The following is a 60,948-nucleotide window of genomic DNA, read 5'->3' on the forward strand; positions in this document are numbered from 1 at the left end:
CTCACCTCCCCCTCACAGACCCCCCTCACCCCGAGTGTGAAGCCCCGGAAGATCGGGGTGTACCTGGACTATGAGGGCGGACAGGTGTCATTTTACAATGCGGACAACATGTCCCGTCTCCACACTTTCACCCAGACTTTCACTGAGAGAATCTTTCCCATCTTCAATCCGGGATGGTATGAAGGCGGGAAAAACTCCGCACCGCTGATAATCTGCGGGGTTAAAGGACACTAACATTAATGGGTCTGTTTCCATCATTTTCCCTCCAATTCCAGTTTCTGACTCCATTCCCTCCCCGGGTGTGTTTGTGTGATGAACATTTCCAATTGTATCTCAGTCTGTAATCAGTGTTTGACTGTAACCCCAGCAGGGCCGGGTCACTGAATAACCCTCCCATCCTCACCCTGCAACATATCACCCCCCGCCCAACCTGTACTGGGATAGAGTCTCTCCCTCCAGGGACAACAGCCTGGCATTCCTCTGGAGATATTACCCAGATCGACATTTAACTTTATTCCCTGTGACCTTCCTTTGGCTGCGGTTTTAGCGGAACCGTCAAGCCATTGAATGTAAACAGCTCAGCGCCTTCATTAAGGAGCAGAGAGTGTGGGGTGTTGGTGCAATCTGTGCAGCACTCACTGGGGAACATCACAAACTGGGCCCCGTTCCCAGTGCGGGGGGGAGCTCATTCTGAGTGGGCAAAGTCAGGATATCAATTGAGGGAGGAGCGCATTTAGAGGCGGAAACCTGGCGGATGTAAAGCCGGGCTGAATGAAGCTGGTGTGGAACGGGGAAATGCGGGGAGTTGGATCGGCAGGGTGAGCGATTGGGGTGACGGATGTGGCTGCTCCCGATCGGAATCTGAAAATATAATCTTCCGTCTTGAAGCAGAATGGCGAGCCGTTGACCAGAAATTCCTGGCTTTGCGGGCAACGCCTGAGTTACGCTCCAGCTGCAGCAAGCGAGTCTGGAACAGTCACTGATTCAAAGACCCAAAATAGACTCGATACTTGCCTTTCATCCTATCCCATGTGCTATTGCTGTCCTCTCTGGCCTGGGGACCACCCATTGTCCCTGCCACCATGTGATCGTTGCTGGAGCTTCTCTGCTCTGATAATGTTGTGTATTGACCACCCACTGGCTGATACCGAATGTTAGTTTTGTGCGGAATGTGATGAAACAAAAATGCGCAAGAATGTTTCACAGTATTTAGATCGTGTTTCAAGTAATATCGTGATCTTCAGGAAAAGACAGTGCCAATTCCAAAGAAAGCATCTCCGACAGTGCATCGGCCTCTCAGTGCAGCACTGTGATGGGGTGCTCAAGTCTCTGGAGTGGGACATGAACCCACAACCTTCTGACTCAGAGGCGAAAGTGTTGCCCATTGAGCCACGGCTCGCAACTGTTGAGCATTTTGCTTTAAAACAATTAACTCGCTATCTGATCGTTATTAATGGAGAATGTAAGAGAATTGTAAAGGAGATTATATTGCAGAATCTTAATAAAAATGGATTTAAAAGGAACACTTTTCTACCTGTCTCCTGCTTTTCCTGAGTCATATGGAAACCTAAATAAGTCACAAACCAGTAGACAGCTGCTTGGGTTGGTCTCGGATACAAGGTCAATTTCAAAGCTCGAAGTGGGAAAGGGCCGAATGATTCTTGACGCTGTCAGTCCGCAGACAGGTTTGCGATGATTTGTTACCATCTCCAATATTGTTCTATTATGCAACAGCCGCGAAGGTAGAACGGGATTTTGCTGGCCCTCAGTCCTTTTCGGTTTGTGGTTCCTATGTCCATTTGTTTGCATCGGGCTAAACTGAATATTCCTGTCTCTAAGCGAGTTTGCCTCCCCAGGTCCCTGGTTTTAAGGCAGGACGACTTGCATTGTACAATACTGGGAACCGCTGCAGGCATCTCTGGCAGAACCGAGCGCCTGCTGTAACTGAGCAGACAACAGCGTCACCACGTGGCAGAATTGGGAAACAAAAAAACATTTTTAAACCTTGAGTTCCTCTGTGCGCTTCTCCGTCCGTCCGTCTCTCTCTTTTTTTGAATTCACTCATGTGATGCGGGCGTCGCTAATTGCCCCTTGAGAAGGTAGTGGATAGCACGTTCTTGAACCGCTGAGATAGTTGGACAGGTGACTAAATGCTTGCTCAAAGTGATAGGTTTTAAGGAGCGTCTCAAAGGTGTTCCCACAGTGCTGTTGGTGAGGGTGTTACAGGGTTTGGACCCAGCGATGAAGGAACGCCCGATTTATTTACACATCAGGATGGTGTGTAACTTGGAGGGGAACTTGGAGGTGATGGAGTGACAATGCACCTGCTGCCCTTGTCCTTCTAGGTGGTAAATATCTCGGGGTTGGGAGGTACTGCCGAAGAAGCCTTGGTGAGTTGCTGCAGTGCGTCTTGTAGATGGTACACACTGCAGCCACGATACAGCGGTGGTGGAGGGAGTGAGTGTTCAATGTGGTGGATGGGGTGCAAATCAAGCGAGATGCTTTGTCCTGATCGGTGTTGAGATTCCTTTAAGAACAAAAGAACGAAAGAAATAGGAGCAGGTGTCGGCCATTTCGCCCCTCGAGCCTGCTCCGCAATTTAATAAGATCATGGCTAATCTGATCACGGACTCAGCTCCACTTCACTGCCCGCTCCCCATAACCCTTTACTCCATTATCGCTCAAAAATCTGTCTATCTCCACCTTAAATATATTCAATGACTCAGCCTTCACAGCTTTCTGGAGCAGATAATTCCACAGATTCACGACCCTCTGAGAGAAGAAACGTTTCCTCATCTTAGCTTTAAGTGGGCGGTCCCTTATTCTAAGACTATGTCCCGTAGCTTTAGTTTCCACTATGAGTGGGAATATGCTCTCTACATCCACCTTGTCGAGCCCCCTCATTATCTTATAAGTTTCAATAATATCACCTCTCATTCTTCTGAACTTCAATATGTATAGGCCCAACCTAATCAACATATCCTCATAAGTCAACTCCCTCATCTCCGGAATCAGTCGAGTGAACCTTCTCTGAACGGCATATAATGCAAGCATATCGGCCCTTCAATAGAGAGACCAAAACTGTAAGCAGTACTCCAGATGTGGCCTCACCAATAACCTGTACAGTTGTAGCAGGACTTCCGTGCTTTTATACTCTATCCGCCTTGCAATAAAGGCCAACATTCCATTCGCCTTCCTGATTACTTACTGTGTTAGTTCACTTCTTGAATGTTGTTGGACCTGCACTGATCCAGGCAGGTGGAGAGTGTTCCATGAACTGTATCCTAGGCTGTTAAGAGGCTGTGTGGCAGGGGTAGGTTGATAGAGAACCTTTGTCTTATGGCTGTTTAGTGTAAGGCCCATGCTCTCATACGCTTTGGCCAAGGTGTTAATGATGGTTTGGAGGTCCACCTCCGAGTGTGCGCAGACGCAGGCGTTATCTGCACACTGTAATTCAATGACAGAGGATGGGATGTCCTTGGACCTGGCCGGGAGGTGACGGAGATTGAACAGTTTCCCGTTTGACCTGTAGATTGGCTCCACGCCAGCGGGGAGTTTGCTGAGGCCGAGATGGAGCATTGCAGCAACGAAGATCAAGAAGAACGTTGGTGCCAAGACACAGCCCTGCTTGACCCCGGTCCGCACATGCATTGGGTCTGTGGTGGATCCATTGGTCAGGCTCGTGGCTTGCATGTCGTCGTGAAGCAGGCGGAGGATGGTGATGAACTTTTGAGGGCAGCCGAATTTGTGAAGGACACTCCATAATCCCTCACGGTTGACAGTGTGAAGGCCTTTGAGAGGTCAAGATGCTGCTCCCTGCATTTCTCTTGGATTTGACGTGATGAGAAGATCATGGCCATTGTGCCCCTTAGTGGGTGCAATCCGCATTGCGACTCTGGGAGGAGCTCTTCAGCCACTGGGAGAAGGCGATTGAGGAGGATTCTTGCGATGACTTTCACTGAATTCCCGCAATGGGACCGGTCACCTTTCTTGAAGATTGTCTCGATTACAGGGTCTCTGAGATCTCCTGGCCAGATCTCCTCCTTCCAAATAAGAGAGATGAGGTCATGGATACATGCCAGTAGTGCTTCTCCACCATGTTATAGTGCTTCGGCGGGGATTCCATCTGCTCCTGAGGCTTTGTTGTTCTTGAGCTGACGGATGGCCTTTTCTATCCCACACAGGGCTGGGGTTTTGGGGAAAATGTTGGAATCAATTTTTAAAGATGAAATAGCAGCGCATTTGGAAAGCAGTGACAGGATCTGTCTAAGCCAGCATGGATTTATGAAAGGGAAATCATGCTTGACAAATCAAGAAGTTTTTGAGGATGTAACAAGTAGAGTGGACAAGGGAGAACGAGTGGATGTGGTGTATTTGGACTTACAAAAGACATTTGAAAAGGTCCCACACAAGAGATTGGTGTGCAAAATTAAAGCACATGGTATTGGGGGTAATATATAGATGTGGAAAGAGAACTGGTTGGCAGACAGGAAGCAGAGAGTCGGGATAAATGGGTCCTTTTCAGAATGGCAGGCAATGACTAGTGAAGTGCCGCAGGGCTCAGTACTGGGACGCCAGCTATTTACAATATACATCAATGATTTAGATGAAGGAATTTAGTGTAATATCTCCAAGTTTGCAGATGACACTAAGCTGGGTGGTGGAGTGAGCTGTGAGGAGGATGCTAAGAGGCTGCAGGGTGACTTGGACAGGTTAGGTGAGTGGGCAAATGCATGGCAGATGCAGTATAATGTGGATAAATGTGAGGTTATCCACTTTGGTGGCAAAAACAGGAAGACAGAATATTATCTGAATGGCGACAGATTCGGAAAAGGGGAGTTGCAACGAGACCTGGGTGTCATGGTTCATCAGTCATTGAAAGTTGGCATACAGGTACAGCAGGCGGTGAAGAAGGCAAATGGTATGTTGGCCTTCATAGCGAGGGGATTTCAGTATAGGAGCAGGGAGGTCTTACTGCAGTTGTACAGGGCCTTGGTGAAACCTCACCTGGAATATCGTGTTCAGTTTCGGTCTCCTAATCTGAGGAAGGACGTTCTTGCTATTGATGGAGTACAGCGAACGTTCACCAGACTGATTCCCGGGATAGCAGGACTGATATATCATCATCATCATAGGCAGTTCCTTGGAATCGAGGAGGACTTGCTTCCACTCCCAAAGTGAGTATTTTGATGGCTCAACAGTCCGATACGAGAGCCACAGACCCTGTCACATGTGGGACAGATATTCGTCGGGGGAAGGGAACGGTGGGGCTGGTTTGCCGTGCGCTTCTTCCGCTGCTTGCGGTTGGCCTCTTCATTCTCTTTGCGTCGAGATTCAAAGAGCTCAACGCCCTCCCGGATGGACTTTCTCCACCTCGGGCAGTCTGCGGCCAGGGTCTCCCAGGTGTCAGTGGTGATGTCGCACTTTACAAGGGAGGCTTTGAGGGTGTCCTTATAACGTTTCCGCTGTCCTCCTTTGGCTCGTTTACCATAAAGCATTTGCTTAGGAAGTCTCGTATCTAGCATGAGTACTATGTGGCCTGCCCAGCAAAGCCGATCGAGTGTGGTCAGTGCTTCAATACTGAGGATGTTAACCTGGTCGAGGACACTGATGTTGGTGCGCCTGTCCTCCCAGGGGATTTGCAGGATCTTGTGGTGACATGGTTGGTGATATATCTCCAGCGACTTGAGGTGCCTTCTGTACATTGTCCATGCCTCAGACCCATACAGGAGGATGGGTATTACTACAGCCCTGTAGATCATGAGTTTGGTGGTCGACTTGAGGGCCTGGTCTTCAAACACTCTTTTCTGCAGGTGGCCGGAAGGTTGCATTGGCGCACTGGAGGCGACGATGAATCTCCACTTCAATGAGGAGTGACTGGATCGACCAGGCTTATACTCACTGGAGTTTAGAAGAATGTGAGGGAATCTCATAGAAACAGATAAAATTCTGACGGGACTGGACAGGTTCGATGCAGGAAGAATGTTCCCGATGTTGGGAAAGTCCAGAACCAGAGGTCACAGTCTAAGAATAAGGGGTAAGCCATTTAGGACGGGATGAGGAGAAAGTTCTTCTCTCAGAGAGTTGTTATCCCGTGGAATTCTCTACCACAGAAAGTTGTTGATGCCAGTTCATTAGATATATTCAAGAGATAGTTAGATATGGCTCTTACGGCTAAAGTCATCAAGGGATATGGAGAGAAAGCAGGAAAGGGGTACTGAGGTGAATAATCAGCCACGATCTTATTGAATGGTGGTGCAGGCTCGAAGGGCCGAATGGCCTACTCCTGCACCTATTTTCTATGTTTCTATATTTGCTGAGATGGTGGTGGGTAGCATGCTGTGGGATGGAGTCGAGGACACTCATGTCAGAAGCAGAGTTGTGGTTGAGGAGATCTTCGAAGTGTTCCTTCCATCAGGTCTTGACTGCCTCGGTGTCCTTGATGAGCACCTCTCCGATCTTGGCCCTCAGTGGGATAGGACCTTGGGTGCTTGGGCCGTAGGTGGTCTTGATAGCCATGACGTGCCTGTATTTATCTCATGCCTTTAACGTAGTGAAATGTCCCAAGGCACTTCAAAGGAGTATTATGAGATTAAAAAAAGTACACATGCCATAATTAGAAATTACGGCAGGTGACCAAAAGCTTGGTCAAAGAGGGAGGTTTTAAGGAGCATCTTGAAGGAGGAAAGTGAGGTGGAGAGGCGGAGAGGTTTAGGGAGGGAGTTCCAGAGCTTGGGGCCCAGTCAGCTGAAGGCACGGCCACCGATGGTGGAGCGATTATAATCAGGGATGGTCAGGAGGGCAGAATTAGAGGAGTGCAGACATCTCGGGGGGTTGTGGGGGCTGGAGGAGATTACAGAGATAGGGAGGGGCGAGGGCCATGGAGGGATTTGTAAACAAGGATGGGAATTTTGAAATCGAGGTGTTGCTTAACTGGAAGCCAATGTAGGTCAGCGAGCACAGAGGTGATGGGTGAGCGGGACTTGGTGCGAGTTAAGACACCGGCAGCCGAGTTTTGGATCACCTCTGATTTACCGGGGGTAGAATGTGGGAGGCCAGCCAGGAGTGCGTTGGAATAGTCAAGTCTAGAGGTAACAAAGGCGTGGATGAGGGTTCCAGCAGCGGATGAGCTGAGGCAATAGGCATTGATGGACGATGTTATGGAGGTGGAAATAGCCAGTTTTGGTTATGCTGCGGATGTGTGGTCGAAAGCTCATTTCAGGGTCAAATGTGACACCAAGGAACAGGAGGCCACCCGTGAGCAGGGGGAGAGGGGAAACATGGGGTGGGGAGAGGAGAGAGGAAAAGTGCTCAGCTACAGAGGACCCAACTTTTACCAGGTAAATGCAGTAACAGCGGTTGAAGTCATGTGAACAAATGTCACCTGATCAGGTGTCAGGTGGTCAGAATGTCACCTGATCAAACCTCCAGGAACGCCACCAATCAGAGTTAGAAATCCGCACTCACTGCCCATCCCAACTGAGAGCGGGTTGTGTGAAGACGTGCGAGAGTGAACACAGCTTCCAGAGAGCAGGCCGAGAGATTGACCCAGGAGTTAATTTGTAGCATTTGTCTGGATTTCTTCAACGACCCGGTAACACTGGAGTATGGGCACAACTTCTGCTGCTCCTGTCTTCTTCTTAGATAGTCCCTCCGAGTCGAGGATGACTTGCTTCCACGCTAAAAATGAGTTCTCAAGTGACTGAAGAGTCCAATGTGGGACCTACAGTCTATGTAACAGGTGGGGCAGACGGTGGTTGGAGGGACAGGTGGGTGGGGTTTCTGGTTTACCATGCACTCCTTCCGCTGTTTATGCTCGGCTTCAGCTCTCGGCGACAAGACTCGAGGTGCTCGGCGCCTTCCCGGATGTTTTTCCTCCACATTGGGCGGTCCTGGGCGAGGGACTCCCAGGTGTCGATGGGGAGGTCGCACTTTTTTCAAGGAGGCTTTGAGGGTGTCCTTGATGTGTTTCCTCTGCACTCCTGGGGCTCGCTTGCCACGTTGGAGCTCCGAGTAGGGCACTTGTTTTCTGAGTCTCGTGTCAGGCATGTGGACGATGTGGCCTGTCCAATTGAGCTGGTCGAGAGTGGTCAGTGGAGAGTGGCTTCGATGCCGGGGATGTTGGCCTGATCGAGAACACTGATGTTGGTGTGCCAATCCTATGAATGAATTTGCAAGATCTTGTGGAGGCAGCTTTGGTGGTACATCTTCAGTGCTTTGAGGTGCCTGCTGTACATAGTCCATGTCTCTGAAGCATATAGGAGCGTGGATATCACTGCTGCTCTGTAGACCATGAGCTTGGTGATGGGTTTGAGGTCCTAGTCTTTGAACATTCTCTTCCTCAGGCGACAGAGGGCTGCAGTGGCGCACTGAAGGCGATGTTGGACGTCGTCATCGATGTCTGCCCTTGTTGACAGGAGACTCCCGAGGTATGGAAAATGGTGCACGTTGTCCAAGGCCTCGTCCTGGATTTTGATAATCGGGGGGCAATGCTCTGAGGCAGGGGCAGGTTTGTAGAGAACCTTTGTCTTCCGGATGTTTAGTGTAAGGCCCATGCTCTCATACGCTTCGGTGAAGGTGTTGACGATGGCTTAGAGTTCGGACTCCGAGTGTGCGCAGACTCAAGTGTCATCTGCGTACTGTATTTCAATGACAGAGGATGGGATGACCTTGGATCTTGCCTGGAGGCGGCGGAGATTGAACAGATTGCCGTTTGTCCTTGATTTAGCTTCACTCCAGCAGGGAGCTTGTTGAGGGTGAGATGGAGCATTGCAGCAAGGGAGATCGAGAAGAGCGCTGGTGCGATGACACAGCCCTGCTTGACCTCGGTCCGCACATGCATTGGGTATGTGGTGGATCCATTGGTCAGGATCATGGCTTGCATGTCATCGTGAAGCAGGCGGAAGATGCAGCCGCATTTGAGGAGGACACTCCATAATCCCTCCCGGTTGACAGAGTCGAAGAGTTGGGAAAAGAAGCAAACCATCTCCTGCCCGGAATGTAGAGAGGAGCTTATGGAAAGAAACCTCAAGATAAATCGGGGCGTAGCGGTCTGGTAGGGTAAGCCCGTAAATTAAATATGAATGCGAAAGAGAAGGAAAGTAAACTTCACTCTGTGGAACATGAGGAAGAACTGACGGAGTTTTGTGAAACTGACAAGAAACTGATCTGTGTGAGGTGCCTGGTCATGACAGAGGGGCGGAGTCACAAGGCCCACAACTTCAGGCCAGGTGGATAAGGTGGTTAAGAAGGCATACAGAATGCTTGGCTTTATTGGCCGAGGCATAGAATATAAGAGCAGGGAGGTTATGCTTAAATTGGATAACACTTTAGCTAGGCCATAGCTGGAGTACTGCGGCAGTTCTGGTCGCCGTATTATAGGAAGGACGTGATTGCACGAGAGAGGGTGCAGAGGAAATTTACTAGGATGCTGGAATGGAGAATCTTAGAAACATAGAAACATAGAAAATAGGTGCAGGAGTAGTCCATTCGGCCCTTCTAGCCTGCACCGACATTCAATGAGTTCATGGCTGAATATGCAACTTCAGTACCCCATTCCTGCTTTCTCGCCATACCCCTTGATCCCCCTAGTAGTAAGGAATTCATCAAACTCCTTTTTGAATATATTTAGTGAATTGGCCTCAACAACTTTCTGTGGTAGAGAATTCCACAGGTTCACCACTCTCTGGGTGAAGAAGTTCCTCCTCATCTCAGTCCTAAATGGCTTACCCCTTATCCTTAGACTGTGTCCCCTGGTTCTGGACTTCCCCAACATTGGGAACATTCTTCCTGCATCTAACCTGTCTAACCCCGTCAGAATTTTAAACGTTTCTATGAGGTCCCCTCTCATTCTTCTGAACTCCAGTGAATACAAGCCCAGTTGATCCAGTCTTTCTTGATAGGTCAGTCCCGCCATCCTGGGAATCAGTCTGGTGAACCTTCGCTGCACTCCCTCAATAGCAAGAATGTCCTTCCTCAGGTTAGGAGACCAAAACTGTACACAATACTCCAGGTGTGGCCTCACCAAGGCCCTGTACAACTGTAGTAACACCTCCCTGCCCCTGTACTCAAATCCCCTCGCTATGAAGGCCAACATGCCATTTGCTTTCTTAACCGCCTTAACTAACCTCATCTTAGTTATGAGGACAGATTGGGTAGGCTGGGTTTGTTCTCATTGGAACAAAGGAGGTTGAGAGGAGACCTTTTTGAGGTGTACAAAATATTGAGGGGCCTGGACATAGTGGATAGTAGGGTCTATTTCCATTATGAGGGGGCATAGTTTTAAGGTGGTTGGTGGAAGGTTTAGAGGGGATTTGAGGGGTAGCTTCTTTACGCAGAGGGTTGTGGGGATCTGGAACTCGCTGCCTGGAAGAGTGGTGGATGCAGAAACCCTCACCACTTTTAAGAGATGGTTGGATGGGCACTAAAGTGTCGTAACCTGCAGCATTATGGACCTAGAGCTGGTAATTGGGATTAGACTGGATGACGTTTTGTTGGACGGAGCAGATACAATGGTAAGTCCTGCAGGGTCATCTCCTGGACTAGTTTCAATCGCCTGGATGGGTCAGAGAGAAATTTGATTTTTTCTCTCTAAATTGGCCTGGGTTTTCGTCTGGTTTTTGCCTCTCCCAGGAGATCACATGGCTCCGGTTGGGGTGGAGTGTAGAATGTTTCAGTATAATTGGTGAGAAAGCAGCAATGGGGTACTGAAGTTGCATGCTCAGCCATGAACTCATTGAATGGCGGTGCAGGCTAGAATGGCCGAATGGCCTACTCCTGCACCTATTTTCTATGTTTCTATGTTTCTATAAGGGGTGTCGCAGTTGTGTGAGGCGGACTGGTTGGGCCGGGTGCTCTTTGCCTTTCCGTCATTGTTCATAGGTTTATATGTAACCTTCAGGGCTGGTGACCGAGGGCCGTGTGGTTCTTTGTCGGCCGGCACGGGCACGATGGGCCGAGATGACCTCTTTCTGCACTGTAAATTTCTATGTTTCTATGATTCATGGGACTGATGGAGGCTGCACAAATATACACGGTAACATGGAGGGTAGAATCTCAGGCAACATTTCTTTCTTGCTTTTCGTGCATAAAAATTATATTCAGTTAATTTCTGATTCTAGGATTAATTGACATAATCTCTGGGATCGGCTGCAAAGAGAAAGGATTCAGCTCTGGACACAGCACGGCGTCAGAAACAGCAGATTTCCGGAGTTAGGGTAAGGTCTCCCTGTGTAGGTTTTGGGATTTCAGTTAGTTTTGTTCCCTTTATTGCGGTACATTAATTATGCTTCACGTTTCATTTGGAAGGAACAGTCGAGCATTCTCCAGACCAACATCACATCGGAGTTCGCTAAAATGCACCAGATTCTCACTGAGAAAGAGCAATGTTTAATCAGGACTCTCCAGGAAACAAGCAACGTCGATTATAAGGCCAATGAACAGCGGGTCAAACAGGACTTCGATTGCGTTGAGTGATAGATTTCGAACTTCAAGAGACAGACGCAGGAACAAGATACAGTCACAATTCTGAAGGTGAGAGATTGGTTTAGTATATTGGGCCCAAGTTTCCACAAGAAAAAAAACGGGCACCCCTCCGAGCTGGGCGCCCGCTTTTCGCGCCTAAAACGGCGCCTAAAGATATCCTCGGTATTCTCCACCGACTTACAGGTCCTCTGGCCCTCGGCGCAGCCGGCACGAGCTGTGGGGGGGCGGAGCCAGGTCCCTGCGCTGAAAACAGTGCCGGGACCTCTGCACATGCGCGCTACAGTCGGCACGCAAGTGCAGTAGCTCCAGGCGCCGAACTGTGTGGGAGGGGCCCGAAGCACGCAGCCCCTAGCCCTGGCCCACGGCCAGCTCCTGCTCCCCGCCGACCAGACCCGACACTCGCTCCCTCCCGCCGCCCGACCCGACACCCGCTCCCCCCACCCGAGACCCGACACCCGCTCCCCCCCCCGCCCCGACCCGAGGCCCGCTCCCCCCCCGCCCCTACCCGAGGCCCGCTCCCCCCCCGACCCGAGACCCTACACCCGTTCCATCCCCCGCGACCCGCTCCCCCCGCCCCAAACCGACCCGACCCGACACCTGCACCTATTCCCCTCTACCCCCCTCTTCCCCTCCCCCCCCTCTTCCCCTCCCCCCCTCTTCCCCCCTCTCTCTTCCCCCCTCCCCCCTCTCTCTTCCCCCCTCCTCCCCTCTCTCTTCCCCTCCCCCCTCCCTCTCCCCTCCCTCCCTCCCTCTCCTCTCCCCTCCCTCCCTCTCCCTCCCTCCCTCTCCCTCTCTCCCTCTCTCTCCCTCTCTCGCCCTCTCGCTCCCTCCCCTTCCTCCCCTCTCCCCTCCCCTTCCTCCCCTTCCTCCCCTCCCTCTCCCCTCCCTCTCCCCTCCCTCTCTCTCCCTCCCTCCCCTTCCCTCTCCCTCCCTCCCCTCTCCCTCCCACCCTCCCCTCTCCCTCCCTCCCTCCCTCCCTCCCCTCCCCTCCCCTCCCCTCTCTCTCCCTCCCCTCCCTCTCTCTCTCTCCCCCTCCCTCCCTCCCTCTCTCTCTCTCCCCCTCCCTCCCTCCCTCTCTCTCTCTCTCTCTCTCTCTCTCCCTCCCTCCACCCCCCTCTCTCTCTCTCCCTCCTCTCTCTCTCTCTCCCCCTCCTCTCCCTCTCTCTCTCTCCCCCTCCCTCCCTCCCTCTCTCTCTCTCCCCCTCCCTCCCTCCCTCTCTCTCTCTCTCTCTCTCTCTCTCTCTCTCTCTCCCTCCCTCCACCCCCCTCTCTCTCTCTTCCTCCTCTCTCTCTCTCTCCCCCTCCCGCTCAGCGGCACGAACGGCTGCAGAATTCTCCCTGACTGAAGCACTTTCATACAGGTAGGAAAATGGTTTATTTAATCTTTTCTTGGCTTATAAATGTTTATTCAGGTTGGATTTATTCGTATAATATTTGTAGAAGTATAAATAAGGATTTATTATAGAATTTAATGAGTTCCCTTCCCCCCCTCCCCCCCACCTCGTTCTGGACGCCTAATTCATAACCTGCGCCTGATTTTTTTCATGTGTAGAACAGGTTTTTTCAGTTCTACAAAAATCTTCACTGGCTCCATTCTCCTTTAGTTTGGAGTACATTTTCACTTTGGAAACTTTCAAATCAGGCGCCAGTGGCCGGACACGCCCCCTTTTGAAGAAAAAATTCTGTTCTAAACTAGAACTGTTCTACCTGACTAGAACTGCAGAAAAAAAAATGTGGAGAATTGCGATTTCTAAAATGGTCCGTTCTCCACCAGTTGCTCCTAAAAATCAAGCGCGAATCATGTGGAAACTTGGGCCCATTGTGACTACACAGAGTTAGACAGAGAAAATTGATCTTTTCACAGTTACCCTCCATATTGGCTAATCCCATCATGCCTTTTCCATCATGCACTCTGCCAATCTAATCTTGAATGTTGACATAGTTTCTATCTCAACCATAAAGATTGGGAATGAATTCTACAGCCTCCCAACACTCTGTGGATATAAGTATCTCCTACACACTGTACTCAATCTCTTACATTTAATCGTTTGATGGCTCTTTGTATAGACAGCTTAACTACATGAAACAACTACTTGTCCCATCCATTAATAATTCCATACCCTTCTATCATTGTCCTGATATAAGAACATAAGAACATAAGAAATAGGAGCAGGAGTAAGCCATACGGCCCCTCGAACCTGCTCGGCCATTTAATAAGATCATGGCTGATCTGATCATGGACTCAGCTCCACTTCCCTGCCCGCTCCCCATAACCCATTATGCCCTTATTGTTTATAAATCTGTCTCTCTCTGCCTTAAATATATTCACTGACCCAGCCTCCACAGCTCTCTGGGGCAGAGAATTCCACATATTTACAACCCTCTGAGAGAAGAAATTGCTCCTCATCTCAGTTTTAAATGGGCAGCCCCTTATTCTGAGATGATGTCCCCTAGTTTTAGTTTCCCCATTGAGTGGAAATATCCTCTCTGCATCCACCTTGTCGAGCCCCCTCATTATCGTATATGTTTCGTTTGGATCATCTCTCATTCTTCTGAATGAGTATAGGCCCAACCTACTCAACGTATCTTTATGTCAACCCCCTCAGCTCCGGAATCAACTTAGTGAACCTTCTCTGAACAATTTCCAATGCAAGTATATCCTTCCTTAAATACGGAGACCAAAACTGTATCTGTGTGCAGCCCAATGGCCTCCACCAATGACGCCATCTAGTGGCAAGTGATCCCAAAAGTACAGACACGACAATACCCTCCTCTGAGATATTAATACAGTCTTTTACAAATTGAGACGGTCCGATGTTTTACGCTCCCGAGTTGACCGTCTCAGTTCAACTCCAGCCTTGGTAAGTGTTCAGAGTCTGTTGTGACTGGTGGCTGGGTGGCTGACCTGGTGGGAGTGGCAATGGCCATGTCAGGGATTGAAAGGCCATTTTCATTGAACATGTCAGTGATTGAAAGTCCCGATTCACTGATGACTATTGAGTCCTCTGATGACTGGGGGTAGGTTGGTTGGTCGTCGATTGTCTCTTCCTCTGACTGTTCCAGTTCGTCTGTGTGCCGCAGCTTTGTCTGATCCATATGCTTCCTGCATGTTTGCCCATTTTTGGCAGTAAATACTCTGTTGCCCTCCTTGGCCATGACAGTACCAACAATCCACTTGGGACCCTGACCATAATTCAGAACATATACAGGTTCATTGACAGAAATATCGCGTGACACAGCTGTGCGATCGTGATCCCCTTGCTGACTTTTTCTTCTGTATTCAACATGATTATTCAAGTCAGGGTACAAGAGATAGCTTGGTCTTAAGATCTCTCTTCATCATTAGTTCAGCAGGTGAGACCCCGGTAAGCGTATGTGGTCTTGTCCTGTAAGTAAGCAGTATGCATGACAGGCGGGTCTGCAGTGACCCTTGGGTTACTCGCTTCATACATTGCTTTATGATTTGGACAGCAGGTTCTGCTTGCCCATTGGATGCAGGTTTGAATGGTGCTGACCTTACATGTTGATACCATTGAGTTTCATGAACTCTTGAAACTCTTGACTGGTGAAGCATGATCCGTTGTCGCTAACAATGATGTCAGGCAGACCATGTGTCGCGAACATGACACTGAGATTCTCAATGGTAGCTGTGGATTTGCTGGATGACATGATTATACACTTTATCCACTTCGAATATGCATCCACCACAACTAAAAACATCTTCCCCAGGAAGGGACCTGCAAAGTCTATGTGGATCCTGGACCATGGTTTAGATGGCCATGACCACAGACTCAGCGCCGATTCCGCTGGTGCACCAGTCCCTTGTCGAAGCACCCTCTCGGCAAAGGACGACCCGTATCCCAGCCCAGGTGAAGTAGACTTTTATAGTGTTAATCTATGTATGGAGGGACAGGCCATTGGGCAGGTCTCCAACTTAAAGGACGGGTTATTTGAAATGAAATTTTCTGAACTGTAACCACTAACTTTAAAATGGATTTAAAAATTACATCTATTAACGTGCGTAGCGTAAAATCCACTACGCGATGTGTTTCCACCTTGGGGTACCTCGCCAAGGTCAAAGCAGACCTGCTGTTCTGGCAGGAGTGCGGTCTGCCGCACTTCAGCAGTTACCGGCAGTGGTCACGATGGTGGGCCCATGGACCCTGGTCAGGTGGCAACGATTGCCAGTCCTCCGGCCTGGGCATTTTGCTGCGGGGAGGCCACTTCACCATCACCGAAGTTAAGGAGGTGGTGGGTGGCTGCCACGTAGCAGACGTAATGTACAAAAACTCCCCTCTCAGGTTAATTAATGTTTATGCCCCAGCTCTCAAGAACGAGAGGCTGGCCCTCTTCCAGCAGCTCCCATTGCTACTGGCAACGTCCAGGCTGGTCATTCTGGGTGGAGACTTCAACTGCAACATCGATGCGGCTGGACGATCCAGCAGAGCCGACAGCAAACTGGACGCCACGTCCAGACTCCTGATGGATGCGGTAAAAGACGCAAGCTGTGCGATGTCTTCAGCAACCCTGCAGACGGAGCACCGCGCAGATACACCTGGTCAAGACCAGACGGGTCCGTCCGTTCCAGAATAGACTTCCTGTTTGTATCCCACACGCTCAAGGTCAGATCCACCGACGTCACGCCGGTGTTCTTCTCTGACCACTGCCTCCTACTGGCCGACTGTCACCCACAGGAAAACCAGAAAGTTGGCAGGGGGATATGGAAGCTGAACGTGAAACTGTTGACTCTGGAATATGTTGAGGAACTCAAGAGGGATTACACAGGTTGGAGAACCGTAATACCCCTCTGTGATTCCCCGATGCACTGGTGGGAAACAATCAAGACAAACATCAAGAGGTTCTTCATCCTCAAAGGTGTTCAGGAGACGAGAGGGAGACAGAGAGAATTGTCCCAACTCCAGAAGAGTATGCAAAACCTGCTCCTGCTGCAGGCGATGGGGGTCGATGTCGCGGAGGAACTGGAAAAGGTGAAGGGCCAGCAAGCCTCGCTCTTTGCCTCAGAGTCCTCCAAGATCATCTTCCGCTCCAGAGTCTGCTCCGTCGAGCAGGATGAGACGTGTTCGCATTTCTTCTTCCAAAAAGGTACACAGGGGGAGCTGTGTGATCACCAGCCTAAAGGAAGAAGACGGTTCTGTGACGTCTTCGCAGCCTGACATGCAGAGGATCAGCGAATCCTTCTATGCCGGGCTGTAAGACGTCAAGCCCACAGATTGTGCGGCCTCTCAGTCTTTCCTGTCATCTATCTCAGAAGTCTTAGACGACAGCGAGCGGGAGAGTCTGGACCACCCGCTAACTCTGGATGAGCTGACAAAGGCCTTCATGTCCCTCGCGACGAGTAAAACTCCCGGAAGCGACGGCTTACCGGTCGAGTTGTATTCGGCTCTGTGGGACTGAATGGGCCCAGACATGCTGGAAGTGTACGAGGGTATGCTTCTGGCCAGCAGCATGTCAGAATCAATGCGGAAAGGCATCATCACCCTCATCTACAAGCAGAAGGGCGAGAGGGAGGAAAACAAAAACTGGCGGCCCATTTCGCTGCTCAATGTGGACTACAAGATCCTGTCGAAGGTCATCGCAAACAGGGTCAAGTCTGCTCTGGAGCTGGTGATCCACCCGGAGCAGACCTGCGCTGTCCCCGGCAGGAAGATCTCGGGTAGCCTGGCGCTACTCAGGGATACGATTGCCTACGTGCGGGACAGGAGGGTGGACATCTGTTTAATCAGCTTGGACCAGGAGAAAGCCTTTGACACGATATCGCACACGTACCTGATGGACGTGCTCTCCAAGATGGGGTTTGGGGAGGGTATCTGCAATTGGATCCAACTGCTCTACACAGACATCAGTAGGTCAGTTCTAATCAACGGGTGGGAAACTGAAAGCTTTCCGATCAGGTCTGGAGTCAGGCAAGGCTGTCCCATCTCCTGTCTTGTTTGTGTGTTGTATCGAGCCCTTTTTCCGAGTCCATCAGGAAGGATGTGGCATTGGAGGGGTGACGATCCCAGGCAGTGGAGACACTCAGGTCAAGACCTCCCTGTACGTGGACGATGTCACCATCTTTTGCTCAGATCCGCAGTCAGTCCGCAGATTGCTTACAATCTGCGACCAGTTTGAACTGGCCTCGGGAGCAAAGGTCAATCGCAGCAAAAGCGAGGCCATGTTCTTTGGCAACTGGGCCGACCTATTCTTTATTCCCTTCACCGTTAAGCCAGATTACCTGGAGGTGTTGGGAATATGGTTCGGAGCGGAAGGGGCGTGCGCCAAAAACTGGGAAGAGCGTATCGCCAAAGTGAAACAAAAACTGGGATGGTGGGAGCAGCGCTCCCTCTCCATCGCAGGAAAGAACCTGGTCATCAGGAGTGAGGTGCTCTCGGGGTTGCTGCACGTGGCACAGGTCTGGCCCATCTCTCGCTCCTGTGCCGCGGCAGTCACCCGGGCCGTCTTCCACTTTGTCTGCAGAGACATGATGTACAAATCTCTGGACGGTGGAGGAAAGGATGTTCCTAACGTGGCCCTCATCCTGATGGCCACCTTTGTGTGCGGCTGCATCAAGCTGTGCACAGACCCACGGTACGCAAACACCAAGTGTCACTACGTGCTGAGGTTCTACCTGTCCCCGGTGTTGCGAAGGATGGGCCTGGCCACGCTGTCGCGAAACGCCCCCACCAGTTGCACCATGCCTGCCCACCTGTCATTCGTGGAAAAGTTTTTCAGAAAGGCCATAAAGCAGTGGTCAGCACGTAAGGTCCTGGGCGCCCTACGAAAGAAGGAGAGGGTGGACTCTGTCGGGTGGTTCCCCGAGCAGACTGTCGAACTCGTCTGGCAGAATGTCTCATCACCAGAGCTTTCACACAAACACCAAGACATAGTTTGGTTGGCGGTGAGGAGGGCCCTACCCGTCAGATCCTTCATGCACAGCCGGGGTTTCAGAGACACAGCACTCTGCCCCCAAGTTGACTGTGGTGCGGACGAGACAGTCATCCATCTCCTTTGGGATTGCCCCTTTGCAAGGCAGGTCTGGAAGGAGATGCAGTGGTTGCTGTCGAGGTTCATCCCAAGCAGCTCTGTAACACAGGACTCTGTGCTCTACGGGCTGTTCCCAGGGTCACACACCGAGACAGACATCATCTGCTGCTGGAGGGCCATCAACTCAGTGAAAGACGCTCTTTGGTCTTGCCGAAACTTGCTGGTCTTCTAGAGCAAGGAGATGTCCACGTCTGCATGTTGCAGACTGGCGCAATCCAAGATCCAGGAGTACGTGCTGAGGCACGGTGGGGAAGACCACCGTTTAAAGCCCTTCCGCCACGGTAAACCCAGGGGCTGGAATCAGTATAAAACCCCCCTCGGGCTGTACTTGTAAACCTTTTGTATACCTAGAGCACCATGATCTGAAAACACCTATGTAGTGCCATGTATAATGCAAGTTCTGTTTAGTAATGTATGTTGCAAAGAAATGTAACTGTACCTCACCCATTCCGTGTATCGTATAGTGCCACATGTAATGTAATGTGATGACTGTATTACAATGTATCCTGGATTGTACTGAATTGTACCTCGAAATGTAAAGCAAGCAAATGTATTGAACGGAACTGCCGTCAGCATCCAAATGTATTGTATGGAATTGCTGACCGTATCCAAATGTACTGACCTGCTTTCCAATGTCTTGTGCAAATTTTTTTATGAATAAAGTATATTTTAAAATTAAAAAAAAAAAGGTTTCGCTGGTGCTTTGCTGAGCTGCATGCAACTGATGCAAACATGATTCCAGTTCAGAGTCAATTCCCGGCCACCATACATGAGACCTGGTGATGGCTTTCATCATTACAATGCCGGGATGTGTGCTATGTAGCTCACGTACAAATTTCTCTCTCCCTTTCTTGAGCACAACAGCATGATTGCCCCACAGTGTACAGTCCGTCTGAATAGGCAGTTCAACTTTGTGACGAATGTAAGGTATTTTGCTCCTCACACATTAGCTTGGATATGTCAGACCAATCACCTTTGACGATGCACCTCTTCACCACCGATAAAATCGGGTCCTGGCTGATCCAGGTCTTAACTTGTTGAGCCGTGACAGATGTTCCTTCATTCTCAAAAGCATCCATAACTAACAATAGGTCCGCCGGTTGTGGCGTTTCCACCTCCAGTGTGGGCAACGGCAAACGGCTCAAAGCATCGGCACAATTCTTGGTGCCAGGTCTATGGCGAATGACATAATCATAATCTGGATGCAGGATGAAGCATTGGTATTGATACTTTGTTTTCAGAGAACAGTGAAATGTGTGGCTTGTGATCTGTGTCCAGTTCAAACCGAAGACCAAACAGGTACTGATGCATCTTTTTAACCCCATACACACAAGCTAGTGCTTCTTTCTCTGCCATGCTGTAGGCTCTTTCTGCTTTAGACAAACTTTTTGAAGCATATGCGACTGATTGAAATTTACCCGACTCATTGGCTTGTTGGAGTACGCAACCAATTCCATATGATGAAGCATCGCAGGCCAATACTAAATGTTTACATGGGTTATAATGTACCAGCAGCTTGTTAGAACAAAGCTCTGTCTTGAGACGCACTCCACACCCAGTTGTCGCCTTTTTTTAGCAGCAGGTGCAGTGGTTCTAATAAGGTGCTCAATTTAGGTAGGAAGTTACCAAAGTAGTTGAGTAGACCCAGGAACGAATGCAGCTCTGTCACATTCTGCAGCTTGGGTAAATGCTTGATGGCCTTGGTTTTCGCGTCCGTGGGCCTGATACCGTCAGCAGCAATTTTCCTTCCCAGGAATTCGACCTCTGGTGCCATGAAGACGCACTTCGAGCGTTTAAGTCTGAGTCCCACTTTGTCCAGACAATGTACAACCTCTTCCAGATTGTTCAGATGTTGTTCAGAGTCACAACCTGTGATCAGGATGTCATCTTGGAACATGACGGTTCTGGGAACGGACTTCAGTAGACTCTCCATGTTCCTCTGGAATATTGCTGCAGCCGAGCGAATTCTAAAAGGGCACCTTTTAAATAAACAGTTCTTTATGCGTGTTAATGCATGTAAGTCTCTTCGACGTCTCAACCAGCTCCTGTGTCATATAGGCCAATGTCAAGTCCAGATTGGTGAACGACTTCCCCCCGGCTATCGTTGCAAACAAGTCATCAGCCTTCGGTAATGGGTACCGATCCTGTTTCAAAACCCTGTTGATTGTAGCCTTGTAGTCTCCACAGATTCTGAATGTGCCATCACTTTTCAGCACAGGAACAATGGGGCTGGCCCATTCATTAAATTCATCCGGTGATATGATCCTTTCACGCTGAGGTCTGTCCAGTTCAATTTCGACTTTCTCCATCATCATATATGGAACTGCCTGAGCTTTACGATGGATGGGTCTTGCATCCGAGTCCACGTGGATCTACACCTTGGCTCCCGTGAAGTTGCCGATGCCTGATTGGAACAGCGAGGAGAACTTGCTCAGTATTTGGACACATTTATCTTTCTCCGATGACAACACCTTGATGTCGTTCCAATCGCATCTGATTTTTTAAGCCACTTCCTGCCGAACAGCTTTGGACCATTGCCTGGGACAATCCATAGCGGTAACTCATGAACAGCACCATCATAAGACACTTTAATTGTGGCACTGCCAATCAGCATTATGAGTTCTTTGGTGTACGTGTGCAAGTTGGCATTGACTGGACTCAGCCTGGGCCTCACAGCCTGAGTATCCCACAGCTTGTCGAATGCCCTCTGGCTCATTATCGATTGACTCACCCCCATCGATCAGTTCCATCGATACCAGCACCCCATTAAATTTCATGTTGATCATTATCGTTTGCTCTTAGTTAGGAACAAGTACAGTCCATACACTTCCTCCTCTGGTATCTCAGATTGCGTATCCAGATCCGCGCTAGTCTCACCATTATCCTCCACGTCGTGTGTCGCAGCACGCTTGCTCATCTGCGGACACTTGCGTTGGAGATGCCCCACTCTCAGCCAGCCTTTGCAACAATATTGCTTAAATCAGCACTGCTGGTGCCGGTGATTTCCCCCACAAAGCCAACATGGAGAAATCGGATGCATTCCTACTGGCGGACTTTGGGCAGCCACAAGTTTCGCGTACGCAGTCGGGTAGGCCCTGCCATGTGCCACTCTGCTGAATGCCAAATCAATCATATTTACAGTACTTGCTGAGTTTCAATTTTTCACTGATATCTGCTTTAGACTTCTATCTGTCGTCATGCATGACTGAGCGATTTTGATGGCCCTGTTCAAGTCCAACGTCTCCACCACCAGTAGTTTACGCAGGATCACCTCGTGGTTTATTCCCATTATAAAGAAGTCCCGCAGCATGTCTGCCAACACAGCCCAAAACATACACCGTCCCGCTAGACGTCGCAGGTTGGCAACGAATTCCGCCGCATTCTGACCCTCTGAGCGAACGTGCATGTAAAATTTATATCTCGAGATGATGATGCCTTCGTCTGGCTTAAGGTGGTCCTGTACCAGTGTACACAATTCTTCATACGTCTTCTCTGTTGGACTCACAGGCAAGAGTAGATTATTTATCAGACCATAAATATTTGGACCGTAAACTGTGAGGAACACCACCCGGCGCCGATTTGTGTCACCGACCTCCTCCATTTTGTTGGCCATGAAGAACTGGCTCAAACGGCTCACAAAGTCTGCCCAATCTTCTCCTTACACAAATCGATCCAACAATCCAATTGTGCTCATTTTTGCATGCAAAGATTCCAGTTGCCTCGTCGCCAAGTGTTGTGCATGCAATAACTGTTAGACTGAGTACTGTTTAACTCCAAGAGGTAGGACCTTGGCTCTGCTTTATTAAGGCCCAAAGTGACTAATATACAAAATGGCTGGCCTTTTATACTTGGGCTGCACACACGTGCGTGGAGCCCAATGGCCTCAAACAGTGACGCCACCTAGTGGCTAGTGATCCCAAAAGTACACACATAACTAAGTGTAAGACAGTTGCTAAGCAGTGGCAGACATTTAAGGAGATATTTCAGAACTCTCAACAAAAATATATTCCAGTGAGAAGGAAAGACTTTAAGAGAACCATACATGGTTAACTAACAAAGTAAAGGACGGTTTCAAATTGAAAACAATGGCATACAAAGTGGTCAAGATTAGTGGGAGACCAGAGGATTGGAAAAGTATTAAAAGCTTGCATAGGATGACTAAAAAAATAATAAAGAGCGGGAAGATTGATCATGAAAGTAAACTAGCAAGGAATATAAAAACAGATAGAAAGAGTTTCTACAGGTATATAAAAAGGAAGAGAGTGGCTAAGGTAAATATTGGTTCCTTAAAGGCTGAGACTGGGGAATTAATAATGGAAAATAGGGAAATAGCAGAGACTTTGAACAAATATTTTGTATTGGTCTTCATGGTAGAAGACACTAATTACATCCCAATAATGGATAATCAAGGGGCTGTAGAGAGGGAGGAACTTAAGACAATCACTATCACTAGAGGAAAAGTACTCGGTAAACTAATGGGACTAAAGGTGGGCAAGTCCCCTGGACCTGTTGACTTGCATCCTAGGATCATAAAAGAAGTGGCTGCAGAGAAAGTGGATGCATTGGTTGTAATCTACCAAAAATCCCTGGATTCTGGGGACGTCCCAGCAGATTGGAAAACCTCAAATCTAATGCCCTTATTTAAGATAGAAAGCAGGAAACTATCGAGTGGTTAGCCTAACATCTGTCATTGGGAAAATGTTGGAATGCATTATTAAGGAAGCAGTAGCAGGACATTTGGAAAAGCATACATTCAAGCAAAGTCAGCATGGTTTTATGAAAGGGAAATCACGTTTGACAAATTTGTTGGAGTTCTTTGAGGATGTAATGAACAGGGTGGATAAGGGGGAACCAGTGGATGTGGTGTATTTGGATTTCCAGAAGGCAATCAATAAGGTGCCACATAAAAGGTTACTGCACAAGGTAAAAGTTCACGGGGTTGGGGTTAATATATTAGCATGGATAAAGGATTGGCTAACTAACAGAAAACAGAGAGTCGGGATAAATGCGTAATTTTCCGGTTGTCAAACGCTCATTAGTGGGGTGCCGCAGGGATCGGTGCTGGGGCCACAAATATTTACAATCTATATTAATGATTTGGATGAAGGGACCGAGTGTAACGTAGCCAAGTTTGCTGATGAATCAAAGATGGGTGGGAAAGCAAGTTGTGAGGAGGACACAAAAAATCTGCAAAGGGATATAGACAGGCTAAGTGAGTGGGCAAAAATATGGCAGATGGAGTATAATGTGAGAAAGTGTGAGATTATCCACTTTGGCACAAAAATTTAAAAAGCAAATTATTGGCCTGGAAATCCTGGCCTCCCCAGGTCTGTAAGGAGTGTCTACGGACCCAGGAAGATATTGGAAAAGCCAGTTTTCGGCACACAATGCGCATGCGCTAAAAAACGGCTTTTCCGATTTGTGAAGCTGGAGCTTGACAAATTGTCCATATCTCGGGTGTGAGGACATTTGCTTGGGCAAGATTGTGGCATTTACCCATATCTTGCCCAGCAAACGTCTTCAAAATTCTTGCGCCTGATAAAAGCAGGGTCGTCGCCTACTGTTACAGGCATAAGAGTTTAAAAACATACCAAAATATAATTAAATTAACTTTAAAAAACATATTTTATTTTAAAAAAAACCTGCCCACTACGTTACATTTATTTTCAACCAGAATTTTAAAAACTTTTAAAAAACTCGGAATTTTTTTTCTATTAGATATTTATTAACTTTAATTTTAATTATGTGGTATGTTTTTATTTTTTATTATATGTGTGTAGTGTCTTTGATTTTTTTCTCATTAATACCAATGAGAACTGGTAGATACGGAGTTATTGCTATTAATGAGAAAGCTCTGAAATACTGTACCTGATTGGCTGAGCACTCACACATGACTGCACCTTCTCCATGGGAGCCTCGAGGACGGGAGCGCGCTTTGCAGCACGGGAAGAGAAGGCCTCCTCACCGGAATCCCACGCTTCTCCAGGACCACCAGGTAACTTCTTAGAAATGTTTCAGGAAATAGGCAAATGCCCGCGGGAAGCCTCCGACCCCAATTTCAGCCCCAAAATTTAAATGGAGGGAAATTACAAAATGCTGTAGTGGAGAATGACCTGGGGGTCCTTGTGCATGAAATACGAAATGTTAGTTGCTGGTACGGCAAGTGATCAGGAAGGCAAATGGAATGTTGGCCTTTATAGACTCCATTGACTCTGGATCAGTTCCTATGGAGTGGAGGGTAGCCAATGTAACCCCACTTTTTAAGAGAGAAAACAGGGAATTATAGACCGGTCAGCCTGACATCAGTAGTGGGTAAAATGATTAAGGATGTCATAGCAGCGCATTTGGAAAGAGATGACATGATAGGTCCAAGTCAGCATGGATTTTTGAAAGGGAAATCATGCTTGACAAATCTTCTGGAATTTTGTGAGGATGTTTCCAGTAGAGTGGACAAGGGAGAAGGAGTTCGTGTGGTGTATTTGGACTTTCAGAAGGCCTTCGTCAAGGTCCCACACAAGCGATTAATGTGCAAAGTTAAAGCACATGGGATTGGGGGAAGTGTGCTGACGTGGATTGAGAACTGGTTGGCAGACAGGAAACAAAGAGTAGGAGTAAATGGGTACTTTTCAGAATGGCAGGCAGTGACTAGTGGGGTACCGCAAGGTTCTGTGCTGCGGCCCCAGCTGTTTACACTGTACATTAATGATTTAGACAAGGGGATTAAATGTAGTATCTCCAAATTTGCGGATGACACTAAGTTGGGTGGCAGTGTGAGCTGCGAGGAGGATGCTATGAGGTTGCAGAGTGACTTGGATAGGTTAGGTGAGTGGGCAAATGCATGGCAGATGAAGTATAATGTGGATAAATGTGAGGTTATCCATTTTGGTGGTAAAAACAGAGAGACAGACTATTATCTGAATGGTGACAGATTAGGAAAAGGGGAGGTGCTACGAGACCTGGGTGTCATGGTACATCAGTCATTGAAGGTTGGCATGCAGGTACAGCAGGTGGTTAAGAAAGCAAATGGCATGTTGGCCTTCATAGCGAGGGGATTTGAGTACAGGGGCAGGGAGGTGTTACTACAGTTGTACAGGGCCTTGGTGAGGCCACACCTGGAGTATTGTGTACAGTTTTGGTCTCCTAACTTGAGGAAGCACATTCTTGCTCTTGAGGGAGTGCAGCGAAGATTCACCAGACTGATTCCCGGGATGGCGGGACTGACATATCAAGAAAGACTGGATCAACTGGGCTTGTATTCACTGGAGTTCAGAAGAATGAGAGGGCATCTCATGGAAACGTTTGAAATTCTGATGGGTTTAGACAGGTTAGATGCAGGAAGAATGTTCCCAATGTTGGGGAAGTCCAGAACCAGGGGTCGCAGTCTAATAATAAGGGGTAAGCCATTTAGGACCGAGATGAGGAGAAACTTCTTCACCCAGAGAGTGGTGAACCTGTGGAATTCTCTACCACAGAAAGTTGTTGAGGCCAATTCACTAAATATATTCAAAAAGGAGTTAGATATAGTCCTTACTACTAGGGGGATCAAGGGGTATGGCGAGAAAGCAGTAATGGGGTACTGAAGTTGCATGTTCAGCCATGAACTCATTGAATGGTGGTGCAGGCTCGAAGGGCCGAATGGCCAACTCCTGCACCTATTTTCTATGTTTCTATGTTCTATGTTTCTATTGCAAGGCCAATGGAGTATAAAAGCAGAGAAGTCCTGCTGCAACTGTACAGGGTATTGGTGAGGCCACACCTAGGGTACAGCGTTCAGTTTTGATCTCCATATTTAAGGAAGGATCATCATCATCATAGGCCGTCCCTCAGAATCAAGGAAGACTTGCTTCCACTCTAAAAATGAGTCCTTAGGTGACTGAACATTCCAATACGAGAACCACAGATCCTGTCACAGGTGGGACAGATAGTCATTGAAGGAAAGGATGGGTGGGACTGGTTTTCCGCACGCTCCAGCCACTGCCTGTGCTTGGTTTCTGTATGCTCTCGGCGACGAGACTCGAGGTGCTCAGCGCCCTCCTGGATGCACTTCCTCCACTCAAGGTGCTTTTTGGCCAGGGATTCTCGGGTGTCAGTGGGGATGTTGCACTTTATCAAGGAGGCTTTGAGGGTGTCCTTGAAACGTTTCCTCTGCCCACCTTTGGCTCGTTTGCCGTGAAGGAGTTTCGAGTAGAGCGTTTGCTTTGGGCGTGTCGTGTCAGGCATGTGAACAATGTGGCCTGCTCAGCGGAGCTGATCGAGTGTGGTCAGTGCTTCAACGCTGGGATTGTTGGCCTGGTCGAGGACGCCAACATGATTTACTTGCATTGGAGGCTGTTCAGAGAAGGTTCACTAGGTTGATTCTGGAGATGAGAGGGTTTACTTATGAAGATAGGTTGAGTAGGTTGGGCCTATACTCATTGGAGTTCAGAAGAATGAGAGGTGATCTTATTGAAACTTTTAAGATAATGAGTGGGCTCGACAAGAAGGGTACAGAGAGAATGTTTCCACTCAAGGCAATCTAGAACTAGGGGGACATGGTCTCAGAATAAGTGACCACCCATTTAAAACGGAGATGAGGAGGAATTTCTTCTCTCAGAAGATTGTAAATCTGTGGAAGTCTCTGCCCTCGAGAGCTGTGGAGGCTGGGTCATTGAATATTTAAGATGGAGGTAGACACATTTTTGAGCGATAATGTAGTAAAGTGATATGGAGTATGACAAAGACAATCAACACTGGCCTGTTGTGGAGAAAAGAATTGTTTGATTGCTTGCTCAAGGTAGACACGGTCTACACCAGTTCCTTAACTGGATGTCTTCCCAACCATTCTCCTCGAACACTTCAGGAGCTGCTTCTTTTAACCAGAATTCTTTGCAAAGTCATGATTTACATTATCATTGTTCAGTCTTTCTACCGCGTGACAATTTTTTCGCTTTGTTACAGATTGTTTCAACATCTTACTTGGGTATAAATATATTTATCCTACAGCCGTGCTCCTGCCAATAACAGGAACTTACACCAAAAACTTAGGGCCATTGTTCTGAAAAAATGCGTCCTGTGGTTAGGCTGCACATGATAATTTGCCATATCAGCTTATTTTTTGCCTGGCCAGCATAAAGCGTTTTTAACTCTTTAATCACCCCTTCAATCTCTCCTTTGGTCATATGGTTATTCTATTATCCCACTCTGACCAATCTTTTTACCTTACTAGACTCGTGTGTCTCCAGCCCCGATTTTGTTGATCAGGTGATAGGATTGGGACACTCACAACTCGTATCAGGTATTCATGTTGATTTGGTTCATCTCCCCTGTTACTTACTTTCAGCAAAGGCTTCCTTTCGGATTTCTGAGCGGCTTTTACCAGCGCTTTCATCCTTCTCCTCCTACATCTAAAGCACCATTCAAACACTATCACTAATACATTAGATATAATTCTTATCCAAATGAACATTAAATCCAAAATTCCATTGGCCAGCACTTTGTTTGCGTCCTTTTTCAGCTTCACAATCTTTTTCATCAGGATGATGTATTTTGTCGTTGCTCATTGACACTCTTCTCCAACGCTGTCTGTTCCTCACTTAGTTTGAGAATGGGTTTTCCCTGAGGCTCTTCGAAGCCCTCGTACCCTGCCTGTGTAGTGTCTACCACCATTCCACTGATAGTTTCTTCTTTTAATTCTGGGTATATAATATGTCCCTGAATATTAACCACTTCTCTGGTCGTAAAGCAAAAGTCGGGGGTAGTGATGGGGCAGTGAGTTACTCCTCCCACAGTCATGTTAGTGGCTGTGGTGCTGACACACCATTGCCTGTTACTTCGTGGTGCTGCTGTTGTCTCGAAATCCAGCATCAGCGGTGTTATGTTCAGGACGCATCCTTCTGTGTGTCTGTATCCACAGTCAGCTTGATCAAATTTGTGATGTTCTCAGCACAAAACAACCTGGTTATTCTTATAACAATCTTTAACGCACGCACCCTTGGTATCATCTCCCTTCTTAATAATGTTATGGTGCAGTTTGTGGTCTCTGACCTGTGTTTGGTTTCTTATTTCTCCTATATTGTCAACTTTATACAGGAGGTTTCCCTTGGCCACATCATATTGTGGTATTGACAGTACAAATCCGATTATATTCTGATGACCAGTTACACATTTCGTTTTAGGAACCCATGCATGGCTATTTCACCTGATTTCACCGGCATCTGTTTCCCTTTTTCTCAAGGTCCATTCCCTGAATACATCATTGGTTATCCAATCTGGGACCTCCCCATTTTGTAGCTGTTCTAAGTTATGTTCTAGTGTGCTTATCATCCATGCTCCATACCCGGCGCATACCGCGTCATTTCGACCGCTTTCGCTATTTTACTTTTTGGTTTGCATTTATTAAGTTAATTGTCTTGGCATGATCCCTTAGTATGTGGGCCGCTTGTAACAATTCTCGTTCGGCCCCATCTCCCGATTGGGCCTGCATTTTCTCACTATCATTTCTCCTCTCCAGCAACCCTCTTAGGGTTTGGGTGAGTTGGTCAACCTGCTCTTCTACCATCTGGAGATCTATAGTGTTTACCGTGGCTACACCTGCCACATATCCCACACCCCCATCATTTCTAATATCCCCCTTTTTCGTCTAATCTTCCCTTTTAATGTAATAAACCACAGGGTCTTAGACTCGAGTCCATCGAAGGCCTGCAGTGTCAGATTTTTATACATGCTTATTGTTTTTGACCCGCAGGAACTGGGGATCGTTAGATCGGTCAGATTTAGAAATATCGTGATTATCTTCTGGCATATTCCAAAGTGTATCTTTTCCTTCATGTATTTCATTACTAACCCCCCTTTGGCCCACTTTGTTATGTGAGGGCACCTTGGAGTTCTCCTCATACACAGAAACATCGCTCCCTCTCCTGTATGATTGTCACAACTTGTACTTCCCTCTGGGGCAGGTAATGGGCTACTAGTTTCTTCCTTGTCCTTGTAGAATTATAAGGGTGGTGGTGATCACGTTTATATGCATTCTGTTGATAAAATACATCCTGGATATTCCAGGCTTTTAGTTAGATTCTTACCATTTCTACTTACCGGAATGTTTGCACCATTTCTCTGACCTTACCCATGTCCATTTTATTATGGCAAGTACTCCAGTATTGAAAATATTAAACCTAGTCCCCAGAAAAGTCCATCTAATAATGCATCCCTCCACTCCTTATTCTTTCAGCTGGGACCAATCTTTCCATCGGCCCCCAATTTTCATATTTACGCCTGCACACGTGTCTCCGCTAATCAGTCCACTCTGTCGAGAGGCGAATCCAGATTTTTCTGTTAACACCCGAACCATTACCCTTGCCCCACCTCGGGTACTACCGCCAGGGGTTTTGTTCCTTTATCCTCATCTTCCTCTTCCTGCTTATCTCACACATCTTGTCACTTACCTTTCAACTGCCTACTCAGTTCCATCACATACTTCCTAATTCTATTGCGTAAAGGTCCCAACGTTACTTCTCCTGTAACTATTTCCTCAGGGAGTTTTATTGCTTGTCCAGTTATTAGTTAGTAAAGGGTGAGTTCTGTTGTGTGGTTCGGTGTAGCACACAGTCTCATCAATATGGTGGTCAGGAGTTCCGGCCTGGATTGCTTTACTCAGGGAGGTTTTACCTGCGCTTTTTTTCTGCATGCTCTCGGCGACAAGACTCGAGGTGCTCAGCGCCCTCCCGGATGCTCTTTCTCAACTTAGGGCAGTCTTTGGCCAGGGACTCGCAGGTACCAGTGGGGATGTTGCATTTTATCAAGGAGGCTTTGAGGGTATCCTTGAAAAACATCTGTGGAGAGGAAGCAGAGTTAATGTTTCGGGTCCAATCTGACCAAGGGTCATTGACCCGAAATGTTAACTCTGCTTCCTCTCCACAGATGCTGACTGACCTGCTAAGAATTCCAGCATTTTCTGGTTTTTATTAGAGATGTGACAGGTTTTAACCAACTGCAAGGGTAGGGAAAGGTGGAGAGGGGTGCGGTGGGGGGAGGAATGCACAAAAGGGATGGTCTGTGATAGGGTGGAAAGCAGGAGTGATGAAATAATATGACGTATGATTGTACAAAGCAAAAGGAGATGGTAATGGAACAAGTAAAGAAAGAAAAGATAGGTCTAGAAGAGATGTATCTGGGAATGGCAGAATAATCAATAGCTGCCATCCGAAAAAAATAGGGCAGAGGTTATGGAATGAAATAGTTGATCTCGATGTTGAGTCCAGAAGTATGTAAAACATGAGCTGCTGTTCCCTGCGCTTGCGGTGAGCTTCATTCGAAGAGTGTAAGAGGCCGAGGACCGAGAGGTCAGAGTGGGAGTGGAGCGGAGAATTAAAGTGATATGTGACCGGAAGCTCGGGGTCACACTTACGGACTGAACGGAGTTGTTCCACAAAGCAGTCACCCAATCTGCGTTTGGTCTGCTCAATGTAGAGGATGTTTGGGGCCCTGGACGGTGGGAAGGGAGGCGGTAAAAGGGCATGTGTTACATCTCCTGCACTTGCACGGGAAGATGCCGTGGAAAGGGGAGGGGGTGCTGGGGATGATAGAGGAAACCAGGATGTCGCGGAAGGAGCGATCCCTTCGGAAAGCTGCTGTCTTCGAGAAGGGGGTCCACATTGGAAAGGCTGCTTTTATTGCCCATCTCTAATTCAAATTCCAGTGTTTATCACCCATTCCATGGAGAAGTGCTTCCTATCATCCACCCTGAACCTGGCTTTTACTAGTTTATATCTCTGGCTCCTTGTCCCACATCGTGATTTACATTTACACAGTGATCTGTAATAATGCTTTTGTATTCCACATGTTGTACGGCAATGGTCGGCAAATCGATCGAGCTCAGTTACATGCTTTATTTGAAGGTTCTCGGTAGAAGGTTTGCAATCATGGCTGGGGACAGGTGAACAACAAAAGTGAGAGAATAATTCCAAACAGTGTTACCTGTTTGTGGGAGGGATCAGAATACAGTGGCTGTTTCAAGCTCATGGCGAAGAGGGAAACTGAAGTGTCTGATATTAGCTTACATGTACGCTAATGACAGCCAACTCTACCTCACCACCACCTCTCTCGATTCCTCCACAGTCTCTGAATTGTCATGTTGTTGTTGGACATCCATAGAAACATAGAAAGTAGGTGCAGGAGTAGGCCATTCGCACTTCGAGCCTGCTCCACCATTCAATAAGATCATGGCTGATCATTCACCTCAGGACCCCTTTCCTGCTTTCTCTCCATACCCCTTAATTCCTTTAGTCGTAAGGGCATTATCTAACTCCCTCTTGAATATATCCAATGAACTGGCATCAACAACTCTCTGTGGCAGGAAATTCCACAGGTTAACAACTCTCTGAGTGAAGAAGTTTCTCCTCATCTAAGTCCGAAATGGCTTATCCCTTATCCTAAGACTGTGACCCCTGGTTCTGGACTTCCCCAACATCGGGAACATTCTTCCTGCATCTAACCTGTCCAGTCCCGTCAGAATTTTATGTGTGTCTATGAGATCCCCTCTCATCCTTCTAAACTGCAGTGAATAAATGCCCAGTCGATCCATTCTCTCCTCATATGTCAGTCCTGCCATCCCGGGAATCATTCTGGTGAAGCTTCGCTGCACTCTCTCAGTAGCAAGAACGTCCTTCCTCAGATTAGGAGACCAAAACTGAACACAATGTTCCAGGTGAGGCCTCATCAACTGCAGTAAGACCTCCCTGCTCAAATCCCCAAGCTATGAAGGCCAGCATACCACTTGCCTTCTTCACTGCCTGCTCGACCTGCATGCCTACTTTCAATGACTGATGTACCATGGCACCCAGGTCTCGTTGCACCTCCCCTTTTCCTAATCTGCTGCCATTCAGATAATATTCTGCTTTCATGTTTTTGCCACCAAAGTGGATAACCTCACATTTATCCACATTATACTGCATCTGCCATGCATTTGCCCACTCACCTAACGTGTCCAAGGCACTCTGCAGCCTCTTAGCATCCTCCTCACAGCTCACACTGCCACCCAGCTTAGTGTCATCTACAAACTTGGAGATATTACATTCAATTCCTTCATCAAAATCACTAATGTATATTGTAAATAGCTGGGGTCCCAGCACTGAGCCCTGCAGCACCCCACTAGTCACTGCCTGCCATTCTGAAAACGACCCATTTATCCCAAATCTCTGCTTCCTGTCTGCCAACCAGTTCTCTATCCACGTCAGTACATTACCCCCAATACCATTTGTTTTAATTTTGCACACCAATCTCTTGTGTGGGTCCTTGTCAAAAGCCTTTTGAAAGTCCAAATACACCACATCCACTGCATCTCCCTTGTCCACTCTACTCGTTACATCCTCAAAAAATTCGAGAAGATTTCTCAAGCACGATTTCTCTTTCATAAATCCATACTGACTTGGACCGATCCTGTCACTGCATTCCAAATGCGCTGTTATTTCATCTTTAACAATTGATTCCAACATTTTCCCCACAACTGATGTCAGGCTAACCGGTCTATAATTACCCGTTTTCTCTCTCCCTCCTTTTTAAAAAAGTGATGTTACATTAGCTATCCTCCAGTCCATAGGAACTGATCCAGAGTCGATAGACTGTTGAAAATGATCACCAATGCATCCACTATTTCTAGGGCCACATCCTTAAATACTCTGGGATGCAGACTATCAGGCTCCGGGGATTTATCGGCCTTCAATCCAATCAATTTCCCGAACACAATTTCCGCCTCATAAGGATATCCTTCAGTTCCTCCTTCTCACTAGCCCCTCGGTCCCCTAGTACTTCTGGAAGGTTATTTGTTTCTTCCTTTGTGAAGACAGATCCAAAGTATTTGTTCAACTGGTCTGACATTTCTTTGTTCCCCATTATAAATTCGCCTCAGTCTGACTGCAAGGGACTTACATTTGTCTTCACTAATCTTTTTCTCTTCATATATCTATACAAGCGTTTGCAGTCAGTTTTTATATTCCCAGCAAGCTTCCTCGCATACTCTATTTTCCCCCTCCTAATTAAACCCTTTGTACTCCTCTGCTGAATTATAAATTTCTCCCAGTCCTCAGGTTTGCTGCTTTTTCTAGCCAATTCCTTGGATTTAACACTATCCTTAATTTCCCTTGGTAGCCACAGTTGAGCCACCTTCCCCGTTTTATTTTATACTCCAGACAGGGATGTACAATTGTTGAAGTTCATCCTTGTGATCTTTAAATGTTTGCCATTGCCTATCCACCATCAACCCCTTAAGTATCATTTGCCAGTCTATTCTAGCCAATTCAGGTCTCATACCATCGAAGTTACCTTTCCTTAAGTTCAGGACCCTAGTCTCTGAATGAACTGCGTCACTTTACATCTTAATAAAGAATTCTACCATATTATGGTCACTCTTCCCCAAGGGGCCTCGCACAACAAGATTGCTAATTAGTCCTTTCTCATTACACATCACCCAGTCTAGGATGGCCAACCCTCTATTTAGTTCCTCGACATATTGGTCCAGAAAACCAACCCTAATACACTCCGGGAAATCTTCCTCCATCGTGTTGCTACCAGTTTGGTTAGATCAATCTATATGTAGATTAAAGTCGCCCATGACAACTGCTGTACCTTTATTGTATGCATTCCTAATTTCTTGTTTGATGCTGTCAAGATGAGCAATAATTTTCACCAATTCATCATTGGGAAGACTGAAGCTGATGTTTCTGGTCCATGCTACAAACTCCGTTCCCTATCATTGACTCCAACCCTCTCCCTAATATCTTTCCGACACCGAACCAGACCGTTTACAATGTTGGTGTGATATTTGACCCTGAAATGAGCTTCCCACCACATATCTACAGCATAACTAAGACCGCCTATTTGCATCATTCTAACATGCCTCCATTGCTGAAGCACTCATCCATGCCATTGTTCGGTCCAGGCTTGACTATTCCAACGCACTTCTGGTTGGCATCAACATTCTTTGCTTAATAAACTAGAATTGATCAAAACTCGGCTACCCAAGTCCTAAATCATACCAAGTCCCGCTCACCCATCACCCTGGAGCTCACCATTGACCAGGACCTTAAATGGACCAGTCACATAAATACTGTGGCAACAAGAGCAGATCAGAGGCTGGGTTCTGCGGCGCGTGTCTCACCTCCTGAATCCTCAATGCCTTTCCACCATCTACAAGGTACAAATCAGGAATACTCTCCACTTATCTGGATGAGTGCAGCTCCAACAACACTCAAGAATCTCAACAGCATGCAGGACAAAGCAGCCCACTTGATTGACATCCCATCCACTGCTTTCAACATCCACTCTCTCCACCACCGGTGCACTGTGGCTGCAATGTGTACCATCTATAAGATGCACTGCAGCAACTCATCAAAGGCTTCATCGGCAGCACCTCCAAAACCAGCGACCTCGACCACCTAGAAGGTCAAAGTCAGCAGGCGCATGGGAACACCACCACCTGCAAGTTCCCCTCCAAGTTACACACCATCCTGACTTGGAAATATATCGGCCATTCCTGCATCGTGGCTCGGTCCAAAAATCCTGGAATTCACTCCCTAACAGCACTGTGGGAGCACCTTCACCACACGGACTGCAGCGGTTCAAGAAGACCGGCTCAACATTATCTTCTCAAGGGTAATTATAATGGGCAATAAATGCTGTCTTGCCAGTGATGCCCACATCCTGGAAAGAGGAAAAAAAACCTGTGCTCGCTGACCAAATTGGCTCCTAGTTAAGCAAATCCTCAATATCAAAATTCTCCTTATTTTCAAATGCCTCCATGGCCTCGCCCCTCCATGGGGCAGAATTTGGTCAAGGCCTCTGCCCGGCCAAGTGATGGCCAACATTCCGCCGATGGCCGCCGAGGTACCGGACGGTATTTTGCGTGGGATTTTCATCATCGAGGTCCCTCGAAGGTCGGCGGGTAGCAATAGGACGACGTACTCCACCAATCTGAGCGGCAGCAGGCGGGAGGTCTCATTCTCGGCGGCAGAGGCGCTTGCTGCCCAAGTGTCACCGAGGGTGGAGTCGGGCCCACGGAGGGTCGAAGAGATAAATATAAAAATCATCAACAAACAAAAAAAGAGCAACATCTGAGGACCTTCAGGAGACCCCATCCAGGTGAGTACCTGTAAAGAAATGATTTAAAACCATTTTTTACAGGATCTTGACACTCATCGTTCAGGATAGAGCAGCCTCAACGCAGCGGTCCACCTCCGACTCCCGACCGCACCAAATCTGGCATCTCAGCGTGCGGGAGTCTACTTACATGTAACAACCATCCGCTGACGTCAGCGGCCGCTTGCTGGCGGCTCTCCCCTCCCGCCCGCTCCAGGCCACTGGCACTGGGCGGTTCGAGCAGAGGAATTTTGGCGGCAGTGGGCGGCAGTCGTCGGCAGTGGGCGGTGAGTTCATCAATATCGGCTCCCCCTGCTCTAAGGGGATGGTAGCCTAGCGGTTGTGTTACTGGACTGCTAATCCCGATGCCTGGTTTAATGAACCAGAAAAGATGTGAGTTCCAATCCTGCAATGGCAACTGTGAAATTCAAATTTCGGTTAATTAGATAAATTTGGAATTAAAAAGCTCGTATTAGTAATGGTGAGCATGAAATTACAAAATTGTTGTAAAAACCCATCTGGTTCACCAATCTCTGTGAGGGAAGGAAACCTGCTGTCCTCACCCGGTCTGGCCTGTATGTGACTCTGGACTCTTAACTGTCATCTGAAATCACACAGCAAGCCGTTCAATGGCACTTAGAGATGGAGAGTAAATGCTGGACTTGCCAGCAATACCCACATCCCATGAACGAATTGAAATAAAATATCTCCTGCAGCAGCACCCCCACCCTGCCGTGTTGTTCTTCTGCTTTCCTCTGGAGCATCCCAGATTATATTCGCTCAATCATTGGTGGCCGTGCCTTATGTTGCTCTGGAATTCTCTGCCTCTCTATCCTTCTTTCAGACGCACCTGAAAATCCACTTCTTCCACTAACTATGGCGTCACCTGCTCTACTTTCTCCTTATGTGGCTCGGTATTAAATGTTTTCTCTTATAATACTACTGTGAAGAGCCTTGGGATAACTCACTACATTAAAGGTGCTATATAAATACAAGTAGTTGTGGTACAGCACACAAGGTGATGTATCTGATATTTGCATACATGTACAGGTGGTGAATGTGGAGTTCTTAATTGGGGAACTAACATCATTCAAGTTTAAAATTGAACCAATTCCAAGTGTGGTAAATGTGTTGCACCCTTTGTGCTAGAGAATCTGGGCCAAGGGGGAGACTAACCTATTATAGAATCATAGAAATTTACAGCACGAAAGGAGGCCATTTCGGCCCATCGTGTCCATGCCGGCCGACCAAGAGCTATCCAGCCTAATCTCACTTCCCCACTCTCGGTCCATAGCCCTGTAGGTTACAGCACTTTAGGTGCACATCCAGGTAATTGTTAAATGTGGTGAGGGTTACTGTCTCTACCACCCTTCATGCAATGAGTTACAGACCCTCTCCACCCTCTGGGTGAAGAAATTTCCCCACATATCTCCTCTAAACCTTCCCCCAATTAATTTTAATATATGCCCCCTGGTTGTTGACCCCTCTTCCAAGGGAAACAGGTCCTTCCTATCCAATATAACCAGGCCCCTCATAATTGTATACACCTCAATTAGGTCTCCCCTCAGCCTCCTCTGTTACAAAGAAAACAGACCCAGCATCTCCAATCTTTCCTCATAGCCAAAATTTTCCAGTCCGGCAACATTCTTGTGAATCTCCTCTGCACCCTTTGCAGTGCAATCACATCTTTCATGTAATGTGGTGACCAGAACTGCATACAGTACTCCAGCTGTGGCCTAACAAGTGTTTTATACAGTTCAAGCAGAACCTCCCTCCTCTTTTACTCTATGCCTCTACTAATAAAGGCAAGCATTCCATATGCCTTCTTAGCCACCTTATCTACCTGGCCTGCTACCTTCAGGGATCTGTGGACCTGCACTCCAAGGTCTCGTTGTTCCTGTACACTTTTCAGTGCCCTACCATTTAATGTGTATTCCCTTGCCTTGTTAGCCTTCCCCAAATGCATTACCTCATACTTATCCAGATTGAATTCCATTTGCCATTGTTCTGCCCACCTGAGCAGTACATTGATATCTTCCTGCAGTCCACAGCTTTCTTTTCATTATCAACCACACAGCCCATTTTAGTGTAATTTGCAAACTTCTTAATCATACCCCCTACATTCAAGTAAGATTATCCTTGATCAATACTGCCACCGCCTCCCCCCCGCCCCCACCCCACACCCCTCTCCTTCCTGTCTTTTTCTCATCCCAATCCTTCCTGAATATATTATAGCCTGGAATGTTTAGTTCCAATTCTTTCCCATGTTTAAGCCAACTCTCCGCTTCAGCAACTATACCATAATCCTGTTTGATTTATCTCTCCATTTACTTCCTGTTCCTTTTACACTATTCTTTGCTCCGTTAATGGATCTCCATCCTCAGCTTGCCATGGGAAACAGTTGCGAATACAACCCACATTCAAAATGCTGTCAATTTCTATTCTTGTGCGTTATTATTAGTGTCTCAGTGGGTAGCACTCTCACACTCTGTGTCAGAGGTTTGTGGGTTTAAGACCGACTCCAAGGACTTGAACACAAACAATTGTGGCTTGGCACTCCAGTGCAGTACGGAGGGAACGCCGCACCATCGGAGGTATTGTCTTTTGCATGAAACGTTAAACCGAGACCCCTTCTGCTCTTTCAGATGGATTGAAAGGATCCCATGGCACTATTTCGAAGAAGATCAGTGGAGTTATCCCAGTGTCCTGGCTAATTTTTATCCCTCAATCAGCAGAAGTAAAAACAGATTATCTGGTCATTATCAAATTGCTGTTTGTGGGAGCTTGCTGTGTGCAAATTGCCTGCTGCGTTTCCCTCATGACAACAGTGACTACGATTCAAAAGTACATCATTGATTGCAAAGCGCTTTGAGACATCCAGTAGTCGTGAAAGGCGCTATATAAATTTCTAGACTTTGTTTCATTCTCTAATTAACATTGTTTATAGATCCACAATTTACTGATTAAATCTAAATACTGACTGATACTGTCCTGTGAGCAGATTGTTTCATTTCCCATCAACAGCCTGTAACATTGGGTTGCGAACATACCAAAAAAACAAACAGAAGAGTTCATCGGGTCCCCGCAGACTGTCCCATACAGTTGTGCTGCCTTCATGTGTCGTCACAGAGACACTCCAAACCCCCAGGGAGTCACATAATCTCCTGGGGGTGGGTAGAATCTGAAAAATTCCTCTCCGGCTCCTTTAGGTCATGGAAAGTAATGCAGGAGATCACACTGTCCCTAGCCATCAGGCTAGCTATCTCTGGTCCCAGGCCATCTCCTCCCCACACAGAAACAGGACCAACTCTCTCCTGAAGGAATACCATCAATCATCGCCCACCGTCAGCGGGAACCTGGATCCACAGGTCCAGTGTTCTCTGGGAAGAGATGAAGCGCTTAACGTCCAACTGGGAAATCTCCACACAAACAACGCTCAATCTTTTCCCTCGTGTATTCTAATGTAGGCGTTTGCCTCTGAGCACTGGTAAACATCTCAGTGCTGAACAGGTCGGGCAGGTTTGTGCCAAAACTCGCTCTGGCTCCTCCCTTTAAACAAACATTGAAACTGAAAGCGGATTGAATCAGGAAGTGCTGAGAGAGAACATGACTTCCCCACAGCAGTCCGAGAGTTTGTCCGAAGATTTAAATTGTCCCATTTGTCTGGATTTCTTCACCGACCCAGTAATGCTGGATTGTGGGTACAATTTCTGCCGCTCCTGTATCACACAGTGTTGGGATAAGGAGACAAACTGCTGCCCGGAATGCAGAGAGGAGTTTCCGGAAATAAACCTCAAGGTTAATCGGGCCTTGGCGAATCTGGCGGAGAAAGTTCGAAAAATAACCGTGAATGCCAAAGATAGAGACAGTAAACATCTCTGTGGGGAACATCAGGAAGAACTGACGCGGTTTTGTGAAACTGACAAGAAACTGATCTGTGTGAAGTGTCTGGTCCCGACAGAGGGGCGGAGTCACAAGACCCACAACTTCGTGGGACTGACGGAGGCTGCACAGATGTACAGGGTAACATGGAGGGTAGAATCTCTGGCAACATTTAAACATCTTGTGTTTAAACTTTACTCTAATTTAATTTCTAATTGCAGGATAAACTGAAATCATCCCTGGAATCGGCTACAAAGAGAAAGGATTCGGCTCTGGACACCGCACGGCGGCAGGGACAGCAGATTTCCGGAGTTAGGGTAAGGAACTGGACAGGTTAGATGCAGCAAGAATGTTCCCGATGTTGGGGAAGTCCAGAACCAGGGTCACAGTCTAAGGATAAGGGGTATGCCATTTAGGACAGAGATGAGGAGAAACTTTTTCACCCAGAGAGTGGTGCACCTGTGGAATTCTCTACCACAGAAAATTGTTGAGTCCAGTTGATGGATGTAGTCAGGAGGGATTTAGATTTGGCTCTTACGGCTGAGGACTTCAGCGAGTATAGAGAGGAGGCAGGAGTGTTCTGAAGTTGCATGATCAGCCAATGAACATATTCAATGGCGGTGCAGGCTTGAAGGGCCGAATGGCCTGCTCCTGCACCTATTTTCTATGTTCCTATGTCTCCCTGTGCTGATTTTCTGGGATCTCGGTTAGTTTTGTTCCCTTTTTCACGGTACATGAATTATGTTTCACATTTCATTTGGTAGGAACAGTCGAGCATTCTGCAGACCCACATCGCATCCGAGTTCGCTAAAATGCACCAGATTCTCAGTGATAAAGAGCAGCGTTTGATCAGAGATCTCAGGGAACAAGAGGGGAATATTCTAAAATCAATGGATGTGAACCTCAGTGGAATCCAACAGAAGTTAAATGGTATTAATCGAGAGATATCCGAGTTACAGAGACAGATGGAGGAGCAAGACACAGTCTCATTTCTGAAGGTAATACCTTGTTTTATTTAAATACATTCAGTGACATCATCTGAAACACAACGTCATGTATGCTGGTCTCACCCAGCTCACCTCGCGACCCCGGCAATGTTCCAGATGTGTCACGGTGCTTGTCCAATATCCAGAAGTGGAAGAATAGCAATTTCTTCCAACTAATTATTGGGATGGTCGAAGTCATTTTCTTTGGTCCCGCCACAAATTCCGTTCCCTCGACACCAACTCCACCCCTCTCCTCGGCCACTGTCTGAGGCTGATCCAGGCTGTTCACAACCTTGGCGTCTTATTTGACCCCGATATGGGATTCCTACCACATATCCACGCCATCATCAACACCACTTATTTCCACCTCTGTAACATCGCCCGTCTCAGCTCCTGCCTCAACATCAGCTGCTGAAACCCTCATCTATGCTTTTGCTACCTATGAACTTGACTAGTCCAATGCTCTCCAGGCTGGCCTCCGATTTTACCCCCTCCATAAACTTGGGCTCATCCAGAACTCAGAGGCACATTTCCTAACTTACACCAAGTCACGTCCAGCCATCACCCCTGTGCTCACTGGCGCAAACTGTCTCCTGGTTAAGAAACATCTCAATTTTGACATTCTCATTCTTATTTTCAACTCACTCCGTGGCCTCTCCACTCCCTATCTCTGCAACCATCTCCAGCTAAACAACCCACCAAGATATCTGTGCTCCTCCAATTCTGAACTCTTTGCACATCCTAAATTTTGTAACAAGTAGTGTAAGCGGTTTTGATCCTTGCCCAATTGCTAGATGGACGGTTCGAATCGCCTTACGAAAGTTCCAGATCCGGGAATTATTATTCAGAGTGTAAATGAAATGAGTCATGGTCAGTGATGGGCCATCCAACCCATATGTATTGGGCTGATGGCTCTTAATCTGGGCATCTCTCTCAGTCTTTGTGTTGGGAAAGACCTGGCTCCTCTTTGTCTGACCAGGCTAGTGGGTTCATTGTTCTGCTTTCCTTCGGAGATGCAGGTGAGAAATGCTTTTGCATGTTAGAGTGGCGTTGTCAGTGGCCCCCCTTCCTGGCCGACAGCTCTTTTGTCAATATTCATGGCCCCCTTCCTTTAGCTGGGACTGGTGGGCAAACCCGTTCTGGATGACTGACAGTTCTTTTGTCACAGCTAACTGCCATGCAGTCTCTGGAGTTTTACCAACACCAGCTTTTTTACTTATCTGCACAGGGTGATCCCACCACAGGGAAAATACCCTCAGAAAAGCCAATAAAGTCCACGAAATATTCTCGACTGAGTCCATTCTTCAAAACCGAAACTTTGTAATCTCTTCAGTAGCTCCATTGTTTGTTTCTACATACCTTGTCTCACTTAAATAAGTCCATGATATTATATCGTGTTGCCCCATAAATTGATTTTTTTCTTTCTTCATATTTACATTTCCTGATTCCAGGCAGCATCCGAGACCATCTGTGCTGTCTCCACATTCAACCCAGATTAGCGTCCCTCTGGTGTGGAGCCTAATACTGCATCATTGCCTGTTTATTTTCTCTGCTATATCCCTTGTGATACAACCTGTTATGGCGATAGATTTAGATGAGGAAAGGCAGGAGTAGGCTCGAGTGGAGCATCAACGCCGGCATGGACTGGTTGGCCCGAACGGCCTATTTCAGTGTCGTTTATCCTCTTTAATCCTATGTAACCTCGTATCTTGTTAGGTTTTGTTAAACAGCCTTATCAACCCTGGAGCTGCCTTTAATGCTCTGTGAGCCTATACCCCCAAATCCTTCTGCTCTTCTACCACACCAAGCCAACATCCATTCGGTGTGGGATTCCTGCTGTTACTTCCCCTGTCTCAGCCCACACTTACTGGCAGATAATTCTGACCAACAAAAATTTAGCCCATTCACGCATGTTCTTATTAACCCTTCACCACTTCTTTTGGTCTTGTATCAAATTAATTCTAGCCCCAGAACGAATCACTGTGGGACCCCACTGCCCACCTCTATTCGCCCTGAAAACTCACCCTTAATTGCTATTCTCTGATTTTATCCGAAGTAATTTCTAATCCAATTTGCTATCCTCCCCGAATTCCATATCCCACGAGCTTCTCTAGTCATCGCCTGTGTGGTACCTTATCAAGGCTTTCCTAAACTCCATGTACATTGCATTCACTGTATTGTCCCATCAACCATATGTATTCGATCCTCAAACATATCTATGAAGCATTTCCAACAAGATCATCTCATTTGAAATCTGAGCTTTAATTTAAATAGGCTTCTTGCTTCATTATTTTACCATGGACCTCAAAAACTACTAGCAATTGCATTCTGTTTTAACAGAATACATTTATTCTACATTGTTCGAATCACTTTTTAAAACATCCCATTTTTGATGTTCATTTCTGTGTATCTATCTTTCTTCTATTGCCTCAAGCTAGTTAGCTCGCTACTCGTTTTACTGAAATCTGCCTCACTGCATTCTCATTTTCTTCCGACCGTTTCCATTTCATTTCGATCTTAATAAGCTGTGCACAAACAGTTTGCTCATATACCTGATCATTACTTACAACCGGACCAGGCACCTGAAGGCACCAAAGTGACACTCAATGCCCTGAATCCAAGCGGTGTGAGATCCCCAGGGAGAAGCGCCCATCACGGTGCTACATGCACAGCGTAACTCCGGGTTGTGGGAGGTCCGGTTCAATAATTGCTATGGAAGTTCTTCCATCTCTCAGTTAGCTTGTGTAGAAAGTAGAATCGATCACATAAGAACATAATAAATAGGAACAGGAGTAGGCCATACGGCCAGTCGAGCTTGCCCCTCGGTCAGCAGTCCTGAAGGTTACATATAAACCTATGAACAATGCCGGGAAGCAAAGAGTACCCAGCCCAACCAGTCCACCCCACACAACTGCGACACCCCTTGCACCGAAACATTCTACACTCCACCCCAGCCAGAGCCATGTGATCTCCTGAGAGAGGCAAAAACCAGATAAAAATCCAGGCCAATTGGGGAACAAAGCGTGAAAATTCCTCTCCGTCCCATCCAGCCGATCGAAACTAGTCCAGGAGACCACCCGGGTCGTATTTGATGCCCTGCATGACTTACGATCGTATCTGCGCCAGCCAACAAATGGTTATCCAGTCTAATCCCACTTACCAGCTCTAAGTCAGTAACCCTGCAGGTTACGGCCCTTTAAGTGCCCATCCAATCACCTTTTAAATGTGATGAGGATTCCTGCATCCACCACCCTTCCAGGCCGTGAGTTCCAGACCCCCACAACCCTCTGTATCAAGAAGCCCCCCCCCTCAAATCCCCTCTGAACCTACCACCAACCATCATAATACTATGGCCCCTCATAATTGATCCCTCCACCACGGGAAATAGGCCCTTGCTATCCAGGATCCTCACAATGTGTACACCTCAATGTCCCTTCTCAGCATCCTCTGTTCCAATCTTACGTTTAGGTATTTTACAGCCTTCTGGACTCAACATCGAGTTCAACAATTTCAGAACATAACCTCTGCCCATATTTTGTTCTCTGCCCTCATTTTTTTTTAACAAACCACCCTCCCCTCTTTTACTTTTCTTGTTTCTCTCTTTCCCAAGGCAGCTGGAAGTTATTCCACCATTCACACACCATCTCGGCTCATATTTTGTTTCCTAACTTGTGCTATTACCAGCTCAATTTGGCGATCATCCCTGTTGTCTCTAAAATTACTCCTGTCTTCCAGAGTATCACAGACCTTCCGTTTTGTTCTTCCCTCCTCTTCCCCTTTCAGTGCCCCTCCATTTATTTAACAATCTGTTTATTTTCGGAGGTTTTCAGTTCTGACGAAGGCTCACAGACACAAAACATTTACTCTGTTTCGCTCCACAGATGCTGCCTGACTCACAGAGATTTCCAGCATTTTACTGTTTTTATTAATTAACTATTTCTCAGTTGGTGCCATGTGTAGCGTATGACACTGATTCTGAAATTTTGCCCCCAGACCCTCCCTGTGAACTCAGGTCTGTGTTTCTGTTTTATTTCAGGAGGCAGCTTCCCGGATGAGAAGGTATGAGGTTCACTTTACTGAATTGTTATTTCACCTGTTAAAGGAATGCACTGCGAGAATTCTAGAGTTGAATGTTTCATATTTTTAGAATCAGTGACGAGGGTAATCTCCTTTCATTGGACGGCTGGAATCTGCCGCTGGGAATATTCAAAGGGCCCGGTCAATACAAAGCGTGGAAAGAAATGATAGAGAACATCAGCCCAGGTAAAACGTTTTCAGCACCCCAATTTCAGACTTCGTAAAAATCTCGTTGCGTGAATACATCGAAATAATGAAACACAACTTCTGTATTTGTGCAATTAAATACAAAATATTATATAATAATCTCCAAAAGGAGATTGAAACTGGTGTGTGAAATCAGTGTAACTGTTTGTGACCCTATATCAGATCCAGGAGTGCGGGTTCGATACAGAAGCAGTGTATGGTATTGACAACACAGAACAATGTTCTCACCCTTCAGACTGACGGTGACTGCAGCGTCAGTAAAATAGCCAGATTGCTCATCACAAAACAGGTTCAAGATATAACGGAATCCATGATTCCTCCTCGCCTGGCAACACGTCCCACCCCCCATCCCACGGAACTCACCCGACTTTGAGGGGCACATCGAGAGGCGTGGGAGATTGGAGAGAGGCCGAGAAAAGGTCCGTTTGTCGGAGTAGTGTGAGTTCGTCGAGGAAACGCGGGAGATTGGAGGGAGGCCTATAAAAGGCCCATCATTCTGAGCGGTGGGAGTTCATCGACCAGGCGGAGGAGATCGGAGGGAGGCCTATAAAAGTCCCATCAGTCACAGTCGGGGAGCGGCAGTCGAGGAGGAGCCAGCTGGTACACCTGTAGCAGGGTGAGAAGGCAAAAAAGGACGGAGAAAGAAATCGAAGGGTGACGTCACAGCCAAGGGGGTAAGTGATTGGCTCGTAATTGGTGAGTAGTTTTTCTTCATTTACTTTTTCTTTATCAGTAGGTAAACTTTATCATTGTTGCCAAATTAAATAAAGTTAATCTAAGGGTTAAGTGATGGCAGGAAAGCTCGGACACGTGTCATGCTCCTCCTGTGCTATGTGGGAACTCAGGGACGCTTCCAGAGTCCCTGATACTACATGTGCAGTAAGTGTATCCTGCTGCAGCACCTGACAGACCACATTGCGGCACCGGAGCTGTGCATGGATTCAGTCTGGAGCATCCGCGATGTTGAGGATGTCGTGAAAACACGTTTAGTGAGTTCGACACACCGGACCTAAAGTTTACACAGCCAGATAGGGAATGGGTGATCAGCAGGAAGAGCAGTGGAAGGAAGGTAGTGCAGGGGACCCCTGTGGTCATCCCCCACCAAAACAGACACACCGTTTTGGGTACTGTTGGGGGGATGAATCATCAGGTGAGGGCAGCAGCCAAGTTCATGGCACCGTGGGTGGCTCTGCTGCACAGGATGGCAGGAAATACAGTGGAAGAGCTATAGTGGTAGGGGATTCTATTGTAAGGGGAATAGATAGACGTTTCTGCGGCCAAAATTGACATTCCAGGGTGGTATGTTGCCTCCCTGGTGCAAGGGTCAAGGATGTCTTGGAGCAGGACATTTTGGAGGGTTAGGGTGAACAGCCAGTTGTCGGGCTGCATATAGGTACCAACGTTATAGGTAAAAAATGGGATGAGGTCCTACAAGCTGGATTTAGGGAGCTAGGAGTTAAATTAAAAAGTAGGACCTCAGGATTGCTACCAGTGCCACATGCTAGTCAGAATAGGAATTGCAGGATAGCAAAGATGAATACGTGGCTTGAGGAGTGGTGCAGAAAAGAGGGATTCAAATTCCTGGGACATTGGAACCGGTTCTGGGGGAGGTGGGACTGGAACAAACCGGACGGTTTGCACCTGGGTAGGACCGGACCCAATGTCCTCGGGGGAGTGTTTGCTAGATCTGTTGGGGAAGGGTTAAACTAAGACGGCAGGGGGATGACAACCTTTGCAGGGAGACAGAGTGAAGTGGAATGGGGGCAGAAACAAAAGATAGAAACAAGAAAAGTAAAAGTGAAGGGCAGAGAAACCCAAGGCAAAAATCAAAAAGGGCCACTATGGCAAAATTCTAAATGGGCAAAGTGTGTTAAAAAGGCAAGGCTGAAGGCTCTGTGCCTCAATGCGAGGAGTATTTGTAATAAGGTGAATGAATTAACTGCGCAGGCAGCAATTAACGAGTATGATATCATTGCCATCACGAAGACATGGCTCCAGGGTGACCAAAGCTGGGAACTCAACATAAAAACATAGAAACATAGAAAATAGGTGCAGGAATAGGCCATTTGGCCTTTCAAGCCCGCACCACCTTTCAGTAAGATCATGGCTGATATTTCACCTCAAGACCCCTTTCCTGCTTTCTCTCAATGCCCCTTGATCCCTTTAGTCATAAGCGCCATATCTAACTCCCTCTTGAATATATCCAATGAACTGACATCAACAACTCCAGCCCCCATCCCATATCACTAATCCGACTTTGAGGGGTTCCATCCCACTACACCCTCCCCCAAACCCTGTTCCCTCTCGAGGTCAGCCGCCGTCTTCCCGGTGCCATATGTTGCAAATTTGTTTTGGTAACAATGCTTTGATGGCCCAGCCTGATGATTTATTTTTACAAAGTATATACAGCACAAAAACAGGCCATTCAGCCCAACAGGTCCAAGCCGGTGTTTATGCTCCACACGAGCCTTCTCCCACCCCTCTTCATCGAACCATATCAGCATATCCTTCTGTCCCTTCCTCCCTCGTGTGTTAATCTCGCTTCCCCTTAAATGCTTCTGTGCTATTTGCCTGAACTGCTTCTCGTGGTAGTGAGTTCCACATTCTCACCACTCTCCGGATAAAGAGGTTTCTCCTGAATCCCCTGTTAGATTTATTACTTAATTTTATGTTTTTATGGTGTCTAGTTTTTGTCTCCTCACAAATGGAAACGTCTTCTCTACATCTACCCTATCAGACCCTTTCATAATATTAACGACCTCTATCATTTCACCCCTCAGTTTTCCCATTTCTAGAGCCTATTCAATCTTTCCTGATAATTATAGCCTCTCACCTTTTTGTGCTATTTCCTTGTATATCTATTTTGCACTTCCTCCAATGCCTCTATATCCTAATTATAAAATGAAATACTGTAATATAAAATAGTGCTATATCTTTGTGCATTTATTTGAATACGCGTCTTGCAATCCTTGAGTTTCATCCTCTCTGAATTTGATTAGTTTATCATTAACTTGTCTTTTCCATCTTAAATATAATTGCATCTTATTTGATCTATTTTTCTACTGTCATGTTCAGCTGGCCAGACGTGCTGATCAATACTGAGACAAAGTAATTTTTCAATAATATGCAGAAAGCTGAGGATTAGAAGAAGGAATGTCACTCAGAGTTTGATTCTGTCACATCAATAAATTATCGGGGAATTTTTCGCGGGATCAGTGGGAAAAATAGCATTTGTTTCAGTGGGTCAAAGGTCTCCAGACGTCATCAGACCCGCAGCCTGCAATTGGCCGGCAGGCCCGCTGGGCGGGGCTTAACAGGTGTAATCAGGGAAGTAATTTCAGACAGCGGGCTGGAGCCAGCAGCGAGTCCGGGACCTGTCACCGACATCGCCCGCCACCGACCCGCCGAGACAGCGGAAATCGCGGCTTAAATCACTGACTGTGTTATTTTAACTTTCCCCCAGCTCCAGCCTCTCTGACTCTGGATCCGAACACAGCGAGTCCCTGGCTCATCCTGTCTGAGGGCCGGACCCGTGTGAGACTCGGAGACAAACAGCAGCCGCTCCCTGACACCCCGGAGAGGTTTGATTACTGGTCCTTTGTCCTGGGATCGGAGGGATTCACATCAGGGAGACACTACTGGGAGGTGGAGGTGGGGGACAAGACTGAGTGGGGTCTGGGAGTGATCCGAGAGTCTGCCGGGAGGAAAGGGCCAATCACCCCGAGCCCAGAGACTGGATACTGGATTGTGTGGCTGGATCCCGGAAGTGTCTATGCTGCCCTCACCTCCCCCTCACAGACCCCCCTCACCCTGAGTGTGAAGCCCCGGAAGATCGGGGTGTACCTGGACTATGAGGGCGGACAGGTGTCATTTTACAATGCGGACAACATGTCCCATCTCCACACTTTCACCCACACTTTCACTGAGAGAATCTTTCCCATCTTCAATCCGGGGTGGTATGACGGCGGGAATAACACCGCACTGCTGATAATCTGCGGGGTTAAAGGACACTAACATTAATGGGTCTGTTTCCATCATTTTCCCTCCAATTCCAGTTTCTGACTCCATTCCCTCCCCGGGTGTGTTTGTGTGATGAACATTTCCATTTGTATCTCAGTCTGTAATCAGTGTTTGACTGTAACCCCAGCAGGGTCAGGTCACTGAATAACCCTCCCATCCTCACCCTACAACATATCACCCCCGCCCAACCTGTACTGGGATAGAGTCTCTCCCTCCAGGGACCACAGCCTGGCATTCCTCTGGAGATATTACCCAGATCGACATTTAACTTTATTCCCTGTGACCTTCCTTTGACTGCGGTTTTAGCGGAACCGTCAAGCCATTGAATATAAACAGCTCAGCGCCTTCATTAAGGAGCAGAGAGTGTGGGGTGTTGGTGCAATCTGTGCAGCACTCACTGGGGAACATCACAAACTGGGCCCCGTTCCCAGTGCGGGGGGAGTTCATTCTGAGGAGGGAGACTCTGTCCAGAATTCCCGTGAGGGCAAAATCAGGAAGTCCAAGTGCGGGGGGCGGGGGCTGGCAGTGCATCTTGAGGCGGAAACCTGGCGGATGTAAAGCCGGGCTGAATGGAGCTGGTGTGGAACGGGGAAATGCGGGGAGCAGGATCGGCAGGGTGAGCGATTGGGGTTAGGGTTGTGGCTGCTGCCGAACGGAATCCGAAAATATAATCTTCCGTCTTGAAGCAGAATGGTGAGCCGTTGACCAGAAATTCCTGGCTTTGCGGGCAACGCCTGAGTTACGCTCCAGCTGCAGCAAGCGAGTCTGTAACAGTCACTGATTCAAAGACCCAAAATAGACTCGATACTTGCCTTTCACCCTATCCCATGTGCTATTGCTGTCCTCTCTGGCCTGGGGACCACCCATTGTCCCTGCCAACATGTGATCGTTGCTGGAGCTTCTCTGCTCTGATAATGTTGTGTATTGACCACCCACTGGCTGATACCTGATGTTGGTTTTGTGCGGAATTTGATGAAACAAAAATGCTTCACAGTATTTAGATCGTGTTTCAAGTAATATCGTGATCTTCAGGAAAAGGCAGTGCCAATTCCTATGAAAACATCTCCGACAGTGCATCGCCCTCTCAGTGCAGCACTGTGATGCGGTGCTCAAGTCTCTGGAGTGGGACATGAACCCACAACCTTCTGACTCAGAGGCGAAAGTGTTGCCCATTGAGCCACGGCTAGCAACTGTTGAGCATTTTGCTTTAAAACAACAATTAACTCGCTATCTGATCGTTATTAATGGAGAATGTAAGAGAATTGTAAAGGAGATTATATTGCAGAATCTTAATAAAAATGGATTTAAAAGGAACACTTTTCTACCTGTCTCCTGCTTTTCCTGAGTCATATGGAAACCTAAATAAATCACAAACCAGCAGACAGCTGCTTGGGTTGGTCTCGGATACCTGGTTAATTTCAAAGCTCTGAGTGGGAAAGGGCCGAATGATTCTTGACGCTGTCAGTCCGCAGTCAGGTTTGCTATAATTTGTCACCATCTCCAATATTGTTCTATTATGCAACAGCCGCGAAGGTAGAAGGGGATTTTGGTGGCCCTCAATCCTTTTCGGCTTGTGGTTCCGATGTCCATTTGTTTGCATCGGGCTAAACTGATTATACCTGTCTCTAAGCGAGTTTGCCTCCCCAGGTCCCTGGTTTTAAGGCAGGACTACTTGCATTGTCCAATACTGGGAACTGCTGCAGGCATCTCTGGCAGAACCGAGCGCCTGCTGTAACTGAGCAGACAACAGCGTCACCACGTGGCAGAATTGGGAAACAAACAAAAACACATTTTTCAACCTTGAGGAGTTCCTCTGTGCGCTTCTCCGCCCGTCCGTCCGTCTCTTTTTTTTAATTCACTCATGTGATGCGGGCGTCGCTAATTGCCCCTTGAGAATGTAGTGGATCGCACGTTCTTGAACCGCTGAGATAGTTGGACAGGTGACTAAATGCTTGCTCAAAGTGATAGGTTTTAAGGAGCGTCTCAAAGGTGTTCCCACAGTGCTGTTAGTGAGGGTGTTACAGGGTTTGGACCCAGCGATGAAGGAACGCCTGATTTATTTACACATCAGGATGGTGTGCAACTTGGACGGGAACTTGGAGGTGATGGAGTTACAATGCACCTGCTGCCCTTGTCCTTCTAGGTGGTAAATATCTCGGGTTTGGGAGGTACTGCCGAAGAAGCCTTAGCGAGTTGTTGCAGTGCGTCTTGTAGATTGTACACAGTGCAGCCACGGTACAGCGGTGGTGGAGGGAGTGAGTGTTCAATGTGGTGTATGGGGTGCCAATCAAGCGAGATGCTTTGTCCTGATCGGTATTGAGATTCCTTTAAGAACACAAGAACGAAAGAAATAGGAGCATATGTCGGCCATTTTGCTCCTCGAGCCTGCTCCGCAATTTAATAAGATCATGGCTAATCTGATCACGGACTCAGCTCCACTTCCCTGCCCGCTCCCCATAACCCTTTACTCCATTATCGCTCAAAAATCTGTCTATCTCCACCTTAAATATATTCAATGACTCAGCCTCCACAGCTTTCTGGAGCAGATAATTCCACAGGTTCACGACCCTCTGAGAGAAGAAATTTCTCCTCATCTTAGCTTTAAGTGGGCGGTCCCTTATTCTAAGACTATGTCCCGTAGCTTTAGTTTCCACTATGAGTGGGAATATGCTCTCTACATCCACCTTGTCGAGCCCCCTCATTATCTTATAAGTTTCAATAATATCACCTCTCATTCTTCTGAACTTCAATGTGTATAGGCCCAACCTAATCAACATATCCTCATAAGTCAACTCCCTCATCTCCGGAATCAGTTGAGTGAACCTTCTCTGAACGGCATATAATGCAAGCATATCGGCCCTTCAATAGAGAGACCAAAACTGTAAGCAGTACTCCAGATGTGGCCTCACCAATAACCTGTACAGTTGTAGCAGGACTTCAGTGCTTTTATACTCTATCCGCCTTGCAATAAAGGCCAACATTCCATTCGCCTTCCTGATTACTTACTGTGTTAGTTCACTTCTTGAATGTTGTTGGACCTACACTGATCCAGGCAGGTGGAGAGTGTTCCATGAACTGTATCCCAGGCTGTTAAGAGAAGCAACAGTGGAAAAGGCAGAAGGTCTGACCGTCATTTTTCAGTTTTCTCTGACAACAGCTGTGGTGCCAGAGGACTGGAGGACTGCTGATGGTGTACCTTTGTTTCAAAAGGGAGAAAGGGACAGACCGAGTAATTACAGGTCAGTCAGCCTAACCTCAGTGGTGGAAAAATTAGAGGAAATATTCCTTAGGGACAGAATAAATCTTCATTTGGAAAGACATGGATTAACCAAGGACATTCAGCATCGACTTGTTAAGGGAAAGTCGTGTCTGACTAACTTGATTGAAATTTTCGAGGAGGTAACTGGGACAGTCGAAGAGGCAGTGCATATAATGTAGTGTATATGGATTTTAGCAAGCCAAACCAGTGATTTATAAAAGGTTGGGCATAACTTCCTTGCTTTTGTACTCAATTCCTCTATTTATAAAGCCAAGGGTCCTGTCTGCTTTTTTAAAACTGCTTTATCAACTTATGCTGCCTCCTTCAAAGATGTGTGTACTTGCACCCCAGGATTCTCTGTTTCTGCACCCCTTTTGGAATTGTGCCATTTAGTTCATATGTAGTTTATGTACAATTAATGTCCTATCTCAAGCATGCAGTTTGTATGTAGCAAAGTTTGTGTGTGTGAGTGAGAGAGAGCGTCAGTATATGAGGATATGCAGGGGGGGGGGTTTATGCGTGCGAGAGAGTGGTGTATGAGTATATGTGCACGTGTGTGTGTATGAGTTAATATGGATATATAGGGGAGATTATGTGTGTATGAGAGAGTATCAGTTTCTGTGGCTGTGTTCGAGAGTTTGTGTGTGTGTGTGAGAGACAGAGAGAGTGTATGAGCACATATGGGTGTTTATGACAGCTTCTTTGTGAAAGAGCGTATGAATATATGTGGGTGTGTAGGAGTGTTTATATATGTCAGCGAGAAAGAGAAGGTGCATGAGTCTACGTGGGTGTGTCGGCGAGCTTGTGTGTGTTTGAGAAAGAGAGAGCAAGAGAGAGAGCTGAACGGGTGCCAGAAAACTTGTTATAGAAATGCTTCCCCTCTCAAACAGAACTAGAGCTGAAGGTTTAAAAACATTGAAGAACGAAAAGCACCAAGCGTTTAACGTGTGGTACAATGCTATGTATTAGCGCTGTCTGTGTGTGTGTGCATCTGGCTGGTTATCTGCACATGCTCCCTGCAGAGGTACAGCATTTTGTCTTCCTGTCTTACATACTAAAATGATGAACTATAAGGTTCTGAGGGGGCTTGACAGGTTAGATGCGATAGATGCAGAGAGGACGTTTCCCCTCGTGGGGGAATCTAGAACGAGGGGTCTTAGTTTCAGAATAAAGGGGTCGCCCATTTAAAACGGAAATGAGGAGGAATTTCTTCTCTCAGAGGGTCGTGAATCTTTGGAATTCTCTGCCTCAGAGAGCTGTGGAGGCTGGGTCATTGAATATATTTAAGGTGGCGAGAGACAGATTTTTGAATGATGAGTTAAGGGTTATGGGGAGCGGGCAGGGAAGTGGAGCTGAGCCCAAGATCAGATCAGCCATGATCTCATTGAATGGCGGAGCAGGCTCGAGGGGCAGAATAGCCTACTCCTGCTCTTATTTCTTACGTTCTTATAGTCATCTAATAACTCAAGCTCCGTGTAATTGATCTGACTTGACACTGTCATTACTGCGAACTGAAATCTGCGTCTTGTCTGTTTTAGGAGAACGGCTCGTTGAGAAAGAGGTGGGTCATTTATTACTCATGAACTAATTTAAACTAAATTAGCACTGTGCTCAACGATGGCTCAGTGGGGAGCACTCTCGCCCCCTGAGTCAGAAGGTTGTGGGTTCAAGTCCCACTTCAGGGACTTCAGCACGTAAATATCGGCTGATGTTCCCAGTGCAGTGCTGAGGGAGAGCTGCACTGTCGGAGGTGCCGTCTTTCAGATGAGAGATTAAACCGAGGCCCCGTCTGCTCTCTCAGGTGGATGTAAAAGAGCCCACGGCACTTGTAATGTATGCACCTGTGAGGATACTCACAGGTTGGTAGAACTGTTGCCCCGAAACCTCCCTTGGGAGCCGGTGCCTCACAACTTGAGCCTCCTCGGGGAAATCCCCCCCCCCCCACTGGTGCCTTGCAGCTCTGCGCAGAGGGGTTTCCTGTACGGGCTGCTCGTGCACACTCTCCACTTTGCCAGCCTCGTCTGCTGTCTGCACACGCCATGGCGCACCATCTTGCCGTCCGGAGGAGAAGGGGGTCCCCAATGGAGTGCTCTCTACGCGGGAGTCCTCCCTTTATCTATCGGGGACTTGGCCTGGAGGGTGGTGCACGGTGCAATCGGTTTTTAAGCCGGTTCACGGGCTCTCAGGCCGCCTGTAATTTCTGCGGTCTGGAGGAGTCCGTGTTCCACCTGTAGGTACAGTGTGCGAGGTTGCAGCCCCTCTTCCAATATTTGAAGGGGCTGCTCCTCAAATTCTGGCTGCACTTCAGTCCCACACTCCTGATCTTTGGGCCCCCTGTGCGGAGGGGAGCGGGCAGGTCGGAGGGCCTCCTCGTAGGACTGCTCCTGGGCCAAGGTGGCCATTAACCGGTCCAGGCAGCGGGTGCTCAAGGGGGTCGTTCAGTCCAAATGCCTAACTCTCTCCCTAACATTCATGCAAAGGTGTCCCTGGAAATGGAGCACGCGGTGTCCACCAGTACGCTCACAGCCTTTTGCGAGACGTGGGCGCCGGAGGGACTTGACGGAATCATCACCCCCGGCAACCAAATTTAATTTGATTCATTTAATGTTCAAAGTTTAATTGTTCATTTGTCAGTTCGAGTGCCCCTTTTAAGGGGGCGGGGGGGCACTTGATTTATAGTTTTACTTAAAATAGTGGTAGAGCTGTTGCATTGTGAGTGGTTTAGCCAGTCACGTGATGTTCACAAGACACAATCAAACCCCAGCCAGTTGGGTCTAGGTCATCCACGATGAGGTATGCAGTTGTGAGCCAAGTGGATGAACTGGGCATGTGTCGAGTGATTGTTAAACCTTCCTTAATAAACCAACTAGCTCTCAATAGCAATGTGTTGCTAAGAATGCTTAAGCAAAGAACCCATTAAGCAAATGCATTATTTCGAAGAAGAGCAGGGGAGTTCTCCCCGGTGTCCTGGGACCAATGTTTATCCCTCAACCAACATCAGTGAAAAACAGATTATCACATTGCTGTTTGTGGGAGCTTGCTGTGCGCAAATCGGCTGCCGCGTTTCCCTCATTACAACAGTGACTACACTTCGAAAAGTTACTTCACGGTAATGCACGTTGGACATTCGGTGCTCGCGAAAGGCGCCATAACAATGCAACTCTTTTTTTTTCAAACATTGTATACGTTCCCTTTTCTAGTATCGCTGAAAGACAGAAACCAATATCACTGGTGCATGGAGATCTGCCTTTGGGTGTATTTAAGGGCCCGTTACAATATGCAGCCTGGAAAGAAATGAGAGAGTACATCAACCCTGGTAAAGAGCGTGATTTATTTTTCCATTCTTAACTTCATTCGATTGCTAGCTTAAATATTGTGAATGTGGAAAGTTTTGAGCATTAAATATTTAAAGACAGAAATGAAATTTAAAAAATACTTACTTCGAAACGAAATAATCCTGCTGGGAGAAATCTAGCACACTGTCTCGAGCCCAGGGTGTAATTGTGATGGTAATGAAGTGACTTTGATTTATGAGACAAATTCCTAGCTCAGTGAGCATGAACAAACTTTTATAGAGAGTGGTTATTTACTGAGGATAAAGTCCAAGTGCGTCAGCTGTGGCTCAGTGGGCAGCATACTCACCTCTGAGCCTGAAGCAAAAGAACATCAGAAATAGGAGCAGGAGTCGGCCATACGGCCCCTCGAGCCTGCTCCGCCATTTAATACCATCATGGCTGATCCGATCATGGACTCAGGTCCACTTCCCTGCCCGCTCCCCATAACCCCTTATCCCCTTAACGGTTAAGAAACTGTCTTAAATGTATTGAATGTCCCAGTTTCCACAGCTCTCTAAGGCAGCAAATTCCACAGGTTTACAACCCTCTGAGAGAAGAAATTTCTCCTCATCTCAGTACTAAATGGACGGCCCCTTATTCTAAGACCATGTCCCCTAGTTCTAGTCTCCCCCATCAGTGGAAACATCCTCTCTGCATCCACCTTGTCAAGCCCCCTCATAATCTCATACGTTTCGATAAGATCACCTCTCATTCTTCTGAATTCCAATGAGTAGAGGCCCAACCTCCTCAACCTTTCCCCATAAGTCAACCCCCTCATCCCCGTGTTCGAGCCCCACTTCAGGAACTAAGCTGACACTCCCAGTGCAGTGCTGAGGGAGCGCTGCACTGTCGGAGGTGCTGTCTTTCAGATGAGACGTTAAAACCGAGGGCCCGTCTGCCCTCTCAGGTGGACATAAAAGCTTCCATGGTACTATGTCGAAGAAGAACAGGGGAGTTATGTCCTGGGACCAATATTTATCCCTCAATCAACATCACAAAAAAACAGATTATCTGGATGATTATCACATTGCTGTTTGTGGAAGCTTGCTGTGCGCAAATTGGCTGCTGCGTTTCCAACATTACAAGTGTCTACACTTTAACAGTACATCATTGGCTGTAAAGCGCTTTGAGATGTCTGGTGGTCGTGAAAGGCGCTATATAAATCCAAGTCTTTCTTTATGTGTGTGTGTGTGTGTGTGTGTGTGTCGTGTTATTTGGAGTTCACGTGATTTGCAGAGTTTGATAAGAAACGATTCTATTTTATTAAAAAGGTGATGTCAGCAAATAAACAAGACTATAAGATAGAAATTCCAGGGATGCGGGACTTCAGTTATGTGGATAGACTGGAGAAGCTGGGTTTGTCCCCCTGGAGCAGAGAAGGTTGAGAGGAGATTTGATTGAGGTTTCAAAGTCATGAGGGATCTGGACAGAGTGGATAGAGAGACACTATTCCCATTGGGGGAAGGGTCGAGAATCGGAGGACACTGATTTAAGGCAGAAGAACCAAAGGCAACATGAAGAAAAACTTTTTTACGCAGCGAGCGGTTAGGATCTGGAATGCACGGCCTGAGAGGGTGGTGGAGGCAGACTCAATCGTGGCTTTCAAAAGCGGAATTGGATAAGTACCTGAAGGGCAAAGAAAACTGCGGGGCTCCGGGGAAAGGGCGGGGGAGTGGGACTAGCTGAGGTGCTCTTGCAGAGAGCCGGCATGGGCTCGACGGGTCGAATGGCCTCCTTCTGTGCTGTAACCGTTCTATGATTGCAAGGAATAGGCAGCTGCAGACTCCTCTGCCAGATGTGACGTGCAGCTGTGCAGCACATTGGTGCGAGTCCCACCAGCGGGGGGGGATTAACCTTGGGGCGGATGGGGCTGTAGCCCCAGGCCCACCAAAGAACTTAGGCCCACCAAATAAATGTAGGGAAAAATATATAAGGCCTCCCAAAGAGGCTGAATAGAATCAACAATAAGAGAGAAAAAACAAGACCGAGGAAAATAGATTCACTTGTTTATATCTATATACAGAAGTACCAATATACACTATTGTACCGATATACAGAAGTACCTATATACACTAATGTACCTATATACAGAAGTACCTATATACACTAATGTACCTATATACAGAAATACCTATATACACCAATATAGGTACTTCTGTATACACTAATATACTGATATACAGAAGTACCTATCTACACTAATGTAACTATATACAGAAATACCTATATACACTAATGTATCTATATACAGAAATACCTATATACACTAATGCACCTATATACAGAAATACCTATCTACACTAATGCACCTATATACAGAAGTACCTATATACACGAATGTGCCGATATACACAAGTACCTATATACACTAATATACTGATATACAGAAGTACCTATCTACACTAATGTAACTATATACAGAAGTACCTATATACACTAATATACCTATATACAGAATAGAATATGTTCTAGCCTGCTTTATTTTACATGTTGAGAGAAATTTGTATATATGTACAGGAATCAAGTATTGCAATGTTACCAGAACTAGAATATATACCTACTTGATATATGCTTTCATTGTTGAATGTACTTGCCTATGTTTTCATACTCAGAATCAGAATCTATACATAATGTAATGAACATGAACAAAGATAACTATCAGTGTATTGGGATCAGTCTGCCCCAGGCCCATCGGCCCTCAATCCGGCCCTGACCACCAGGGACATACCTCCACGATCCCTCCCTAAATTATGTGGGGAAGCATGCATCTTACCAGAGGAAAGTTATTCAGTACCTTCATAGATCATAGTTGATCAAGCTCATGGTCTACAAGGCTGTAGTGATACCCGCCCTCCTGTATGGCTCAGAGACATGGACCATGTACAGATGATACCTCAAGTCGCTGGAGAAATACCATCAACGATGTCTCCGCAAGATCCTACAAATCCCCTGGGAGGACAGACGCACCAACGTTAGCGTCCTCGACCAGGCCAACATCCCCAGCATCGAAGCACTGACCACACTCGACCAGCTCCGCTGGGCGGGCCACATTGTTCACATGCCCGACACGAGACTCCCCAAAGCAAGCGTTCTACTCGGAACTCCTTCACGGCAAGCGAGCCCCCAAGTGGGCAGAGGGAACCGTTATGAGGGACACCCTCAAAGCCTCCCTGATAAATTGCAACATCCCCACTGACACGTGGGAGTCCCTGGCCAAAGACCAGTCCGCCCTAAGTGGAGGAAGTGCATCCGGGCGCCTCGAGTCTCGTCGCCGAGAGCATGCAGAAAGCAAGCGCAGGCAGCGGAAGGAGCGTGCGGCAAACCAGTCCCACCCTCCCCTTCCCTCAACCACTGTCTGCCCCACCTGAGACAGGGACTGTAATTCCCGATTTGGACTGTTCAGCCACCATTCTAAGATGGAAGCCGGTGTCTTCCTCGAGACGAGGGACCGCCTGTGAGTTGATGGTGAGAAGCCAGGTCAAGATGATGAGTTGTCCCTTCTTTCCCTCAGCTCCAGCCCCTTTGACGCTCGACCCCAGCACGGCTCATCGCCGGCTGGTCCTGTCGGAAGATCTGACTGCGGTGAAGCACGGCGGCAGGCGGCCCCCGCTCCCCGCCAGCCCGGACAGGTTCGACCCTTACGTCTGCGTCCTGGCCAGCGAGGGCTTTGCGTCGGGGAAGCACTACTGGGAGGTGGAGGTGAAGAACAAGCCCAAGTGGGATGTGGGCGTGGTGCGGGGATCTGTCGACCGGAAAGGGAACGAGGCACCGTCGCCGGAGACTGGATACTGGATTGTGTGGCTGAGAAACGGCAATGAGTATTGGGCAGTGACAAGTCCTCGCACCCCCCTCGCCCAGAGAGCCAGACCCCGGAAGATCGGGGTGTACCTGGACTACGAGGGCGGACAGGTGTCGTTTTACAACGCTGACAACATGTCCCATCTCTACACCTTCACCCACACCTTCACCGAGAGAATCTTCCCCTACTTCAGTCCCTGTTTGAACGACGACGGGAAAAATTCAGAGCCATTGAGAATCAGCTGGGAGAAGGGTCACTGACACCAAGCTGCAGGGTGCCGTGATTTTTTTTTTGGGGGGGGGGCGGTTTCTTGCTGAAAGCTCCCTTTTCGGCGTTTGCTATTGTCGCCTGGGTACCAGATAAAATCTGAATAACGTGTTTAAAGATTGCGACAGGCATAAAAATGCTGCAAATACGCAGCTGGTCAATTGCAAGTCCGTTTCTAAACCGGGTATCAGGTCACCATCATCGTCATCGGCAGTCCCTCGAAACGAGGGTGACTTGCTTCCACGTCAAAAAGGGATGAGTTCACGGGTGTTTCAGTGAAGGACCTAATATTCCAGGTCCCGAACTGCATGTTGAAGGGTGGAGGATACCTGATATGTCCTGACAATACAGTATTAATGCACACGAGGCCCATACTTGAGAGAAGGTCACTCTGTGACCAGTTACCTTTATTACCAAGACCTCAATTGATGAAGGTGGGTGGAGCTTCCCCTTTTATACCAGAAAGTCCAGGTTAGCAGTGTCTCCCACAAGTTCGCCCCCTGTGGTCAATGTTCTCATGGTGTACAGCTTAGGTCAGCTGATACATGGGTTACAACGATAGTTGACGACATGACGATGACTGTGCGTGGATTTTTTTGACGTGTGGTGGCTGTTGCACACCAGCCACCACACGGGCTTGACAGAGCTAGATCTTTGTCCAATGGCAAGGGTTAACCAAGACAACTAGAGACTGGCTCTGCTGCACGGACCTAGTGCGCACAGTGTGGGCTGGCCCGTGCTGCAGAGGAAGAGGCCATTCGGCCCATCGAGCCTGGTGTGTCAGCTATAGCTCAGTGGGCAGCACACTCGCATCTGAGTCAGAAGGTCATGGGTTCAAGTCCCACTCTGGAGACTCGAGCACATAAAAATCTAGGCTGACACCCCCAATGCAGGGCTGAGGGAGCACTGTACTGTCGGAGGTGCCATCCTTCAAATGAGACATTAAACCGAAGCCCCGTCTGCCCTCTCCAGTGGACGTAAAAGATCCCATGGCACTGTTTCGAACAAAAGCAGGGGAGGTATCCCCGGTGTCCTGGGGCTAATAATTATCCCTCAATCAACATAACAAAAACAGATTGTCTGGTCATTAGCACACTGCTGATGTGGGAGCTTGCTGTGTGCAAGTTGGCTGCCGCTTTTCCCCCATTACAACAGTGACCACACTCCAAAAGTACTTCATTGGCTGTAAAGCGCTTTGAGACGCCCGGTGGTTGTGAAAGGCGCTATAGAAATGCAAGTCTTTTCTTTGCTCTGCCATTCAATTAAACCAGGCTCATCTGCAACTCAACTCCATTTACCCGCCTGGGTCCCGTAACTCTTAATACGCTTACCTAAGCAAAAAATTCTCTGGCTCTCAGTCTTGGAATTTTCAGTTGAGCTCCAGAATCCACAGGTTTTTGGGGGTTGAATGTTCCACATTTCCAGCAGCCCCCTTTGTGTTTGCTGACATCACTCCTGACTGGCCAGATTCTAATGTTAAGG

At 47.5% G+C, this 60,948-nt stretch overlaps 3 protein-coding genes across 3 annotated transcripts in view; all 3 read left to right on the forward strand.

Annotated features, from left to right (window-relative positions):
• Positions 1-1,516, forward strand: part of LOC139229611 (zinc-binding protein A33-like) — a 52,224-nt gene extending 50,708 nt beyond the window's left edge. The window contains exon 6 of the mRNA XM_070861121.1: positions 1-1,516. This exon is cut by the window's left edge and continues 317 nt beyond it. Coding sequence (XP_070717222.1) covers positions 1-234 — 234 coding nt within the window. The 3' untranslated portion in view covers positions 235-1,516.
• Positions 1,517-38,806: 37,290 nt separating this feature from the next.
• Positions 38,807-50,111, forward strand: LOC139229612 (nuclear factor 7, ovary-like). Its single transcript, XM_070861123.1, has 6 exons — positions 38,807-39,657; positions 39,738-39,833; positions 40,281-40,514; positions 44,539-44,561; positions 44,650-44,765; positions 48,250-50,111. Exons 1-6 carry the CDS (start codon positions 39,241-39,243, stop codon positions 48,798-48,800), a joined length of 1,437 nt encoding a protein of 478 aa, XP_070717224.1. The 5' UTR covers positions 38,807-39,240; the 3' UTR covers positions 48,801-50,111.
• A 734-nt stretch (positions 50,112-50,845) lies between these two features.
• On the forward strand, positions 50,846-59,459 carry LOC139230610 (zinc-binding protein A33-like). The gene is made up of 4 exons (XM_070862429.1): positions 50,846-50,908; positions 53,604-53,626; positions 55,266-55,381; positions 58,912-59,459. The coding sequence occupies exons 1-4, from the start codon at positions 50,846-50,848 to the stop codon at positions 59,457-59,459; spliced, it is 750 nt and encodes a 249-aa protein (XP_070718530.1).
• Positions 59,460-60,948: the final 1,489 nt, after the last annotated feature.

Source organism: Pristiophorus japonicus, chromosome 19 (genome assembly GCF_044704955.1).
Source record: "Pristiophorus japonicus isolate sPriJap1 chromosome 19, sPriJap1.hap1, whole genome shotgun sequence".
NCBI classification, from domain to species: Eukaryota; Metazoa; Chordata; class Chondrichthyes; family Pristiophoridae; genus Pristiophorus; species Pristiophorus japonicus.

Excerpts from the sequence above, each read along its gene's own strand:
- LOC139229612 (XM_070861123.1), top strand. The coding sequence starts at position 39,241 with ATGACTTCCCCACAGCAGTCCGAGAGTTTGTCCGAAGATTTAAATTGT. Across the intron at positions 39,658-39,737 it reads AGGCTGCACAGATGTACAGG|GATAAACTGAAATCATCCCT; the intron begins GTAACATGGAGG and ends TTCTAATTGCAG. Across the intron at positions 44,766-48,249 it reads GATAGAGAACATCAGCCCAG|CTCCAGCCTCTCTGACTCTG; the intron begins GTAAAACGTTTT and ends ACTTTCCCCCAG.
- LOC139230610 (XM_070862429.1), top strand. The coding sequence starts at position 50,846 with ATGAAGGAACGCCTGATTTATTTACACATCAGGATGGTGTGCAACTTG. Across the intron at positions 50,909-53,603 it reads ACTTGGACGGGAACTTGGAG|GAGAACGGCTCGTTGAGAAA; the intron begins GTGATGGAGTTA and ends TGTCTGTTTTAG. Across the intron at positions 55,382-58,911 it reads GAGAGAGTACATCAACCCTG|CTCCAGCCCCTTTGACGCTC; the intron begins GTAAAGAGCGTG and ends TCTTTCCCTCAG.